The 72,089-nt window shown below is 43.9% G+C and overlaps 2 protein-coding genes across 5 annotated transcripts; one reads left to right on the top strand and one right to left on the bottom strand.

Annotated features, from left to right (window-relative positions):
• The first annotated feature begins 18,426 nt into the window (after positions 1–18,426).
• efemp1 (EGF containing fibulin extracellular matrix protein 1) lies at positions 18,427–47,188 on the top strand. Of its 4 annotated transcripts, none has more exons than XM_083775616.1 (11): positions 18,427–18,443; positions 19,875–19,978; positions 20,345–20,390; positions 20,598–20,882; positions 38,829–38,951; positions 40,626–40,745; positions 42,965–43,087; positions 43,423–43,548; positions 44,774–44,900; positions 45,685–45,877; positions 46,535–47,188. In XM_083775616.1, the coding sequence occupies exons 2-11, from the start codon at positions 19,898–19,900 to the stop codon at positions 46,694–46,696; spliced, it is 1,386 nt and encodes a 461-aa protein (XP_083631742.1). In that variant the 5' UTR covers positions 18,427–18,443; positions 19,875–19,897; the 3' UTR covers positions 46,697–47,188. The 4 variants fall into 4 exon arrangements, with proteins under 4 accessions (XP_083631742.1, XP_083631741.1, XP_083631744.1 ...); XM_083775615.1 differs by lacking the exon at positions 18,427–18,443 and adding an exon at positions 18,669–18,788; XM_083775618.1 differs by lacking the exon at positions 18,427–18,443 and adding an exon at positions 19,318–19,359.
• Positions 47,189–67,053: 19,865 nt separating this feature from the next.
• LOC310866171 (putative ATP-dependent RNA helicase DDX41) lies at positions 67,054–69,192 on the bottom strand. The gene has a single exon (XM_083775613.1). The coding sequence runs from the start codon at positions 69,180–69,182 to the stop codon at positions 67,344–67,346; it is 1,839 nt and encodes a 612-aa protein (XP_083631739.1). The 5' UTR covers positions 69,183–69,192; the 3' UTR covers positions 67,054–67,343.
• Positions 69,193–72,089: the final 2,897 nt, after the last annotated feature.

The raw sequence follows: 72,089 nt of genomic DNA, 5'->3' as shown, positions 1-72,089 counted from the left end.
ACATCTCCCGGTTTTTACTATAACCACCAGATCTTCTAGATCTGCTATTTTTCAATAGCTAAAGCATGACATAATGCTTAAAAAGTACAGAGCTATATATACACTATAAGTATAGGCTCTTCCAGTGTATAAACCAGAAGGACAACTAGTCCATATTTGGTCTCATATCCAGAAAGGATGTGATGTGTGTGATAATTCATTCATGTGCACCAACTGTAGGCATGGCTAGATGCCTCTTATCCAGAGCGACAGCACAATGTTTATTGAAGTCTAGTCAATAAACAATATCAAATTAATCACATACTGTATAGGTCTACTATATAAATTGAGTTTAGAGAGAACAGCTTATCTTAGAGACTAGGATACGTGCAGCTAAACCTACCAGGCCTACCAGGTAAACAATTAATTTAGAGAGAACAGCTTATTTTAGGGACTAGGATACGTGCAGCTAAACCTACCAGGCCTATAGGTAAACAATGAGTTTAGAGAGAACAGCTTATCTTAGAGACTAGGATACGTGCAGCTAAACCTACCAGGCCTACCAGGTAAACAATGAACCTAGCATCCATCTGTCTAAACAACATGCTGTACATTTTGTGGTCAAGAAACAGAAATCTAAGAATCATGCCCCATCTTCCCTCTCTCTCTCTCTCTCTCTCTCTCTCTCTCTCCCCCATCTGACAATTTGTTTCAGGGTCTGCGGTGGGTCAGAGGCTGAAGACTGATGAGTCATGACCCCAGCAGAGAGAGGCCAGCGGTGACCCTTGACCCCTGGGCTTGGCGCGTGTGGCTGACCCTGGAGGATAGTGACCCAACAATGGGAGGCACGTGCCCTGGCCTTGTTGTCGCCATGGTTACCCTCAACCTTTAGGAAGATGGGGGGTAGGGTCATGTTGTGCCGCGGCTATTTATCCAAATCCATGTTAACCATCTGCTGCCAATTGACTCCCTTTGATTTGACACCCGTATGCATGCACGCATGCGTGCGCGCACGTGCGACACACACACACACACACACGCTGCAGGCACACACACGTGCACACACACAGTGGTGGAAAAATAACTCACATATTTTACTTAAGTAAAAGTATCAATACTGCCATATAGAAATACTGTTACAAGTTAAGAGCCAGGAATTCAAAAAAACTCAAAAAGTACTTAATGCACCAAAAGTAGAAAGTGCTCATTATGCAGAATGTCCCATTTCAAGTTTTCAAATGTATAAATCTTTCGAAAATAGCCGATCTACAAGCTCACTGTGTGTGTGTGTGTGTGTGTGTGTGTGTGTGTGTGTGTGTGTGTGTGTGTGTGTGTGTGTGTGTGTGTGTGTGTGTGTGTGTGCGTGCGTGCGTGTGTGCGTGCGTGCGTGCGTGCGTGCAACTAATTCAGGGGCAGGCTGGGTAATCTCTGCAGGCAACTGTGATGGTGCTTTAAATTCTCACATTCACCTGGAGAGATTCTGCAGTGTGTTCAACGGGCATCCAACACACACACACACACACACACACACACACACACACAGGCCTCGCCATCTTCAGTCAGTCAGTGTATCACTCAAAATCCCCATACATGCAGGGGGAAGCCCCATATATGGTGCCCAGGTCTCGTGACATCATCAGTGATTTAGATCCCTGATGTCATAGTATATGCGACTTGCTGCCGCAATTAAGCCCATATATGGAGATCCTGATGTCATCAATATTGGCTAGCAACTCTACATCTGACCTCAAACCTCAAACCCTTAGATCTCCATATATGGATATATGTCAGAACCTGTTGACATTTCATATGTTGATCTTTCCACATCCATCGATGTCGACCAATCGATGTCTCCCTTTTGACTGATACCTGTCCTTTTAAACTCTAGACGGGCCTGCCCCAAAGTTATTAGTGCAGCCACGCCCGGCAGTTGGTGAAAACTAGAGTTATCAACAGGCCCGAAAATTAAGGCCTGGCCCTACCTGGGCCCTCATCAAACCCTGTACACTCAAGATACTGCCCCCGCTGCCACCCTTAGATCTCCATATATGGAGCTGACCTGTTCTGACATTCCATGTTGATCTGACCTCATCAAACCCTGTACACTCAAGACACGCTCCATATATGACCAGTACAGAATTCATTCCATATGTTGATCTGAGTCCCCCATGCAAAAGCGCCAGCGCTCACCCAGCAGTCCGCCGTCACCCAGGCTGATATGTTGAACTGATCCCCCATTCCAAAGCGCCAGCGCTCGCCCATAGTCTGCTGTCGCCCATGGCGGATGTATGCACACGACCTGGCTGGCCCCTAGGCATCTTAGTGATTATTATTATTATTATTATAATTATTATTATTGGGAAGATTTTCCTTAATTAGCAGGCGAGCTTGCAGACGGGTTGTTTTAGAATTGCCAAAGTATTACTGTAGTACAAGATTAAGAAGTGCTTAAAATTATTTTCATGTTTTCTATATTTAACTAATTTTGCTGAGGACCCCACTGGAACCCCTAGGCGGGTCCACGAGGGAAGAAGACTCTAGTCTCCTCATGTTCATAAAGAAGTTAGGATTTTTACCTTAACCACTTGAACCCCAGTGTCCATATTCTGGGAAGATTAGTCAAGATCTACACACTCACAATGCGTCACATTGCGACGCATTGTAAGCTTGCAGATTCTGGTGTGTAGACGGAAAAAGATGTCAAAGTAACAGTTCTAACTCAAGTCCAGCTTCCTAAGACAATGGGGGTTTTCAAACCTCATATCAAGGCACATTATTTATTCAGAATTTGAGCCACCATTTAATGAGATTTAGCCTCACAGACCCAAAACCTAGAATATTTTGTTGTTGTTGGCTCTACGATTGTGTCCACAATGAGAGACAACAAGCAAACATTGATCAAAAAAACAATTCTTCTACATTCTCTAATTATGTATTGTAGACTTCTTGTAAATTAAGTAATGCAGATGTTTAGCAATAATTTAACTCTCAAGAGTTAAAGATCTATGATCGAGTGTCCATTTGGTTACCAGCTCTCCATTTATTTGGGGACCACCTGGAATCCTTTTGAGGACTACTGGTTGAGGACCACCGGTTTAAAGTGGTTGAACTGGAGAGGATAATAACCTGCACCGTCAAGAGACCAGCTTATATGAATAGAAGGTCGCCACCTGGTGGGCGAGCTGAGCGTTGATCCTCTTATCCGTTTCAGGTCAAAAGAGGAATCCTTTCTTTCAAAGGAATGGAAAGACAGAGGTCATTGATTGACAGCCCTGAGGTGACTGGGCAATGTGCAGTACACTTGAAAGTACACACATGTTGTCGTACTACTTTTACCTCCTTGATGCATTTAATCAGTGGTAGAAGAAATACTGTGGAATGTTTAACTTAAGTACTGGCATGAATACCTTTATTGCAATTAATTCACATTACATGTCATGTTGGAGTACACATATTACTTTATTTATATTTATATTTATTGGGTTTTTTCTTCAACATAACATAACATGACATACATGTCCTTTTTTTCCTTTTTTTGTAATCTATATCCATTATCAATATTTGTCATTTGACTTTCACAAAATAAAATAATAAAATGTAAAAAAATAAAATAATAAAATAGGGTTCTCTAAAATACTGCCCTCTGTGTTGCGAACAGTTGGTTGTCTCTAGTTTGATGTCAGTTCCAAAGGTCAGACTACCTTTTTAGGACAACTACCTAAATTGTTTTATTGGAATGGTTTGAGAGTAAGTAGACCATCACAGCCCGAGCTCCCGGTATGGAATCGAGGCTGGGTCTCATCAGTCATTCCCCAAATGAGTCATTGGTCCATTAATTTGTCCCTTTGACTCCATCTTCTGTTGAACTCAGGCTCATCATTTCTAATTCCGAAAGTTACTCTCTACATTTCCAATATGTCTTGCATTCATTGCATTGTTTCTTAGTGGTGCCCACGTAGGCCTATACCTCCCACATCCACGTGCAGGACTCAACCTCTCAAACCCTGTATACGGTTGATGAATGGAGTACCTCAGGGCTCTATGCAAAGCTTTGGCTGGAAATAGTTGTGAGCTTTGTCGATCTGCTATTTTCTGCGAAGGCTTTCCCCACTAACCTCGCGTCACCAGGCTTTCCACCTCGGAGGAAAGCCTGGTCTCTGTTACAAAAAATGCTGTGTGAACTGGTCTGGAGTGGATGATATAACTACGTCATGTATTGTTTTGTAGTCAGGCAGGAACAAGTCAGGCAGGCAGGAACAATTAATCGGAACTTCCTTTTCCCTCAATCCGGAAGAATAACAATAAAAGCTCTCGTAGTCTGTGGCTTTTATTGAGAAGAATCGGTTTGAGGGAAAAGGAAGTTCCGGAAGATTGATGACTACAAAACAATACTAGAACATGACGTAACGATATCATCCGCTCCCGACCGGATCATAAACCCGAAAAGGAATGCTGTCCAGGCTATTTCCCCACAATAACAGACGCTGGTAGAAGAGTAGGCTATTGCCATCAAAATGTAGGCCTACTTAAAGTCCTACAAGTACTCATTGGACGGAATGTCACATTTCACAAGTAAAAATAAATGATATATGTATTTATTTATAAAGTTCTAGGCTCGTTTAGCCTATAGGTCTAGAACTTGGGGTCATGTGATCAATCCGTTTAATTTCAAGGACCCCCAGTAAGTTTGACATGCATATTAATCTACAGACCCCCATTTAATGGCATTTATATTTCTGCGACCCCAATTTATATTGTAGAATCAATGTTAATTTAACTCAGAGTTACAAACCCACAAGGGTCCATTTGGTTCCAAACTATCATTTAGCTGGGGACCGCCTGGAACTCCTTCAAGGACCCCTGGGGGTCCCTGGACCACACTTTAAGAACCACTGCTTTACACCACTTGGGGCACCACTGTGGTTAAGTGGTTAACCCCCCCCCTACCCCTCCACCTGTCCTGTCTCATCCCGCTGTACCGCGTACCACTCTGCTGCGTTTTGGTCAAATCTCAGCTGGCAACTGTGAGTCGTTGACGAGCTCCTCTCACAATGGCCTCTGGGATTATGCTAAACCCAGCGCCTCTGCCTCTCTCTGTACCTAAAACCCCCGGGCCCAGCCGGCATGGCCCGGCCCGGCGTGGGCCAGCCAGCCCTGAGGAGCCCCGCACAGGAAAGAAAGTAGAACGGAGGGTGAAGCTCGTTCTTCAATGAAGATGTCACTGTGATTTCACACGCAACCCCCCCACCCCCCCCTATCTGTGTGCTCTTCCTTCCTTCCTCCGTCCACCTTGTCACTGCCTCGTCCCCTTGTGTGTGTGTGTGTGTGTGTGTGTGTGTGTGTGTGTGTGTGTGTGTGTGTGTGTGTGTGTGTCTACCCCCCCCTCCTATTGGACATTCTTTTGAAGTTTGCTCCCATCCCATGCTAACCCGCTCATAATGCAGCGCGTCCGTTTTTTGTGAATTTGCATGAATTCACTTTGCAGATGCCTCTGCTGCTGCCAAGCTGGCTTACACACTGATGCGTTACTGTTACAGTATGCGGCATTGTGTTCCTGTCGCTTCAAAAGAAAGCATTTTTTTTTATGTTTTTTGCATCACTCCTCGTAATGTTATCCCTGATGGACGAGACTACCCACCCCACCCCCCACCCGAAAGTGAAGGGTGGTTGCCCCCCCTGTGGTTGGGCAAGAAGAGTGGTTGCCCTCTACATTTGACGGGTGAAGGGTGGTTGCCCTTCACCCCGTTGGGAAGGGGGGGGGGGGGGGGGTGAAGACGGAGCTTTCAGATGTGGGTGATACTGCATCAGGAACTGATTGGCTGGTTCTGAAGTGTCAACAGTGCCTGATGCACTGCCTTCAACATCGAAAGAAACATCGCAAACCTGAACGACCAATCAAACGAAAGCGTGCAAAGACATTTAGAGGGGCAGGTGCTCAAGTGAAAAAAGGGCACCTTGTGCAGCGCGTGGAAACCGGCCAGTTGCCTTAATAGTGTGAAATCTATAGATTTTGAGCCATAAATAATATATTAGAAGCTTTTCTTTTGTCAAGAATTGATCAATGTCACCATGGTCCACATAGTGTACAGTGTACACCTTTTTCAAAAGGACACATTACTCTTCAGAGGGCAAAAGGGCAGGTGTCCACCTAGTGTCTATCTGTGCACGCCACTGCCAATCAAATGAAACATCACAGTCTGAACGACCAATCAAAACAAACATCACAGACTGAACGGCCAATCAAAAGAAACAAACCCATACTGCAGTGGTGGAAAAGGTGCTCGCATGTTTTCCTCTGTAGTTCTCAGTTCAATGAGAACTACTCCGGGATTAAGAATTTAAGCAAACGTGCAAAAGTATTGGTACCTGACGAAGGCCCCTGAGGCCGAAACGTTGTATTGTTTTCCGCTCTGTTGTCAATCAATTGTTTTTGGAGCTTTTAAACCGGTGTGCGGGATCTCCTCTTTCCTTTCTTAGTTTCTCTTTTGGATCCTGCACCCGTTGAAATTTGTGGATGTGCGTGCACCTCTTGACCATTGCAGTCGTGTGTGTGTGTGTGTGTGTGTGTGTGTGTGTGTGTGTGTGTGTGTGTGTGTGTGTGTGTGTGTGTGTGTGTGTGTGTGTGTGTGTGTGTGTGTGTGTGTGTGTGTGAGGGTGTGTGTGTGTGTGTGTGTGCGCGCGCAAATACCTGCTTTGTCTTTCTCCACTTGTTCAACCTTGTTCTCACTCCTTCAGCCTGGCCTCCATGTACCTCAGCTCCACCTTCTGCTCCACCACGGTGCTCCCTAAGACGTGGAACATATATGTCCCTGAGGTCTTTCAACTCTGTCCAAAATCCAGATGTCTTTGGGGCAGACAGCTGGTCAGTCTGTCTGTCTGTTGGCCGCTTGTCTCGTCTCTCTCTCCCTGAGCCCATGCCCCAGGCAGATCAGCGCAATGTGAACGGCAACGCATTTCATGATGAGAGGAACACAACAGATAACCTGTTCTTTATACTACTTGGTGAGAAGCGGTGTGAAAATGGAGCACATGATGTAGTTTGGGCAACGTGCGGTAAATAAACATCCAAGGACTCTTGATAAACAGACTTGTCAGGTGTGTTGACAAGTCTGATAAGGTCATACACATACAGTATTGTGTATTCACAGTGTACAGCGACCATCCTTGAGCTTTTGAAAACAGTCACAGTATCACAATTTAGCTGCAGGCATTATATTATTAGCGGCGTGCACAGATATAGACACCCTTTTGGCAATGTGCCCTTTCGAAAAAGAAAACACTTGACATTGAGGAATTCTTGATAAAAAAGCTTCTAATATATTATTTATGCCCCAAAATCTATAAATCTCACACTATTAAGGCAACCGGCCGGTTCCACGCGCTTTTTTTCACTTGAGCACCTGCCCCTCTAAATGTCTGTGCACGCCACTGATTATTAGTAAGCATAGGTAATAGAACTAGATGTTTCAATCCCTATATGGTAAGTTAGCGCTCTTGAAGGTCAGAGTGGAGTGGTGAACAAGGAGAGTAGGACTTTCATTGAGGTCATCAGGTGGACACCCTGCTTCATCGACGTTTCATTGATGTTAGCCCACTACGTCTCCAGAGGACTCAACAGTGTGTCCCAGGTACCACTGGACTCTGCATGGCAGGGGCGTCCTCCCTGAGTCAGGCCTAAGCCTGACCACATACCAACGGTCTGGCTGCCCAGGGGCGTCCTCCCTGAGTCAGGCCTAAGCCTGACCACATACCAACGGTCTGGCTGCCCAGGGGCGTCCTCCCTGAGTCAGGCCTAAGCCTGACCACATACCAACGGTCTGGGCGTCCTCCCTGAGTCAGGCCTAAGCCTGACCACATACCAACGGTCTGTCCTCCCTGAGTCAGGCCTAAGCCTGACCACATACCAACGGTCTGTCCTCCCTGAGTCAGGCCTAAGCCTGACCACATACCAACGGTCTGGGCGTCCTCCCTGAGTCAGGCCTAAGCCTGACCACATACCAACGGTCTGTCCTCCCTGAGTCAGGCCTAAGCCTGACCACATACCAACGGTCTGGCTGCCCAGTTGTCGTCCTACCTTTTGATCCACAGCCAGTTGTTGCTTTTTTCTGCAGCATTTGACACAGACTAGGTTTGCCTGTTGGAGGGAGCGACCCCTCGCTCCCATTTTCTTCAACAAACCTGTCGTGGATGTTGCCACATAGCCTCTACTTCCCACGTCTACTGGAACTGGCATACATTATAACTGTACGATTGTGATAGAAAATATACCTATTGGTGATAAATGAGTCACACTTAAAATTTAATTTCGACGTCGCCAGTGGTGACAAAAGCCAGAAATGGTGTCTTCTTAATGCAGGAGTGCAGCTCTGCTCTGCATTTGCGAGGCCAGAGTTAGACTACATATAGGTCAGCCTTCCTCACCCCCAGTATATTTCGATGCCAATACTTAAGTATTCTTACTCAAGGTACATTTTCCTGTGTCCTGTAAGCAAATAAATATGTCACCTCCTTCATTCTGTTTGTTGTTTTCTATTGGCTCTAATAGTGGTTCTTTTACATTTACAACAATTTTTTTACAGTTCTAGAGTTATAAAGCAAAATGTAAAATGGGCTGTTATTGCGCCACCATGAGGCCAACTGATGTAATTATTTATTACATACATTTTAATTATTATTATGACCCTCCAAGTGTTGGAACTGTAGCCCTTGCGGTTTCTAAGAGAAAAATACTTGAATGTGAGTCTTCGACCTTCCCCATTATAGGTGAATGGGGAAATTTAATAACCAATACATTTACTAAACAACGTTTAAATTGTTAAATTGAAAAAAGGGCCTTTGAGATGCCCTGCATAATGGAATGGTCAGTGTGTGTGAAATTTCAGATCACCTGGGCAAGCCAGTGAGGAGCAGCTAAGACATATATATACTGTCGTCTGTCGGGTGGATACCAATAAGTAAAAATGTGTCGCTTCGCACTGCGTTTGAAGCTTGTAGATCTGCTACTTTGTTATACTTCTGTGTGACACTAGTTAGTACGACAAAGTAGTGCGTGAAAACGTGTGTACATCTTTGAATATATATTCTTTCACAGTGAACGATTTTAACTTGTATATCTTTGCTTCTGGGAGGTCTCTGGAACAACATATTTTCACATGGGCGTCCGCGCCCAAATACAGATCATTCTGGAGAGGTCCTTATTGACTCCTTGACATGAAAAAGGTTGAGAACCACTGATATAGAAACATAGGTTTTTCAGAAGAATTTTTTGAAGAATTATTTTTAGAATCGGCCTCGGGTCTAAATTGTTTTACTCCTCCAACACCAGGCAATATAATTTTCAAAATATCTCAAATACTTTTACACAGGAGAACAAATAGCTCTCCTCTGTGTGGACGGTGAGATAGTTTTTCCCGATAAACGGCTTTTGATTGGTTGTCAGTGGGGTATGGGGCGCTCTGCTGTGTTCATTTTGACAGCACGCAACTAAATCTAACCCTAACCTCAGTCTTTACCAGCCACTTAATTATCCTAACCTCATATAAAAAAAATTAACCAGCAAACACGTTGAAAGGTCAAATGAGTAGAGTGTGAGAAAGCCCGCACGGGCACCCATTACTAGCTACTACTAGCCGACCCTACTAGTAGTAGCCGACGGTGTAAAAACAAGCGCTCCCTCCCTAGTTCGGGCGTGGTTATCCCAGCACCATCCTAGGAAAAATAATCTCTCATCCGGTCAGTGGCCGGCTCTCTCCTGAGGTGACTGGCCACTTTCCCTACACACTTCCATTCGGTTTGAGCATAGATATAATAGTTAATCTTAGAGACGGCACCGGGATACGGCATTCCCCTCCCATCCGGTGCCGTCTCTATTATTTATATATCTATGCTCAAACCGAGTGGAAGTGTAGAGCGAGTGGCGAGGAGAAGCCATGGTTTCAAAAAGGGGGACTGATGTCATCCTGTTGTGCCTCGATTAACTCCATGCACAACAGGTGCGCAGCCACACCCACCTCTGAGTCCAGCTATAGTTTGACTCTGCCAGCAGGTGTGTGTGACTGATCCAATCAATCATCCGCCATCTCACAACAACCTTAGCAAGTCAAGTTTTTGCTGAAAAGGTGTTATTTTGGGGGGGCGAGCAGCACAGCCACACACTGACGTGTTACAGTATGACTTTAAGACAATCATTAGTCATTCCCTACACAGTGCTGCTGTCATGATGACAGCTAGAATATGACGATCCCTTTTACAAGAGCCACTTTGTTCTCAGCTGTTTTCTCCTTAAGGCAGATTGTGGGCAATGCACTCAGAGTCACACACTGCCACGTAGGCAACACACTCACTCAGCCCAGGGAGAGAGGATGAACTTCTCTAATTTCCTTCCCTTTGACTTAAAAAGGTAATTAATGTAAAATAAGTGTTAAGTAGCTCTATATTATGATAAGTACTCATTGCTATAGATTGTTTGTTCGGTAACAAGAGTTCATGTCTCTCCAGCTATTTGTTAAACATATTTTTATTTATTTATTTGTATGCATGTATACCAATTTCTATCCAATCCGGATACAGAACTCAGCATACAGGGTTGAAGTAGCCTACAGTACTTGAGTAAATGTACTTACGGTTGTTATGATGAATTGAACATGGTGGACCCTATTGTACACAAGTGTAATGCTTCTTGGGGCCTATTTCACGAAACTTGGATTAGAGATTAAGCCGGGCTTTAACACATATCCTGGCTTAATATATCCTGGATCAGTGCTTAACCGGTTTCATGAAAGCTGGTTGATCTTGCCAGATTAACTTAACCAGTTAACCTGGATATGTTGAGGCTTGATTCGGTTTCATGAAAGTGATGCTACATAAGTTACCATGGAAACTAATGCTTTGGACTTAGCCTGCTCCGGACCAGGCTAACAGCCAGGTTTAACCTAATCCTGATGTCTTTACTGTTCATTAAGCAGTCAAACTGATCACAAACCAATGATGTTTTCCAGATTTATTCAATTATTATGGTTTTATGTTGCCTTATTTGTATCGGTCTGCATTAAAGGACTAATTTAAGCACTATATAAAATCAAATAACCAAAATATACAGGCTGCACAACATCATGACAGCTTGTGAGCTTGTAGATCAGCTGCTTTTGGTGAATGTTCCCCATGAATAGGTTTGCTGTCGTGCAAGTGCACGGTTAAGAGAATTATTATATTATATTATTTTATTTTTTTTGTAAAAGTGAAAACCACTAAATATTACCATTACTCATTGTTTTACAACATATTACCATTGTAACGTTTCACCCACTACTAGTCCTACATACTTACACCTAGAAACCCCATTCAAACCTATTTAGGTTCATCCTACGGTGGACATGTGTGCCTGAAAAGGAATCTTTGAAATGTTTCATAGTTTTAGAAATATAGTGCTTTCAAATTTGAGACATTTATAGGCAGATAGTGGCACTTAAAAAAATCACTTTCACCTAGAAACTCCATTCACACTTTGTAAAATTCAGCTTACTGTGGAGACACATGCTGGAACTTTTTACTTTGAAATGTTTTGTAGTTTCTGAGTTATTTAACTTAAACGCCCAATGCATTCTCAATGGCAATAGCACAAACTTTGGCATGCTACATGAACCATGACCCGGCCCTGTCTGGACCACAACCCCCTTCTCCAAAGGTAGCTCCCTCAGAGGAGGGAGTTATGGCCAAATATCACAATGCGACAATATCATTATGCTTACAATATTAAGAATTCTGTTTTAAGTTAATAGTAGTGGTAAAATGTAAACTATGTTTTTGGGGTAGTTAATCATTCAGTCTATCCACTATTGAGAGTATGTTCTCTCTTTAATTACAGCAGCAGTATTTATTTTAGAAGCTTAAGTCCTTGTATCAGTAAGTCTTGAATAGATTAGTAAAGATAATGAGATATACAGAAGGGGGCTGTAATGCAACTATTAAGGATGCAAACTGCCTTAATACCCCATGAAGAAGAAGGATCAGTAAATCTGTGATCCACATAAGGGGTCTAGAGACAAAAAGCCAGACTGTCTATTAAGCCTGGCTTGCTGATCCCGGCTCGCCAAATCCACCAATTCTGAGCCTCGCTTGGCTTTAGTGGAACGGAATAAACCAGGCTGTAAAGATCAGGATTTAAAAAGCCTGGCTTTGGCCTAAATCCTGGATTAGTTAATCCAAGTTTCGTGAAACAGGCCCTTGGTGTCGTCCACGGTCAACAGTTTTGTATTGATCGAGGTGTGTGTGTGTGTGTGTGTGTGTGTGTGTGTGTGTGTGTGTGTGTGTGTGTGTGTGTGTGTGTGTGTGTGTGTGTGTGTGTGTGTGTGTGTGTGTGTGTGTGTGTGTGTGTGTGTGTGTGTGTGTGTGTGTGTGTGTGTGTGTGTGTAAGTGTGGAAGAGGCATTCCTTACCAAGGTGCTTAAGTACCAGCGTCTTAAGGATGCTATTATACAGCTTGGCTACAGATGATGTAAACTACTTGTGTTCATATTTGGAAGCCTCTGTAATGTCCACAAATCAGTCGTGAGGGGCCTGCAGATTGCAGGCATGCCCAAGCCGAGAGCTAAGGCATCGGCAAAATTCTGTTCAGTGTCTGCAATAATTGGCAGTCGCCATATATGGAGAAGGCGATGCTTTCTGTACCCGTGATCTGTATCTGAAGCACTTGTTGTAGAGTTTTCTCAAGTTTGCGCATCCTCTATTGTTTGTGTTCAAGAAATTTCTTGTGAAATGTGAATACAAATAAAGATGTTAAATGTGTGTGTGTGTGTGTGTGTGTGTGTGTGTGTGTGTGTGTGTGTTGTGGTGTGGTGTGGTGTGGTGTGGTGTGGTGTGGTGTGGTGTGGTGTGGTGTGGTGTGGTGTGTGTGTGTGTTGTGAAACTTCAGTGTGCTTTGCTTATGTTAAGGAGTAGTTCACCCAAAACACGACTCAATAATTACTACAAGCTCAGAACACGTGGCGGTGCGAAGCAATCTGAGCTTGTAGATCGGGACACCTTCTTCGTGTGACTAAGCATGAATCATGTAAAGGGTTCCCCGCCCATGTGAGCCTTGGCTCTGAGGTTTGTAAACACTACTAAAGCTGTGTGTCACAGTTCCAGTGAGTTATAGGAGGGGAGAGAATAGGGCCTATATTACTTTACAGGATTAAAATGTAAAAAGCGACATCTCAAAACGAGCTTGTCTATCTGCTACTTTTGTGTGAATGGTGTATTATGATCAAGTAGTAAGGGCATTCATTTACACAAAAACAAAATGGAGATAAGAGGTTTCTCTGCCCGACAGCAACAACATAAGTGTGTCAAACTGCCTTTGATTAATCAAGAGCTTTATCTCTCCATGCCTCTGGCCTGTTATTTGTGCATCTGTTGAATATAGCTTGCCAAGTAAAACAGACTAGGCCAGCGGGAGTGGATCAAAGCTAACCTATTGCTCGGGGGAAATCTGTTTCACCACTTTTCAACCTATCTTCATATCATTGGTCCTCAATAGTCCGGCAGTCAACAGGCTTCTTTTGTTTAAAGTGGATTTTTTTTGTATTGGCCTAACGTATATATACATACAGCTGACCGGCTGTCGATAGCCTATTGAGCAATTATTTTATAGGGGTTTATAAATTATGTGAACATACCATTAACATAAGGCAAAAATGTCAAAGTTTCATTTGGCTTTAAGTAGCACTTGACATGTCAAACTCAAACTATAGGGTTTTTCATGATTCTGAATCCATTCCAAGCATTAGTTTTGCACAAAAAACACTCCTTGGGCTAAAAACGGCCATAGCCGTCATGACAAATGTGTCAGAACATTTTGGGCACATTTTGGCAAGTGGCTATGGCCGATTTTAGCCCAAGGAGTGTTTTTGTGCAAAACTAATGCTTGGAATGGATTCAGAATCATGAAAAACCCCTAGTTTGACATGTCACATACTACTTAAAGCATAATGGAAAAAGATTATTGCCTTATATAGGATGTTAATGGTAGGGTCACATATAAACCCCTATAAAAGGATTTGCTCAATACCGACAGCCGGTCAGCAAGTGGATTCATGAATCTATGTATATAGACAATGACATGATAAAATACCAAACAGTTGAGAATTAAACAGCAGTCACCCTTCCCTTTTCAAATGTTTTATATCATCCACAGCACTTGAATGAACAGTATCCATGGCATGTTCCTTATAAAAAATTAAAGTTTGACACATATACTACAATCAAAGCGAGCATCAAAAGAACATGGAAAATCTACAAAAGAAAAAAAACAAAAACTTGTCCTTTATCTTCCGTTATACGCAACATTTTGTCCCCAGAGAGGACGTTTAGGGCCTTAGTTCTACTCCTCCGCCCAGCCCAAATCACACCTTGGAAAGCATGAGTGTCTATTTCAAACAAAGTGTTTTTTGACACTCACTGAACGCCCCTATACTGAACAAACACTACCAGCCACCATCCACTGAACGCCCCTATACTGAACAAACACTACCAGCCACCACCCACTGAACGCCCCTATACTGAACAAACACTACCAGCCACCACCCACTGAACGCCCCTATACTGAACAAACACTACCAGCCACCACCCACTGAACGCCCCTATACTGAACAAACACTACCAGCCACTACCCACTGAACGCCCCTATACTGAACAAACACTACCAACCACCACCCACTGAACGCCCCTATACTGAACAAACACTACCAGCCACTACCCCTGACCCACTGCCGCCCCTATACGAACAAACACTCAGCCACCACCAAGTGTGAAGTGAGGGGTGCTCTTATCATCATACATCTTCATACGTCACATTCCGTGCTCAGCCAATCAAATCATCACAAATGTCACTTTTCTGCCCTCACTTTTATCTTCAATATGTACTTTGCTCAGCCAATCAAATCATCGTTGGGTTATCAGCCAATCACAAACCAATGTTTGTGTTTACACAAACCCGGAAAGCTGGGCATAGAATAACAACTTTTAACAAAAACTTGCCCTGTGGTTTTCAGTTCCTCTGCTCATTCTGGCCACTGTGCAAGACCCCCCTCTCCCCCCCACCCAACTGGAGGAACAGGTGCCAAGTCCATCCCCATATCGCTCCTGTCAACAAGCTGCTGACACACACGCATCCACGCACGCACGCATGCACGCGCGCGCACACACACACACACACACACACACACACACACACACACACACACACACACACACACACACACACACACACACACACACACACACACACACACACACACACACACACACACACACACACACACACACACACGCACGCACACGCACACACACACACAGGTTTGTATTACTATACTTGTGGGAACCTCGTGGTTAAGATTACTTTTAATCGTAAGCTAAATGATCTACAACGTGTCGCTAATTCCAACCCCTATATATTTCGAACATTAATTGAAAACAAATACATTAAAACAACAAAAGAAACAACAATGTCTGAAAAGGAATAGGATGAAGTATAAAACGTATTAAACTCCTACCCCTCTTTTACCAATGTAACATTCACTAGTATTATTACTTTTCAACACAATGTATTTACTACTACAACAACGCAAGCATCTATTATTTTGTTACTTAAAGAAAAACATGAAAATAGAACATCTCAGCAATACAACTGGTAAAATCAATACAACTGGTAAAACTACAGTATATACTATATAGTTACATATATTTACATTAACTGGTCCTTGCAAGTATAGTAATAGGAAACACACACTTAAGTTGCCCTGTCTTCACCCCGTGGGGGAAGGAATAACCGGAGCCATGCCAAGCCCAGCAGATGTTCATGAAGCGTTCAGGCATCTTGTAAACACCATGAAGCTCTGGACCCGGAAAGTAACCAAGTACATTTTCTCAAGTACATAAGTAACATTTTGAGGTACTTTCACTTTTTACTGGAGTATACTTTTCCAATACTTTTACTTCTACTCCACCACATCTCGGGTGAGTCGGGTCCAAATAGTGTATAGGCCTACTACATGTATTTGAAAATAGTTACTTTGTAGATTTTGATTATTATTACAAAACCTGCATTTACCACTCCATTTTGGCCATTTGAAAATAGCCGACCTACAAGATCACAATGTCTTGCAATGTGACGCATTGTGAGCTTATGTAGATCTGCTGTTTTCTAAAGATTTGTATACATTTGAATTTTTTAAATGGGACATTCTGCATAATGAGTACTTTTACTTTTGGTGCCTTAATTAGGCCACATTTTTATGCCAATACTGTTGTATTTTTACTCAAGTACATAGAATTTTTTACTTTTACTTGTAAGAGTATTTCTATATTGCAGTATGGTAATACATCAAATGCATAGAAATAGTCATCTATGATCTATATATCTATATAGAATCATAAGTAAACCAAGAACCTATCATCAGTCTGACAGTAGAATAAAGAATATCAAAACAATCAATAATCTGTATAGCTACATTGAGTCTAGTATAAACCTCTTCATAGTTCCATTTTAGCCCGTAGCACTTGCCACTTGCCGTAGCCTCGATGACCTTACAGGCGTATGCAAAGACTCAATTTACGTAACTTAATAGCATTTTATGTAGACATAGCACTCTACAGTGTATACGCATTATAGTTTCATTATATAGATATTCATTCCGCTGTTAGGTTCTTAGCTTATACAGTACTGTACGTATGATTCTTGATGACTATTCTTTATGTAGGCCTATATTTGATGAACATGTTTTGTTCTTGCTTACTGTAAATCACTCTGGATTAAGAGCATTTACCCTTCCCCTGAATAAATTTAAATTAAAGAAGTTAATAAAGGAAACAAAATAAATAAAAATCAAGAAGGTTTATTACTTTAGACTGATGCTATAGGTTCTTGGTTCCTATCTGTGATCGTCCAATAGTTTATGGCAGTGGTTCCCAAAGTGGGGTCTGGGGACCTCCAGGGGTCCTTGAGGTAGTTCCAGGGGGTCCCCAGCTAAATGATGTTTGGAACCAAATGGACCCTTATGGGTCTGTAACTCTGAGAGTGTGCAAATGGAACTAAATGGACTCAGAGTTAAATTACCATTGATTTTACAATATAAATTGGGGTCCCAGAGATAGAAATGCCATTAAATGGGGGTCGGTAGACTATTATGCATGTCAAATGGGGGTCCTTGAAATTCAACGGGTAAAGAATCACTGCTAGAGCCATAAAACATATTCTCTTATTATGGGGTCCCTGTAGGCATATCCTTTCATATGGGAGTCCGCAGGGCTAATTAGTGTCAATTTGGGGGTCCTTGACATGAAAAGGTTAATTTGGGAACTACTGTTTTCTGGGGCATTTGATCAGTGGTGGAAAAAGTACTCAAATGTTACTCGAACGTATCAATACTGCAGTGTCTGTTATAGGCTAGAATTCCTAAAATGTACAAAAGCATCGGCGTACTTTATAAAGTACTGCAAGTAAAAGTATTCATATTGCAGAATGTACCATTTCACAAGTTCAAAATATGTAAAAAAAATAAAAATAAAAATACTTTTGAAAATAGCCGATCTACAAGCTCACGACGCATTGTTAGCTTGTAAATATGCTATTTTCAAATGGCCGAAGTGTATATATTATATATATCTATAGGGCTGACATGGTTATGATTTCCAATCTAAATCTACAAAGTAACTATAGTAGCCTAATGTAGTGGAGTAAAAGTACAATATTAGGATTTGAGATGAGGTGTGGAGTTGAAGTAAAAGTTTTGGAAATGATCAAGTAAAGTGCAGATGCCTCAACATTTGACAGTATACTTAGTTACTGATCATTTCCTGTTTTTGGCTATAGTGTAGCCTATATTTGGTCTCTAAATGTTATGATGAATTGAACACGGTGGACGGTGGACCCTATTGTAAACAAGTGTAAAGCCTTTATGGTCTCGTCCACATGCAGTTAAAAAAAGTTGAGTTGAAATGTACTGTAATTCTCCAATCTGTTAATCAATCAATCAATCAATCAATCAATCAATCAATCAATCAATCAATCAATCAATCAATCAATCAATCAATCACTTAATCTACACCACTGTATTTGATGTTTGTATTTAACTTGCTTATTGTAAAATAATGCACTCTGGAGTCTGGATAAGAATAGCTGTTATTAACAGCTATATTTGTACACATAATACATAAATGCATTATTAGCCTAAATGGTAATTACATGACGGTGAGTAGCCCCAGTACGCTCGGAGCGTAGGGAGAGGAGAGGGCACATATGGGGCTAGACGGTGAGCAGTCTATAGAGGGAGCCACTTCTGTGGGTTACTGATGGGACGCACTTGCACAGTGTGCATCCATGGACACGCACGCAAACACACACGCAGCATGCGAGAAAGAATCCTCCCGTCCTGAATCCTGATTATTCCTCCTCCGTGCCCGCGCAACAAGTTAACAACCTGTGCTACGGTACGTGCGCGCGCCACACACACACACACACACACACACACACACACACACACACACACACACACACACACACACACACACGCCGCCCCCAACATTCCGACCGCATGTTCAGCAGAAGAGCTGCGCAGCGAGCAGGCTCTCTCTCTCTCTTTCTCTCTCTCGTCGAACACACACACACACACACACACACACACACACACACACACACACACACACACACACACAACACACCGTTTATAGCGGAGTAAAAGAAGACCACCCAAAACTACCGCATGCTTTTGCAATAAAGACAAGTATAGGTAGGCGACATGTCATCTACAACGACTGGAGAGGCAGATAACGCAGGTATAATACCACCCGTGTTTGTGTGTGTGTGTGTGTGTGTGTGTGTGTGTGTGTGTGTGTGCAGGTATAATACCACCCATGTGTGTGTGTGTGTGTGTGTGTGTTTGTGCATGCTCTTACCCCTATAGCATAGGTGACAACAACCCCCCTAGCATGCATGAGCAACAGCCATGCATAAAAGTCGACAGGGAGGCATTGTGAGCTTGTAGATCTGCTTTTTGGTGAAGCAGAATAGATGGAAAAGAGAGTGCATGGTCCAACTGTAGGTACAGTGCAGAGGCAATTTATTGGTTCAGTTTACTGTTGTTATAAGACTGCATCAAGATTGAGTGGTTGTTGTATGATGCAATGGTCTGGTTTGATTTGAACATTTTATTCACAGTTTGTAGAATTATGTGTGCAGTTCAAACGAAAGCACATGCAGGTCAATACAACAATACATCAATACAGCTACGAGGATAACAAAACAAACAGAAGAAGCACTATGACTTGTTTACATATCAGGGTCCGACGGGAACATAATAAAGACGTACTACAAATATACACAAAAAAGAGGAAAATCATCATTCAGGTAAAGAATGTACTCATATGCAGGATTATCACCTGTTGCATGTTTATTATTTTAATAACCGTTAAACACTATTCTGTTCTTTTGCATGACTGGGCTGGGTGATGATGATGATGACCAACATTCCCCCCCCCCCCTCACTGACTGACACACACACACACACACACACGCGCGCGCACGTGCACGACAGAGTGTGTTTACGCAGTGGGATCTTTACGCGCATTACGCATTAATCCTTTTGGAGAAAAACAGGGCAGAAAAACACTTCACTCACTGAAGTCGCAGATTTACGCTGGAGCGGTGCCAACGTCAACATCAACGCCAGCCACGGGGGGAGACGTTCGGACTCGTTCAGCAATTCCATCAGTGATGTAATAACTGGTATTAAAACGTGTAGGGCTGTCAAGGAAAAATGATCTTGCGTGCTCTCTCTATCCACTCTGGCTTTTAACACTCTCTCTCCTCTCTCTCTCTCTCTCTCTCTCTCTCTCTGTGTGTCTGCCTCTCTCTCTGCACAGTTCAGCTCCGAAGTTTTAGCGAAATGCTGGGGATCTGCGTGTGTCTGTGTGCTGTCTTCACCCATGTCCTATCCCAGGAGGCTGAGGAACCCATCTCATATACAGTAAGATCATTCATTGCATCTCCTATACAGCAAAGATAACCATGTTTCTCCTATACAGTAGTAAGGGAATCGTTTCATCTCTAAGTGAACTCATTTCATCTACTATACAGTTAAGAAATCATTTCATCTTCATGTTATCTCCTTTACAGTAAGCCCCTTACTGTATGTGAGATAAAAAATAATCTTCCTTACTGTAAGGTACTATAATTTAAAGAGACTTTTGACACAAAACACAATACTTGAGATAACACTAGAAGTGTCTATATTCTTGTGTAAGTTCTCAATTGGAGGAATTATTCCGGATCTCTAATGTTATTATTTCACAGGCGGTTTGGTAGTTTCATTATTTCAACGTTTGTTTTTCAGTGTACTGATGGATACGAGTATGACCCAGTACGACAGCAGTGTAGAGGTAAGAACAATGGGACAACTGTGTTGTCCTTAATGCATAATAATGATATTAGATATCTAGGATACTTATTTTGTCCGTGTTTTTTGAGTCACAAGATCCGCCTCTTTTCTTTCTTTCTTTCTTTCTTTCTTTCTTTCTTTCTTTCTTTCTTTCGTCCCTTCCCTTTCTCCTTGTCTCCTGATGACGGGCGTTCTCTTGTCATGCCAGACATTGACGAGTGTGCCATAGTGGACGATGCGTGTAAAGGGGGCATGAAGTGCATCAACCACTTCGGCGGCTACCTGTGCCTCCCCCAGAACGCCCAGATCTTCGTGGACCAGCAGGTGTCGGCGCCAGACCCCATGCCACCCATCGCCCCCATGCCACCCATCGTTCCCATGCCACCCATCGCCCCCGCCCAGCCCAGCCGCACACCGCGGCCTGGACCTGGCGTCCCCAGGCCCGTACGCTGCACCCCAGGATTCACAGCAGACGAGCAAAACTTCTGCAGAGGTAGGAACAACATCCGCTTTGGCCATAATATGCACACAGAATAACTCTTCCTATACTTCCACAGGTGTACAATGGTTCTCAAACTTTTTAATTTCTAACTCATAAGAGTGTGCAATTGGAACTGTAAGGAACACGGTCCAATTGTGCTCGTGTAGAAGATGTCCGACAAGGTGAGGTGATGGCTTTGTAGTGGAAGAGATCCATTTGACTCTACCTTCCCCCTCGCTTCATCCTGGCCTCCACAAAACCTTCAAACACTTCAAGCATTAAAGAGCCTTTTTTCATGATGCGCCAACGCGTGCACTTAATCTCACACCCAAAACTGTGGCATAGCCATGAGCTCTGCCTAAGCAGCCGTCAACACTAGTTAAACCACGCAGAGCTGCCAGGTGTGTTGAACGCCACTCAGCTGCTTTTCTGTCCACATTTTGTACCACGTTGACTCTGGCGTCGCTAGTTTAGTACTGTAGCACTGCCACAGGCAGGTCGCTCTAGCTACAAACAGAAGTCCAACGCCCTACGGCCAGTTGAAGGTACAAGGGCTTGTTGGTGCTCAACAGGGACAACTTAAATCAGAGAGAATAATACCTGGGCACTTCAGGAGAGACTAGACTACCCAAATAAAATATACTGGAGCACTCGACTGGTCTGCACGTGTTAATTGTTTTGCAGAAGTGACTGTCCACTTGCGTCCTCCTCAGAGTCAAACACAAACAGAACAAAGGAGAGAGGGTCGTGTAATATCTTGTGACAATAACCTGAAACTCTCTAGAACCATGTGAAGTTCTATGTTTACGTTCGTATTATAACCAGAACTACAAAGGGGGGAGGTACGACCGTACACCGTGAGAACAAAACTCATGGTGGAAGCGAAAATGATAGAGCTCAGGGTCAGTAGGCTACCAAATTAGGTTCTAAGAACCTTATCTGAAACCGAGCTGTATAGCATAATGGAAAACAAACCCAGAAACCGTTGAAATATGCTTTCATGGCATGGCACAGCACGGCTCACTACGTTCTTGTGGTTTGAAAGAGCCATAACATATAGCCATCTTACTTGCTGTTCCCTGCAGGGCCTGACACTCTCATGTTTGTGGTAGCAGTGAGGCTGTGTGGGTGTGTTCTTGTGGTTGAGAGAGCGCCTTTGATCTTTTCAACAGGGGGAGTGGTTCAAAGATTCTCTCTCTCTCTTGCTATCATACGTGTGCACACACACACACACACACACACACACACACACACACACACACGTGCGCGCACAAATCTTTTGTTGCTTCGTGCCAGATGTGTCTTGGAGAAGCTCTGTGCCTGTATGTATCCCGTGTAGGTTTTTGTTGCGGTTGTACGTCCAAAACAGTTTTTAACAGATTGCGATGCTTTGTGAGCTGCTCTTGTCTGGTGCTCTTTTGTGATGAAGTGAAGGGCATTGATTTGATGATTTACGGGGCGGGGGGGGGGACATAAAAAGATGAAATATGGAGATGTGAGACTTCTGCCCCAACAGCAACAACGTTTTGCACAAGAGTCTGAAGAGGTCGGGAAAAAAAGCATACAGTCTCTGCCGGGTGGAAACCTCACCATTATGTGCAAAACTGTTACTTTTCGGGATTAGAAATTCAAAAGCAATCAAAAGTAGCAGATCTACAAGCTCGAAATGCGCTGCTTCGAGGTTGCGGATCTGCTACTTTTGATTGCTTTTGTGTGACGCTCTAGTTAGTATACAAATAGGGCGTTGATTAACAAAAAAGAACACACACACACACACACACACACCAAAAAAAAACAACACACACACACACCAAAAAAACAACACACACACAGACACACACACTAAAAAAAACCACACACACCAAAAAAACAACACACACACACCAAAAAAACCCACAAAAAGTTACATGGATATGGAGATAGGAGGTTTCTGCCAACGACATCGGTATATTTACAGAGTCGGGTCAATAAATGTACAGCAATGTATGTAATTATGTAATGCAAGACATAATTACCTTTACTCATACGCATACATGCCCGACAGTCATGCCAATTAGCATGGAACTCTGACTGCAGCTAGCGCGGTTTGTTGCACGCTGAGATTTGTCGCCACAGGGCTGCAGTGAAAGTAACAGGTTTGATGGGACGCCCGGGGCTAAACCATGGGTAAGGTGCTTTATGTGTTTGGTTTTGTGTTCTGAATGGAGACCCATGGTGCTTCTCTTTCCTCCAATTAGCTTTTATTAGAGTGTAAAACATGGCAGCGTATCAGCGTAAGCAGTGGTGGAAACTGGAAAGTAACTAATTATGTTTACTCAAGGGCTGTACTTAAGTACAATTTTGAGGTATTTCCAGTTTTCGGTTCTTTTACTTCTACTTCACTGCATCTCAGAGGCAAATATTGTACTTCTACTCGACTACATTTATTTGAAACCTTTAGTTACTAGTTACAGTACTTTGTAGATTTTGGCTATTTTTACAAAGCATGATATATTAACCACATCAGCCCTATGTATATGTTGGGATTGAAAAATATCCAATCTACAAGCTCACAATGTGTCGTAATGCGATGCATTGTAAGCTTGTATAGATCTGCTATTTCCAATAGATCTTTATACATTTGAAAACTTGAAATGGGACATTCTGCATAATGAGTACTTTTAATTTTGGTACTTGAATTCCGGACTTTTACTTCTAACAACTCTGTTATAAGTTTATATCCAATGTGAGCTGGTTTTGAAAAGATTTAGATTATTGTTTTTATAGTGAAATGGACCATTCATAATGAGTATATCTTCTATTTTGTATTAAGTACTTTTACTTTTACTAAAGTAAATTTTGAATACAGGAAGAAATCTGAGTACTTCTTCCATTACTGCATGTGAACAGGCCTAATCCATATTTCTCGGCTGGCATCGTGTGATTTCAAAGTGCAGGTAAAAAACCCAAAACAAAGGTAGACTGTTGTCAGATCTTCTTAGTTTGGAATTAACAGTTGTTTAAGAATGTTTAGGGTGTCTTTGCGTTTGCTATTTAAAAGGTGGGTGGCTATTATAACAGTTAATTGAAACACTTCAGCTCAGAATGACCATTAACCATTTATTGCAAAGCTATTGCATTTAGTATGGCGGTGTGGCTCTGCTCATGTGATATCATATCATATGATATCATATCACATTTGATATCTCAGATTATCTGTGCACCGAGACGCAGCTCTGATATCAACAACAAACCCCAGAGCAGAGCATAACATGAAGACATTACATCATCAACATAACTTTCAATGCATTCCATATACCACAGATACTAAACATATATATCAGATGATCATAATACAATCCATAAAACACATTATAATCACAGAATCACCCATTACAGAACTATTGCCACAGGGAGGAGGCCGGGGAGGTGGAGGAACTTTTAACGCTTTCATCTGAACAACAGAGACACAGAGTGAAGACTGAGGACAGGGTAGTAACTGCTTAAAAGGACACCTGATTGAATGTGGGAGTGAGTGAGTTAGCTGGCAGACAATGAGAGTGAGGGGAGTTGACATGGAGAGAGACAGCTGATTTAAAAGAACAGAATTAATCACCGATAGAGAATGAAGGGGAGATTAGATTATAAACCTTCTGCCTTCCGTGTCTCAATGAACTATCGCTGGATTTGTTTAAAAATGTTTAGTGTGTCTTTGCGTTGGCATTTAAAAGGTGGGTGTCTATTATAACAGTTGTTTAAGAATGTTTAGCGTGTCTTTGCGTTGGCATTTAAAAGGTGGGTGTCTATTTCTGCCGGCACAGTGATATTATCTTTGTTTACAGCACTCCCTACTTTCTCCCTCGTTACCCCTCGCTTGATACAATGAGCCAATTGTTCTAGAAACGAGAATTCTCTCTCTCTCTCTCTCTCTCTCTCTCTCTCTCTCTCTCTTTATCTCTCTCTCTCTCCCTCCTATCTCTCTTTCTTTCTCTGGTCTGTGGCTGGCCTGGCAGTGGTGGAAAAAGTACTCAAATGTTTTACTTCAGTAAAAGTATCAATACGGAATTCAAAATGTACTTTGTAAAATTACAAAAGTATTGGCATCAAAATGTACTTAAAGTACCAAAAGTAAAAGTACTCATTGTGCAGAATGTCCCGTTTCAAGTGTATACAAATGTAAGTTTTGTAATAATAATCAAAATCTACAAAGTAATACTAGTAACTAAACTTTTCAAATAAATGTTGTGGAGAAAGAGTAAAAAGAAATGTAGTGGAGCAGAAGCAAACGTTTGGAAATAGGAAATACTTAAAAGTACAAATACTTCAAAATTGTACAGTACTTAGTATTAAGTGTACATGGTTACTTACCACCACTGGTGGCTGGTTTTGCACAGCGAATCTGGCTCACTCAGAGATCTCCCATTCTGAGGGGGGGAAACCTCAGTGTATCAAATAGTGCTTACCTCAGGTTCACTATAGCTTCTAACTCACCATTCTGAGGGGGGGAAACCTCAGTGTATCAAATAGTGCTTACCTCAGGTTCACTATAGCTTCTAACTCACCACTCTGAGGGGGGGAAACCTCAGTGTATCAAATAGTGCTTACCTCAGGTTCACTATAGCTGCTAACTCACCACTCTGAGGAGGATGTTGGGAAGGGGGGGGGGGGGGGTGCAGAGTCAGGATAGACTAGACTATAGAGAAAGGAGGATGAAAGCACCGATGTGGGATGAATACAACCATAATACGAGCAAGAGGACGTCACGGTTTGTGACTGACCGGTAGCTGGGAGTCAGTCAGTTCCCTCAGCCAAATGAGTGAGATTTGTAGGACCTCTGAGGGTGTACAGTATGAATGGAACCAAATGGTATATTAAAAAACTAAGCAGAAAACAAGGTTTAAAATATAGATTTTGTTGTCTTCTTCAGTTAAAAGAGGGAGCTGAAACATATGCAAGACTTCTCTTTGTTGATTTTAGCTCAGCTTTTAATGCAATCCATCCAGACATTCTTCTTCGTAAATTATCTGAGATTAAGGTGAATCCAGTTTTGATTAGATGGTATATCTCCTTTCTATATAACAGGCCACAACAGGTGAGATTTAATTTGGCGCTCTCTGATAGGGCAGTAAGCAGTACAGGGCCCCTGTACTTGTCCAATGGTGGCCTGCTCAAAGATGACCTGGGAGGTGATCGGAGGTGTTAGTGTAGACATACCTACGCATGATCTTCCCTGCCATTCTGGCCAATCTAAGGATCTCAATCAACGTGTTAACCACTTCAGCACTATATACATTTTGACCATTTGAAAATAAGTGCCCGATCTACAAGCTCACAATGCGTTGCATCACGACACATTGTGAGCTTAAAGATCTGCTATTTTCAAAAGATTTTTTATACATTTGAAAAGTTGAAATTCATACTTTAAGTGTAAGTAAATTTTTATGCCAATACTTTTGTACATTTACTCCTGGACTTTTACTTGACAGGGAGTATTTCTATATTGCAGTATTGATACTTTTACTTAAGTAAAACATTTGAGTACTTCTTTCCACCACTGACACACATACTGTACACACATACACACGCGAGCACACGCACACACACACACGCACGCACGCACGCACGCACGCACGCACGCACGCACGCACGCACGCACGAACGAACACACACACACACACACACACACACACACACACACACACACATACACATATACACGCACGCACGTACGTACGTACGCATATACACTTGGAACGTTTGCAGTGTGTGTGACAGCTTAATGATGATTTGCCTTTCCATGACCTCTTCTACCCTCACAAAACACACACACACACACACACACACACACACACACACACACACACACACACACACACACACACACACACACGCCTGGTTTACTGTATGCTTTCATAAAATGAGGCATGCTTTACTGTACAAGGTGCTTGTTGTACAGTACACGCAGCCCTGCCTGGTCTCTGTGTGTTTTCAGGCTGATGTCATTAGTTTCTCCCACACACACACGCACGCACACACACACACACACACACACACACACACACACACACACACACACACACACACACACACACACACATGAAGTTAATTCGTTCATCAAATAAACTAATCAATCATTTAGAGGCCGATGGGAGAGGGAAAAAATGAAAGCGGATACTTTACGACGCTCGTTTGGAGTAGTACACGCTCACCTTTGTAAAAAATCTCCGTGTGCTGCGCTCATGCTCGGGGACTTAAGGACGTCCGCCGTTGGCCAAGTACAATGAATCATCCCTGTGTTTTATGGGGAGGGGGGGGGGGGGGGGGGGGGTGCATGTTATGGTCATAACATAACAAGAGTTAAGTCCTGGGTTTGACATGCTTTAAAACCCTCATACAGTTGACCCCTTACTATAATTAATAAAAACCAATCGGAGAGTCGGAATCGGCTGCCATTCCCTTTCACCCATTCTGGGTGGGAACCCCTTTTGGTGTTTTAAGCCTGATGTTATACTTTAGCTATTGAAAAATAGCAGATCTACAAGCGCATAGCGAGGCACCGAGTGCCGTGCTACGAGCTTGTAAATCTGCCATTTTTTTTAAACGTGAAAATGTGGCGAAAAGCTTTGAAAATATATCCTTTCGGAGCATTTTTAACTGAAATCTTCGCTTCTGGGGGGGTCACTGGAACTACTACGCTGGATTAAACAATTTAAAGCCCTTAAACTAAAGTGTTAACGTGTCTCCGCCTTCGATCTATCTCAGTGCAACGAGTGGACACACATCGCTACATTTCACAAATTATGCTCAGTCCTGCTACTGCTGCCCAAAAATATGGGAATGTAACGTGTTCCTCACACGTGCTACGTCCTGTACCAGGGGAAACCCTCCTGTCAGGCGGCCTGCTCACTCCTCATGCATTGAAGGAAGCATGAGCTCGGTTCTGAGCTCAGAGGGAGAGTAGAGCCCAGGATTACAGCTTTGGCAACAAAAAAAATAACAAAAAATTGCCACTGTATTGGGAAATTAGTGCACACTATTAGGGAAATTAGTACACACTATTGATATAGTATTAAAATGAATAAAAAAAACAACATAATAATGAAACAAATTTGTATAGTTGCACTGTACATGTTGCAACAACAATAATGTGTGGTCACAAAATCTCTAGGCACACCTGGGCTTGCCTCACCGAGCGGAACAGAGCGCTGCCCTGCCTGTGTGTGTGTGTGTGTGTGTGTGTGTGTGTGTGTGTGTGTGTGTGTGTGTGTGTGTGTGTGTGTGTGCTTGCGTGCGTGCGTGCGTGTGCGGGCGTGCGTGCGTGCCTGTGTGCTTGCGTGTGTCCGTGCGTGTGTGTGTGTGTGTGTGTGACAGAGAGAGCCCGCTGTGTACTTTTCCACGCCGACTCCTTCAGTACAAAGCCATTACATTTTTCCGTGCAGATGCAATGCGCTCGGGAGGCATAACTCTGGAATGCCAGAGTTGGTTGTTTTCTTTCCGTTTAGCTCCCATCTTTTGTGACGGGAGGAATTACTCACCTCCCTGACAGATAGATAGGCGTCGGATCCATGTGCTTTGCAGCAGGAATGTATGTTGGCATACATGGCGAGGACTGGTCCGCCATTGCTTTGTTTTTCTTTACTATAAAGTCACTTGTAAATATTGGTAGTTGCGGGTTGCGTTTTTTTGGGGGGGGGGTGCGGGGGCTTGTTTCTTAAGTGTAGTTGCTTATTTTGGCTTGCTGCCTATAGGCCTAATGTTTAGTTTTTTTTAACAAATGGTTCTCAAACAGTTTCAGGTCAAGGACCCCCAAATTACTATATATTGTATTTGTCAGGGACAATAATCAAAATCTACATTTGCAAATAATTGTAGCTGAGTAAAAGTATAAAGTTTGCCTCTGAGATGTAGTGGAGTAGAGGTAAAATTATTGAAAATTGGAAATAAGAAATCAAATTGTAGTAGTAAAGTAAATGTACTTGCAGTTACTTACGTGGTTAGGAGGACATGTTGCTCTGCTACCAGCATGCTGGCTGTTGTCCACAAATGCAGGGAAGAAACCTCTTATCTCCATAGTCAAACTTTAATTTTATTAAATGTTTTCGTAAATTAACACCCTACTTTCAAGGTCCATAATTTTTTTCATCATTTGAGCCACGGACCACCGTTTGATAAAATTTAGCCTCTCAGACCCAAAACGAAAGAATATTTTGTTGTATAAGATAACATGCTGTGTTGATGTTGGTACCTTTAAAAGAGATAACAGGCAAGATAACAGGCAAACATTGATCAAAATAACAATTATTCTACATTCTCTAATTGTGTAGAATTCTTGTAAATTCAGTAATGCAGATGTTTAACAATAATCTAACTCTAATCTAACCATAGAAAAGATGCGCAATGCTGTTTTTTGGGCATATGAGGTTTCCAGCTGACACAAACACGATTTGTAAAGATGACACGGGGTACACTCAGCAAACGTTTACAGCTTTGCAGGAAATTCCTGCAGATTGCCATCGGTGTTTGCTTCTTCAAAACGTCCATCTGTGTTTGCTTATTCAAAACATCCACAAGATAAGGCGGGATAATTTTTTTTTTTTGTTCAGAGACGGGAACGGTTTCAATGGCAAGAGCCACACGGAGGATGCAAAATACCAAACAATAAGAGACATAAAAAACCAAGAATTGATGACATAGTCATAATTATACCAGCTGCGTTATTAGTTAACTGCGACCTTCGGTCGCAACTAATCATACAAATAAACAACAGCAACAACAACTCTAAGAGGCATTGTGATAAGAGACACTGGACATCACAGGAAACTGGATAAAATGCAGATCTCTAGTTTGATGTTTCCCGGAGGGAACGGAGGAGGGGTCATGATAATTACACACCTGCTGTTCTGCTGGGTCTCACCTTTTAGCCTTGTGAACTTTTAACCTGTCTGCCGGCCGGCCAGTCGGTCGGTCGGTCGGTCGTAATGGGCTCTATGCACACACGCCATTTTGGAAACTTCCCTTCCCTATACTTCCTTCACAGGTGTTCCCGATGATACTAATGGGGTGCTGCTATGGCTCACTGGAAACACTCTGCAGCACCAGTGGGTCTCAAAGTGTCCTTTAGTGGGTTCCAAATGGCCCTCGTACGGCCGTGTAACTCTGAGAGATTACAAATGGAACCAAACTGGACCCGTTAAGGGTCCATTTGGTTGCATTTGTGGACTCTCAGAGGTTTGGGGGTCCTTGAAATTAAATAGTTTGAGTACCATCACCACCTCTTCAGACTCCATCTTAGACGATAGCACTTGCCATAGCACCTGCCCTAGCCTCAACGACCTTACAGGCGTATGCAATAGGCATACTTATTTTTTACTTTTGGTAGATTAAATACAGTTTGATGCCAATACTTTTGTACTTTTTGAATTCCGGACTAGGCCTACTTGTAACAGAGTATTTCTACATTGCAGTACCAGTTGATACTTTTGCTCAAGTATAAAGAATGTGAGTACATTATTTTCCACCAGTCTGTATTTCTTTTGCGGCTGGTGCAGTCCAGCCCGGTCTGACCTCTGACCTCTCGGTGGAGCGGAGTGCAGCGGAGCGGAAGCAGCTTTCTGCCCGTTGTGCCTCCTGCCCTGCCCTGTGCGTAAGCACTTAATGTTGTTGTTACACTCTCTCTCTCTCTCTCTCTCTCTCTCTCTCTCCCTCTCTCTCTCTATCTCTCTCTCTCTCTCTCTCTCTCTCTCTCTCTCTCTCTCTCTCTCTCTCCCTCTCCGTGTTTATAGTGTGCGTCCACGGGCCAGCTGCTTCCTTCCTCCTCTGATGTGCTTACATGTGTTGGAGCCTTTCCTCTTAACCACGGGGTTATCTATGGCCACTGGTTGGGGAGCAGAATGTGAAACATGTCCTACATTGGAACCTAGAAAAAAAACAGCCGATCCACAAGCTCACAACGTGTCGCGTCTGCAACTCGCCGTGAGCTTGCAGCTCAGTCTTTTTTGCCGAAAGTGTAAATGGGAGGCAGCAGCAGTATAAATCACTTAGCTCCGCTCAGCTGTGGCATGTGACGTTTCTACACATGTGTAAACAAACAAACTCTGTGTGCGTGTGCGTGCGTGTGCGCATGTGTGTGCAAATGGTGGAATATTTTGAAAAAGTTAAGTCAAAATTCCTCAAAATCGTACTTAAGTACAGCGCTTGAGAAAATGTACTTGGTTCCTTTCCACCACTGGCGTGTGTGTGTGCAACTGTTTGCGTGAGTAGACTCTGATTTCTGGTTAACGTCAAGACTCTGGTTAACCTTTCTTTGTAAACGTGGCTGGAACAAATGCACAAATCAAACCGTTTAACGTCAGCTTGAACGAAGAATCACTTTCTCTGTGTTTCTGACCAACCAACTCACCAAGAGCGGGTGAGTAATGAGACGAGAATAATTCAAAATGGTCAGGAGAACATCTTAATCATCATCATTTTGTGAATCGCCTCAGATATTCCATCGTTTGTTTTGATGTATGATCATCCGCTCACAGTGGATCGTACAAACCTGCTATTGTTCAGGATTCTAATTCAAAAGTAGAGGATCTGAAAGCTCAAAAAGAAAAAGTACCTCAAAACTGTACTTAGTCGGTATCGCTGTCCCGTCACGGCTAAAGGTCCAGCGTTCGATTCCCGCTGGACATCTCAACATCCCGCTCTCCTCCGTGTCATCAGTGCCCATACCTGAGGCGGGTTTGGCGAAAGGGCCTTTCTGTGTGGAGCTTGCATGTTCTCCCCGTGTCCCCTAGCCTAGGGTAGGTACCCTCACAAAAACATGCAGTATAATCCTGGTCTCTAAACTGCCTCCCCCTGGTCAGCTGGGGCGCTTGATGGAGGGGAATAAAGGAACTGGTTGGAATAACGTGTTCCTTCCACACGCTAATTCCAACCGGGGAAACTACCCCCTTGTCAGGTGAAAAGAAGCAGCTTGGACTCCTCATGCATAGAAGGAAGTATGAGGTCAGTCCGTTGCTCTCCCCGGGTTGGCAGAGGGAGTGTAGAGCCCAGGATTACATTAGATAATTGACACTGGCTGGGGGGGGGTTACAAAATCGTGGGATAACAATTGAAAGATGAAAACTGCATGAAAACTGTACTTAAGTATTTAAGTACGTACTTAGTTACTTTCCACCACTGGGGTTAGCCCAGGAATCACAGCGGGTTGATATCAAAGGTCTTTGAGGTCTAAATAAAGTTAAACCCTCTCATGATGCATGCAGGATCTGGGCCTGGTGGATGACAGGCTGATAAGTTTGATATTGTGAAATATTTTTATGGGTTTATTAACATCAAACATGCTGCACCCCCCTTCTAATAATCAGAGGGGAAACAAGAGATTGTGTCCAAGAACAAGATGACTCCAACTGTTTGTCTGGAACTATTCCTGCTTTCCACTGCGCTGGTTCAGTGAAAACATTACAACAAGCCCTATCATGTATACACACTAGTGGCAAGCTAGGGGAACTAAGTACTTTAAGTATTGTGCTTTAAAAATATATATACTGGAGTATTTTATTTCATTTAGATTATTTGTACTTTTGTACTATTGCTGTATTAATATCTCATAGGCAAATGTTGTACTATTCACTCCACTCCACTTATTCTGAAAACTTTAGTTTAGATTTAGATTATTATTCTCCAAAAAGTACATATAGGCGATCCTCAAGATCACAGCACGTCGCAATGCAATGCATTTGTGGACTTTTTTCTGTATCATTGAGTACGTCTTTTTCTTTTTTTAAATACAGACCTTTTACTTGTAAGAGAGTATTTCTATACTTATACTTTTACTTACAGTAAGTAACAAATGTGAGTAATTCTTCTTCCAACGCTGATGATCACAACAACAAGCCCTGTCATGTCAGTCTAAATCTGGAGCAAATAACGCATTGTTCTAAAATATTTCCAAAGTACTTTTAGGCCCTGATTTGGACAGACATACTGCTCCATCGGCACACGCCAACAACCTGTGAGTGTGTGCACAGCTCTGCCCGCGCATGCGTGTATACATTTAACCCATTTAGACCTGAGATCGGATTCTAAAAATGTCTTCTAAATCATGACAATTTTCAGAAAAATCTCATGATTCTAAATCAGTGGTTCTCAATATGTCATGTCAAGGACCCCAAAAATGATGTGTATTTGGTCGCCGACCCCCATCTGAAAATATGTTGTTCCAGGGACCTCCCCAGAAGCAAAGATTTGAGTTAAAAACGTTTGCTCTGAAATGATATATATTCAAAGATTTACACCACATTTTCACGATTTTTCAAAAATAGCAAACCTACAAGCTCGTAGGTCTGCTTGTAGATCTGCTATTTTTCAACAGCTAAAGTACAACATAATGCTTAAAACACCAAAAGGGGTTCCCGCCCAACCGTGAACACGCTCATGTGCTGAACTCACATATTGAACAAACCTTTTATATATGTATATTTCATCAAAAATGAGAGAAATTTTATTATTGTGAAATCCTTTAAAAGGATTTGATAGCTGATGAATTTGTTTCGTTTTTTCCTTTTTTTCGGTTGTTGTCTGACCCGGAAGCCATAGATTAACGTACTGGCGGACGGACAGTGGCGATTGGATTTGAAATGACGTCTATAGACAAGACATACCATACCATACCATACCATACCATACCATACCATACCATACCATACCATACCATACCATACCATACCATACCATATGCGGAAGTGAACTTAATGCTACCGAGCCGAAAACATAGTGAAACTGACTTATGTGGCCGGTTAAGACTGATATGGGGTTAGAGGACTTACGTGGCCGGTTAAGACTGATATGAGGTTAGGGGACTTATGTGACCGGTTAAGACTGATATGAGGTTAGGGGACTTATGTGGCCGGTTAAGACTGGGATTACGGTTAGGGTAAGGGCTGGTTAGGGTTAGATTTAAGGTTACGGCTAGTAATAGTCGAACAACGCGACCAACGCCGCGTCGGACAATAGCTGACAACAACGTCAGTATGTGGAAATGTCCATTCTGGCTGCATTGCATGCTGTTGATAGAGCAGCTGTTTTTGCTTCTTTTTAATTTGAATCCTTAAAAGTAACAAACCCTCGTAAGGCTTCTGTTTATTTATGTTTGGGGTAATGTAATATTAGCAGTCACACTGTCCAATACACATTCATGTCCTCGCACACACGCACGCACGCACACACGCACACACACACGCACACGCACACGCACACGCACACACACACACACACACACACACACACACACACACACACACACACATGCTTTGAGCTCCCGCCAACCCTATTGCTCCCCTAACTCCCACAAGTCATTTAGAATTAATCTCCCTGAAAAGCCGGGAGTTTAACTCTGACATCACACACACACACACACACACGCACTATGCACACACACACAAACACTAAATCTCGGTTGAAATGATGAAAAGAGCTTTTTGTTTCAAAAAAGCCTCCACCCTTTCTGAACATTCTCTCCTCCCATATCTTCCAGTGAAGCGATGTGTCATTCCCCCAGCCATTCAACATGGACGGGAAAGCTGCTTGCACACTGGGTCCCAACGTCGGGTTTGGGGACCCCTAGGGGGTCCTTGAAGGGGTTCCAGGGGGTCCCCAGCTAAATGTGTTCATATAACATTAATCATCAGTTTAAACAGTATATAAATGTTTGCTACTTGAGAAAAATAACCAATAAGCTCACAACGCAAACAATTTGGAATATCTTTGAAAGACAACATTTTGTTCGGGGGTCATTTTCAGATGGCTGTCCGCGAAATACATATACATTTGGAGGTCCTTGGAGCGAAAAAGATTGAGAACAACTCCAAGGAGTCATGTAAGTGTTATAGTTGTAATTGTTTGTGGAAAAAAACCTAGCGTAACTTCAGAGAGAGCGAGAGAGATTATAATCATAAGCAGTCTCTCATCCCCTCCCTTGACAAATTATCACTCAATCGCCGGTAGTTTACTGTAAATGGATCAGTGGTTCTCAAACCTTTCCATGTCCATGTCCTCCAAATTAATATTACTAGAGTGGTGCCCGTTGGGCACTGGCCTACTTGGAACCATGCAAGTTGGAAATGCATGCCCCACCCAGATATTATGTCTCTTTTATCTCTGACGTCAGAATACATTTATGTATGTGTCTTTCTGTGTCCCTTTATTCCTATATATGGAGTTCTGTGTCAGGCATGACCACATATGGAGTGTTGTGAGGTCAGAACAGGCCAGCTTATGGAGTTCTGTGTCAGCCATGCCCAAATATGGAGTGTTGGGATGTCAGAACAGGCCAGCTTATGGAGTTCTGTGTCAGGCATGCCCAAATATGGAGTGTTGGGATGTCAGAACAGGCCAGCTTATGGAGTTCTGTGTCAGGCATGCCCAAATATGGAGTGTTGGGATGTCAGAACAGGCCAGCTTATGGAGTTCTGTGTCAGGCATGACCACGCCATTGACGTAGCGGCGTAGCCCTATACGACAATTGCGCTTTTATAGTGCATTCGATTGATCAAGTCATAATACTACTTACTAGCATCGGGTTGCTAGCTGTTGTTGTCATAACACTGGGCCGCGCCATCTTAGATCGTCATCACCATAAACACCCCTTCTATCTGTTTCTTTCAATCGCCTGTATCTCTATCTCCTACTCCTTGTCCCAGATGGCATTTTTGGTCAAAACAAGGTTTATTCCACGGCAGGGAGCCGACGATGCGAAGCCCTCCACTGCACCGGCTTAGCTCCGTTTGCTACCGAGGACCTGACCAGGCCACTGTTCAACTTCCTATTTTATGATCAGTACCGGAAGTCTGGAAATGTGGCTTTTCAAAATAAGAGCTAAACTGGGAAAAATGCTGGCGTGAATTATATCATAATTTGTCAATAAATTCTAGCGCTGTAAGTGTTAATATATTTCTCTCTGTAGCTAAAGGATGCTTGGCCTGGAAATCATTGTAAACCCCTAGCCTGGGCACCATTTCATTTCGGGTATATGATCCGGGCGGGAGCAGATGATATCGTTACGTTATGTTGAAGTATTGTTACATTGTTTTGTAGTCGACAGGCAGGAACAATCAAACGGAACTTCCTTTTCCCTCAAACCGATTTTTGTCTCCACCAGGCCGAAGGCATGGGCTAGAGAGTATGTTTTGCACTCCGTCCGTCCGTCCGTCCGTCCGTCCGTCCGTCCGTCCGTCCGTCCGTGTGTGTGTGTGTGTGTCCGTCCGTTACCAGCTAATCTCTGCCACCGTTGGCCCGATCCATGCCAAACTTTGCACACACACTCCCTGGATGCCAACACGAACCTCTGCCCCAAATATTCTTCAACGGCCTGTTATAGCGCCACCATGAGGCCGATTTAGGCAAAACACATTTCTGTAGATTACGTACACATTTTTTCCAAATCAGCCTCATGGTGGCGCTATAACAGGCCAATTCCTGTTTTTAGCTATAACTGCATGATCTGTATACAACTTATGTATGCGCACTCCCTAGAGGCCATGGAAAAACATTGTCCCTGCATCCCTCCACTTCTGCCAGTTATAGCGCCACCATGAGGCCGACTTCTGCAAAACACATTGCTTATGTTAGTCGCTCAGATTTAATCCAAATCTCACGCAAATCGGTACACATGATCTCTGTAGTCATGTGATCAAGACGAGTCTGTTGGATTTCTCAGATTCCACACTGATTGACTAACATTGCCTTCCAGTTTTTCCAAGTTTTCAGGAGTGGCCCGTTTCGTTAAAAATGCTGCACATGTCCTGCTCATCCAGAATTATATCCTCAGAGATGCTATGAGTGATCTGGCTTTGCATTTTCTCAACAAAATGAAGAAAATTGTTGCAAAAAACAAATAAACAAAAAAACATGTTTATATAACTACTAAACATTTTGCCAAACATCTCACACAATCCTATCCTCCTGGTGGAGACCTGTGCCCAGAAGGGCACTTTTTCTAGTTCTCAATAAAATCTGCAGGCTACGAGAGCTTTTACTGTTATTCTTCCGGTTTGAGGGAAAAGGAAGTTCCGATTGATTGTTCCTGCCTGATGACTACAAAACAATACTACAACATGACATAGCGATATCATCCGCTCCCGAGCGGATCATATATCCGAAATGAAACGGACCAGGCTTTCCTCCGAGGTGGAAAGCCTGGTGAGTCGAGGTTAGCCCTGATTTAGGTTGAAGAAGCCCCCCACAACCCCCCAACCCACAACGCCTGCAGTGATGTTTATGCTCAGGCTTTCAGAAGGAGGGTGACTCGGCACCGTGCAGTGCACTCAGTTGCTACCAGATATTCCTGTGAATTAAAATATTGGGTTTCATTTACTGTAGAACATATGCTTTTATTTAGAGAGCTTTAAGGTTTCAGAGAAGGGAGTTACTGTACTGTACTGTGCTCTGACTTTTCCACACACGCATGCACGCACGCACGCGCACCCACACACACACACACAGATTCATAAGAAGCTGAAGGTTATCATGTTGTTGAAAAGGTTTAAAAGTTAGCCGTTCGAGATGTGTTTCGTAATTACTTCAGGTGCCTTAACAAAGTACCTTCACTGTGTGTATGTGTGTGCATTTGTGTGCGAGTGAGTGGGTGTGTGTGTGTGTGTGTGTGTGTGTGTGTGTGGTATTGAGCTGTCTGACACATTGTTATATGGATGCCCACTGGCTGTCTGTATTATGATGGGTTGTCTGAGACCACCCAGGAGAACTGCTGGTGTGCGTGCGCGCGGGTGAGAGAGAGAGAGAGAGAGAGATAGTGGAGATGTTCACAGATGTTCTGTGATTTACAGTGAGTCAATGATGATGTCGTTGCTGTGGAGACCTGTGATTGGTCGGTAGTCCTGTCATTCACAGATCTGTGAGACCAGTGATTGGTCATATATAGTCATTCACAGATTGAACCCCAATATTCTGTCACAATTGGTCTAGGTGTTGTATTTCTGTGTTGTTATGTTCATGTTCTAGTTGTTGCGGTTCTATGTGCATGTCTTCCCCGCAGGTGTTTCTCATGCGTAATCAGCTCTCCTGTGTATATTATTGTTGTTCGACATCAGTCAGTCAGTCAGTCCGTGTCGGTTCATTGTTTGGTGTCACTTCATTAGCTAATGATTTCTTTTCACCTATTGTTTATTGAAACACCAAATCAACCATGGGTTTTACTTTTGATCCCTACGCTTGCTGAAAATAGCCAATCTACAAGCTCTGCGACGCATTGTGAGCTTGTAGATCGGCTATTTTCAGCATGCAACCAAGTGTAAAATGACTTATACTGGATCTCTTGTCCACTAGTCCCTTCCTAACATTTTAGTCTAGTTTTTATTTGTTGACGAAATTGTCAATATATTTAGTCTTAGTTTCAGTCATCATAGCTTATTTTTCATTTAGTTTCCATTTAGTTTTCGTCAGTGAAAAAAGATTTTGCGTCTTAGTTTCAGTCGACGAAAACAACACAGATCTGTAAGGGGGTCCATTTGGAACCCCCTCAAGTGACCCTGAGAGTCCCAGGACTCACCACTTGTGTGGTGGAACATGATGGATGTGATCTGCAGTGACTCAGCTGCAGTTTGCTATTTCTAAGATTTTTCCACAACAACAGCGTGTTTGTGTTTATTTCTTACCAAATGAACACCCTCATTTTACACACACACACACACACACACACACACACACACACACACACACACACACACTTAGAGAGATAATATCTACCAGTTCTTCACCACACCCACTGCTGGAGAACCCCTCGCTTTAATCAGCTGCTCTGTGTGTGTGTGTGTGTGTGTGTGTGTGTGTGTGTGTGTGTGTGTGTGTGTGTGTGTGTGTGTGTGTGTGTGTGTGTGTGTGTGTGTGTGTGTGTGTGTGTGTGTGTGTGTGTGTGTGTGTGTGTGTGTGTGTGTGTGTGTGTGTGCGCGCGTGCATGCGTGCGTGCGTGTGTTGCAGACATAGACGAGTGTGCGACAGGCAGACACACGTGCGGTCCAGAGCAGACGTGCTACAACACCAGAGGGTCGTTCACCTGCCAGTGTCCCAGCGGCTTCCAGAGGAACGGGGAGCAGTGTGTGGGTGAGTCCAGGCTCACACCACACTCTACTAACTGTCTTCACTGAATCATGACAGTTGTCTGAAAAACCTGTTTCTATGTCAGTGGTTCTCAAACGATTTCATGTCAAGGACCCCCAAAACGTATCTGAAATTGGCCGCCGGACCCCCATCTGAAAATATGTTGAAAAAAGTCACACCCGTGTGAAGTGAGGGGCGCTAATATATTAAAGTCTATAAACTCATGTTGATCAGGGTGGTGTAATGGTGATGTAAAACAAACGGTGCCAACACAAACATTAAATTATCTTTATCGTTAATGGTTGTGTTAGGGACAAAATTACGTACATTTTCCCTTCATTGTCAATGGCATTTATAAAACAAACATTGAACTAAAGACAAACATTAAACCTGTATATAGGAGGTGCTGGTGCCCCTCAAAAATATGCTTACAAAATGTGAAGGTGAGTGCTAGGGGGGTGAGGTGGAGACTGAAGAGGTGAGTGCTAAGACGCAAGGTGGAGACTGAAGAGGTGAGTGCTAAGACGCAAGGTGGAGACTGAAGAGGTGAGTGCTAAGACGCAAGGTGGAGACTGAAGAGGTGAGTGCTAGGGGGTGAGGTGGAGACTGAAGAGGCGAGTGCTAGGTGGGTGAGGTGGAGACTGAAGAGGTGAGTGCTAGGTGGGTGAGGTGGAGACTGAAGAGGTGAGTGCTAAGATGCAAGGTGGAGACTGAAGAGGTGAGTGCTAGGGGGTGAGGTGGAGACTGAAGAGGCGAGTGCTAGTGGGTGAGGTGGAGACTGAAGAGGTGAGTGCTAGGGGGTGAGGTGGAGACTGAAGAGGTGAGTGCTAGGGGGTGAGGTGGAGACTGAAGAGGCGAGTGCTAGTGGGTGAGGTGGAGACTGAAGAGGTGAGTGCTAGGGGGTGAGGTGGAGACTGCAGAGGTGAGTGCTAGGGGGTGAGGTGGAGACTGAAGAGGTGAGTGCTAGGTGGGTGAGGTGGAGACTGAAGAGGTGAGTGGTAGGGGGTGAGGTGGAGACTGAATAGGTGAGTGCTAGGTGGGTGAGGTGGAGACTGAAGAAATGAGTGCTAGGGGGTGAGGTGGAGACTGAAGAGGCGAGTGCTAGGTGGGTGAGGTGGAGACTGAAGAGGTGAGTGCTAAGACGCAAGGTGGAGACTGAAGAGGTGAGTGCTAGGGGGTGAGGTGGAGACTGAAGAGGTGAGTGCTAAGACGCAAGGTGGAGACTGAAGAGGTGAGTGCTAGGGGGTGAGGTGGAGACTGAAGAGGTGAGTGCTAAGACGCAAGGTGGAGACTGAAGAGGTGAGTGCTAGGACGCAAGGTGGAGACTGAAGAGGTGAGTGCTAGGGGGTGAGGTGGAGACTGAAGAGGTGAGTCCTAGGTGGGTGAGGTGGAGACTGAAGAGGTGAGTGCTAGGGGGTGAGGTGGAGACTGAAGAGGTGAGTGCTAGGACGCGAGGTTGAGTCAGAAATCAACAAAGTGTATACAGTAGGTTAAACCTAAAACCTTTATCATAAGTGATCAGTCTCTGTGATGCTTGATGGATGCCCATATGTGCGTTTGTGTGTGTGTGTGTGTGTGTGTGTGTGTGTGTGTGTGTGTGTGTGTGCGTGCGTGCGTGCGTGCATGCGTGCGTGCGTGCGTGCGTGCGTGCGTGCGTGTGTGTGTGTTTTCCCACAGACAGAGACGAGTGCAACCTGTCTCACTACTGCATGCATCGCTGTGTGAACACGGTGGGCTCTTACTACTGTGAGTGCAACGCGGGGCACCAGCTGGCCAGCAACAACCACAGCTGTATCGGTGAGTCCGCTGCATGGGTCGGTTTCACAACTTTCACTCAGTGTTGCATTGGTGATTTGATCTCTGGTAGTACGCTATTGTGTTGACGTCACGCGCACGTTCACTTAACACCTGCAGGTCACACCAGAGCCTAGAGGTGTCTGGGTCAGACGATGGACCCATGATGATATGCATACAGGCTCATTCCTATGTTCATTTGCTCTGTGTAAATGGTAAATGGTGCATTTATATAGCGCATTTAGCCAAGGCGCGTTACGTATAGATTGTGCATCAATTCACCCATTCACACACACATTCATCATACACGGATGGCGGTGGAAACCATGCGAGGCACCAAGCAGCACAATTAGGGGTTCAGAGTCTTGCTCAAGGACACTTTGACACTACCTCTGGGGGAGCCCGGGTTTGAACTGGCAACCTTGTGGTTACCATCCGGCAACTCTATGCGTGCGTGCGTAAAATTGAAAAAAGAAAGCGAAAAGAATAATACAATTTTCCTCCCATGCTGTGTAATTTAAACGTAGCCTTTTTTGCTGCTGAGGTGTGCATTTTGTAAAGGACTTCATGTTTGCACGTGGAGTACATCTGCTTCCTTTAGTTCACACACACACACACATACACACACACACACACACACACGCGCGCGCGTGCGTGCGCGCGCGCACACGCATGCACACACACACATTTTGCATGCCTCTGTGCACCTGCACAGAGGCATGAGAAAGGAAGGAAAAGCCATGAATATCCTGGTTACAAAGGTGCGTATCCTGGTTACAAAGATGTGTGTGTGCGTGTAATCACACACACACACACACACCACATATTATTGCTCTACTTATGAGGGGACAAATGTTGCTAATGAAATTTTAACTCGAGACCCAACATCTTTTGTCCGTGACCCACAAATGGATCCCGACCCACTGTTTGGTAAACAGTATGCCTAATCCTAACCCAAACGCCAACCTGAATCTTTTCCTAAATGTAAACCTACAAAACTATAGAACAACAAGTCTCTCTAGTGGAGGATCAACAAAATGAAGACACAGTCTCTTTCTCAAGAACTTCTATACATGTGGGGACATCTGGTCCTCCCAAGTATATTAATACATGCACACACACACGCACGCACACACACACACACACACACACACACACACACACACACACACACACACACACACACACACACACACACACACACACGCACAACATCAAAAGCAAATTGTCTTGCTCTTATCGCCAACATTTTACTCCAGTGCAGATGGAGAGAGAAGCAAAACAAACAAAAGTGTGCGCTGGCTGGCTGCCGCTCGGAACACGCAACCCGAACCTCGGAAACAAATCTCCCACTGACGTCAAACAATGACTCGCTGGAATGTTTCGTTTTTTTGCATTGACAGCAAAATGACAATGAGTTGTGTATTCATGAAACATGTTTAAGCGTATCAAATCTCACGACAGCTCAACCCCCCCCCCCCCCCCCCCCAGCTACTCAGAGGCACTCAAAAATTATAATAGATCTTCAGTGGGATTGTATCCGTGAGTGGTTCTCAGTGTTTTAAAGTAACTAAGTGCATGTACTCAAGTACTGTACTTACTGTAATTAAAGGGGAATTCCACTCATTTTCAACATTTTACTATAATATATACCTTAAGAGTTGTTGTGTGGAAATAATAAAAAGGTCCCCCCTATGCTGTGTTGCCTATACAAGAGGTCTGGGGAAAAATCATTAACATCTTGATGTCACTGAGATGTATTATACTTTATAATGTTTATTATCTCCACACTAAGGTATATTAATGACATAGTAAAATGTCATTACAAAAGTACAATTTTGAGGGTTTTTTTTACTCTATTTCAGCACTTTCTTTTCAAAATCTTTTTATTTTGTTTTTATAACAGAAGCCCAGGGGCAAGTATGAATGTCATCAAGTCACAGGTTCTTAGAAGAAAATAAAACATAAAACAGATTTTACACAATGTTTCCTTCAAGACGGATTCTTCTCCCCTTCAAGTCCCAATTTAGTAAGGCCAATTCCCAATTCCCAGCCTCTCTACAAGTACTCCCTCTCTGCTAACCCCCACAATCAGTCATTGGGAGGGTGAAGAAAGCCTCAGGTCTCCTCAGGGCCGTCAGGCCAACATCTTCTTTCCACAGCTGTACCTATAGCTCATCTTAATGTGAGGTAAATGATCCAGATGTTTGTTGTTGTTGCAGATGTGAATGAGTGTGACGACGGCCAGAGTCCCTGTGAACACCAGTGCTACAACCTGATGGGATCCTTCCTCTGCCAGTGTGACCAGGGCTTTGAACTGGCACCGGACACTACATCATGCCAAGGTGGGCACGCACGCACGCGCACACACACACACACACACACACACACACACACACACACACACACACACACACACACACACAGCACGCACACACACACCCCAGTGTTAATTTCGTCGACTAAAGCTATGCGTGCGTGCGTGTTGTGTACCAGTGTTTTTCTCATGCATTCAGACATTGATGAGTGCGGTTTCTCCAGCTACATGTGTCAGTACCAGTGCATCAACACTGTGTGTGTGTGTGTGTGTGTGTGTGTGTGTGTGTGTGCGTGTGTGTGTGCGTGTGTGTGTGTGTGTGTGTGTGCGTGCGTGGGTGTGTGCGCGTGGGTGTGCTTTCAGACATTGATGAGTGCGGCTTCTCCAGCTACATGTGTCAGTACCAGTGCGTCAACAGTCCAGGCAGTTACTCCTGTGAGTGTCCAGATGGGTACCAGCTGCAAGGAGCCAGGCTGCTGCTGTGTCAAGGTACAGTGGTGGGGAAACAGTACTCACATGTTTTACTTAAGTAAAAGTATCAATACTGCAATGTAGAACTACTCTACTCTAGTATAAAAGTCCCGAAGTCAAAATGCACTTGAAACTACAAACGTATATCAAAATGTCAAAATGTACTTAAATGTACCAAAAGTAGAAAGTATACTAATTCTGTCCCATTTCAAGTTTCCAAATGTAAAAAGGTCATTGTTTTTCGGAAAGAAAGAAAGAAAAAGGTCATGGGGTGGAGGAGGGAGGGGAATTCTCCTCATTTGACTCAATTATAATAACTTGATTATTCCACTGATCTTAGGCGCCCCAAATTATGTGGCTAATAGCCTCTCCAGTAACATCAACTCTCCAGTAATAGTGTCATGTGGAATGAGCGCAAAGGTTAGGGCTAAAACACACACACACACACACATGCACGCACGCGCATACATGCACGTGCACGCACGCACGCACACATACACACACACTGTTGAGCTATAAACGGCCTTCTCTGTGGATTTATGTGCTATACGAGGATGATGTTCTTGAAGTAGGATTCATTTGAAGCTCTGTGCGGTGTTCCTTTTCAAAGGGTGGGCTGTTCCGTGTTCCTGCCCTGTCATTGGTCAGGTGCAGGCTTTCACAAGCCTGTACGGGGCCCATGAATCCAGCACGTTGTGTTGTGTGTTCAGGGGTAGTGGGATGGATGGAGGGAGGGAGGGAGGGGGGATGAATCCGGGTCGCTTGTGCCAGAAATAGCCTCTGTGGTCTGGAGCGCGTTTGATGGGGTTGTTTTCATGGCCTGGGGGTACTGCAGCAGGGCGAGGGGTGCAGTTTAGGTCTCTCTGCCCGTTTGCCGTGGGAGCATCGGACGGGGGGGGGGGGGGGTCTTCCCTGGTGTTGTCGACTCACGGGGCACTTATACGACCCTGGGTGCTTCCCTGGGGGAGTTCCTTAACCTATTTAGACCTGAGGACGATTCTAAAAACGCCTTCTATATATATCCTGACCTAAGTTTTCTGAAAAACTTCAAATATTTATTCAAAAAATTTGATGGTAATGATAATTACGCATAATTACGCACGTGCGTGTGTGCATGTTTGTGCGCATGCATGTGTTTACACTTCACAGTATGTATTTCTATAACTAATTCATACTCTCTCTCTCTTTCTGTCTCTCTCTCCCACTCTCTCTGCCTTGTGATTGGCTGTCTCTCCATCACCAGACATAAACGAGTGTGAATCAGGAAGCCACGAGTGCCGTGAAGACGAGATGTGTTGGAACTACTTTGGAGGGTATCGTTGTTACCCCAAAGACCCCTGCCAGGAGCCCTACATCCGAACCTCCGAGAAGTACGTTCGCTTCCTTTCTATCTTCTTTTCTATTCTCTGTGCGTGACACCTCATCCACACAGGCAAGGGGCGAGCGTTCCGACGGCGATATCGTGCAGAAAAACTGTCCTGATATGGAGCGCCGGGCCATTGCGTTGCAACATAGCCTGAACCAATCAAATAACCAATAAATAGCACTGTGTAGATCTCAACCAATAAAAGTTTGCGTTAAGTCCGGACAGTCTCATTGGAAGAATGTGTATTCTAATGAGATTGCATTGTTCGCTCGCTCGCATCGCTGGCTCTAGACCCAGAATAAAAACACATGATGAATTAACTAGGGCTGTCAGGATTATCAAACTTGACCTGGTTCATTTTCACTCAAATAATAACAGCCGGTCTACAAGCCGGTCTACTAGCTCACAACGCGCCGCAGTTGTGAGCTTGTAGACCTGCTATTTCCAGTGTTTTTTCAAAATGTGTGAAATATTGTCATGATGGAAACGATAGGGGCAGCAGTGGCTCATGGGTGCGACGCATGGTGACCTTGTACATATTCTATTTTCAAATGGCAATTGGGTCGTCCACTCACAGTTAACAGTCTTTGTATTGAGTTTGTGCTTGAAATGTACTGTAATTCTGCAAACTGTTAATAAATAAATAAATAAATAATAAATATTTCAATCAATCAATACAGTACATTTTGACACCAATACTTTTGTACTTTTACTCTTTACTTTTGATTTCCCGAACGTTTACTTGTAACAAGAGTACATATTCCTACATTTGTGATGGCTTTTCACAGTCGCTGCATCTGCCGGTCTCAGACGGAGTGCCAGGGCCTCACGCCGTCCATTGTGTACAAGTACATGAGCATCCAGTCGGAGCGCTCTGTGCCCGCGGACATCTTCCAGATCCAGGCCACCAACATCTACTCCAACACACACAACACCTTCAGGATCAAGGCTGGCAACGAGGCCGGGGAGTTCTTCCTCAGGGTGGGTGCATGTACTACCACTAAAAGTGTTCATCAGTCGGGGTTCATGCATGTGTTTGTTTTTCCGACGTTCTAAGAGCCCGACAGGCATTAGTCCGACACACTAGCCCAAACCCTAACCTCACAGGGAAGCCACGGGTGAGTTTTAACCGGCCACGCATGTGTCGTAAACCAGCATCGCATGCGAGGACTGGTGTCGGACTGTTGCATGTGTCGGACTGTTGCATGTGTCGGACTGTTGCATGTGTCGGACTGCATGTGTCGGACTGTTGCATGTGTCGGACTGTTGCATGTGTCGGCCTGTTGCATGTGTCGGACTGTTGCATGTGTCGGACTGTTGCATGTGTCGGACTGCATGTGTCGGACTGTTGCATGTGTCGGACTGTTGCATGTCGGACTGTTGCATGTGTCGGACTGTTGCATGTCGGACCAACGTCTGCGCCCCCCATCAATCTCCCTCGACTAAAGTTATATGACGAACAACGTTCACTGACTACCTTTTTTCCAACTAAATGAAAACTAAAGGCCTCTCTGATCTTATTTACAATACAAGCGAGTGGTTTCCAGATATTTTCATGCTCGTTTCACAAAACAGCACAACCGTAGGGTCTCTGACTCTTACCTTGTGTTTTGATTCTGTGTCCCATCCATCGTGCAGCGCTCCAGCAACGTGAGCGCCATGCTGGTGATGACCAAGCCCCTGACGGGCCCCCGGGAGCACGTAGTCGACCTGGAGATGGTCACGCACCACATGACCATGAACTACCGCTCCAGCTCTCTGCTGAGGCTCACCATCATAGTGGGACCCTACGGCTTCTGAACAGCACCTAACCCCACCCATCCCTCCAGACCCTACGGCTTCTGAACAGCGCCCACCCCCACCCATCCCTCCAGACTCTAAGGCTTCTGAACAGCGCCACCTATCTACCCCAACCCACCCCTCCAGCTCTCTGCTCAGGCTCACCATCATAGTGGGACCCTACGGCTTCTGAACAGCACCTACCCCCGCCCACCCCTCACCATCATAGTGGGACCCTACGGCTTCTGAACAGCACCTACCCACGCCCACCCCTCACCATCATAGTGGGACCCTACGGCTTTCTGAACAGCACGACCTACCTAAGTACTAGCCTCGGCCCCAGCCTTACTCATCGACGAAGAGAAAAGCCTGGACACAACCTAAGGCAGAGAGAAAAGCCTGGTCACAACCTAAGGCAGAGAGAAAAGCCTGGTCACAACCTAATGCAGAGAGAAACGGACAATAGCCGTGTAATGTGCCTAACGATCTTTAATTCACCCGAAACATAACTTTTTTTTAACCGCGACCATCAACGCTTTGGTTATGGATCTATCGTAAACCACTGAAAAAGACCACATGACGTAGATCTACGCAGTCGGCGCTTAACCATTGGATTAGACTTGACGTAAATCTACGCCAACGGCGGTGAATGCGTTAAAAGCCTGTTAATTTAACGGTTTGGACCTCCCGCTGGTCCCCTGAACCTGACGCTGAGAACCAGGCGTTCCTCGTACAGCAGACATCAGCCCGGCATACATATATAACGCTAAGACCAATGCTCTCTGCATCTGCACCGCATAGCCCCAACACAGCCAGGTCAAAGCTAGACCGCCGCATAGCCTCAACACAGCCTGCAGGTCAAAGCTAGACCACCGCATACCCCCAACACAGCCTGGTCAAAGCTAGTCCACAATCCACAGCCCTTCTAGGCTGTTCTCTCTGGTACGAGAAATATTCAAATGAAGCGTTGTACTGCAGTGAGGAAAAGTCCCTGTGTGCGGGCGGGCGTGCGTGCGTGCGTGTGCGTCCTGTACACCTAACATTATAATAGGGAAAGTTCAGCACTTTGAGGTTGAAAAAGGTGCCTGCTGTGGTGCTGCGTGAAAGAATTAAACAAAAGGGGGAGGTGGAGCGAGGTGGCATTTAGGAGAAGAATCACAGTGCAGTGGTCCTATAATAGTGACGTGCGGGGACCCCCAGGGTCCTTGGCTAAATTATTGGTACCCCCCATATGGCCCTATAAAGCATAGTAAATTGGGAGTCCATGGCCCTATAAAGCATAGTAAATTGGGGTCCTATGAGAACCTCTTTTTAACCTGGTGTCACCATCAACAACACTCTCTGTCACTATTCCATGTTGGACCTGCATTGGAGAAATAATAATAATAATAATTATGTATATGCAAAGCTTTGCAGACATTTGAAAGCATAACTGGTGTCAGTATGGTTTTGCAGGGGTCCTCTCACCCATCCTACAGTATGTATGTTTGCCTGTGTTTACCCTCACGACTAATCATTTCCATCGTGGTCCAGGCAGGTTGAGAACAGTGTTGAGGTGTTACAGTCACAGTCTCTGCCCAGCAGGGAGAAATGCCCTTTGCCTGACCACAGCCTGCACCCGTATAGACTTCAGCTTGAGGAGTCGTACATGTACCGTGTGTGTGTGTGTGTGTGTGTGTGTGCACATCTGAGCAAAATGTCTTGCCTGAATCCAGAGCTAACAAGTGTAGTGTGTGCATGCGTGTGTGCGTGCGGGTGTGCGTGTGGAAGACATGAGAGGGAAGGAAAGAGTGAGAAAGAGTTAGTTCCCAGCTCCAGGTTGTCGTGTGGAAGTGGTTGAGCTGTTTATTGGTTTCTGTGATGCCATCCTGCATGGCAACCCTCACTTATGAAGCTCTACTGTGCTCCACGCTGCCCTCTGGGTACCCCCCCCCGCCCCCCCAACCCCCACCACTGGCACGGAGGGACTCCAGAAACACACTCAGGAAATGATGGCATTTATAACACATTGGCACATTTGGGCATAATCCACTTCTCGCTGTTTGTTTAAGGCCGGTTTTTGCCTGCTACTTGGTTGGTACCACGGTTAAGAGCTCTCTAGTCTAATGTGGGTTCCAGTCGGTATAAATCGCTCTGGCACCAGGCTGGCTTTGCGTGAGAGAGATAATTACAATGTGCGGGCCGTGTAAGGGTGGCTCATAGAGTTAAGACACAGGGGATTATTATAAGTGTTAATACAATGCCACCACACTCCTGGTGGAACAAGAGAGCGTTCAGCGCATTGCTTTACCCTTCACCCCCCGACTGCTTTGGCTGCTTATTGTCGCGGAAAGATTCTTTAGCACTGAATGCCCTGTATTGAAAAGAAAACCCGGTATATTCACCACTCTTCTCGCAGTACAGTTAAGTTGTTATCTTTGGTCAAACCGAATCACTAGCTTGTATATACGTTTGGTTTTCCGTCATTTCAGCACTGAACATGCAATTAGCCCATTATAAGACCTGAGGTCGATTCTACAAATGCCTTCTAAAGCAGTAGTTCTCACACTTTTATATAGAAGATTTATAGATAATGTTCAAAAATAGCAGATGTAGCTTGCTTGTACAGCTGCTATTTTTGAATATGCCAACGCTAAACTCTAAAATGACACCGATGCTTTCCCGGTTTTAATGGGTTTAGGGATTTAGAAGTGCCAATAGAAGTACATTTATACACACCACAGAGCAAATACTACACAAATGTGTTTGTTTTATCATTTTGTTCTGTCCAGACTGTACAACTGCTTACGACTTTATGAAATGTTCATTGAAATGCCTCGATGTTTTTTGTTTTTGTTTTTTTCCCTCCTCTATTTAAAATAGCCGATATATTTTTTCACATGTATCTTTTTGATCGATTTTTTGCACTCTGAAGTGCAAAAGTTATATTGTTAAATAAAATATGATGGATGAAATGAATCTTGTGGGTTTTCATTTGAAAAAGAGAATAAAGGTTATATTATAAAGGTTATATATCGGCTATTTTCAAATGGCCGAAATATATATCAGGCTGAAGTGGTTTATGTTTTGTAATAATAAGCTAAATCTACAAAGCCACTAGTAACTAAAGTGTTCAAATAAAGGTAGTGGAGTAAAAGTACAATATTTAGATCAGGTATGTAGTGTAATAGAAGTAAAGGTACTGGAAATTGGAAATACTCAAGTAAAGTAAACTACAAAGTAAACAAATACCTCAAAATTGTACTTAAGAAAATTTTACTTTCCGCCACTGTTGTTAACCCACCATGAACATTTTGTTCTTGTTCTTACGGCCTCTGCTCCGCCTCAGCTGCAGCATACTGCAGGCCTCTGCTCTGCCTCAGCTGCAGCATACTGCAGGCCTCTGCTCCGCCTCAGCTGCAGCATACTGCAGGCCTCTGCTCTGCCTCAGCTGCAGCATACTGCAGGCCTCTGCTCTGCCTCAGCTGCAGCATACTGCAGGCCTCTGCTCCGCCTCAGCTGCAGCATACTGCAGGCCTCTGCTCCGCCTCAGCTGCAGCATACTGCAGGCCTCTGCTCCGCCTCAGCTGCAGCTGCAGCATACTGCAGGTCTCTGCTCCGCCTCAGCTGCAGCATACTGCAGGCCTCTGCTCCGCCTCAGCTGCAGCATACTGCAGGCCTGTGCTCCGCCTCAGCTGCAGCATACTGCAGGCCTCTGCTCCGCCTCAGCTGCAGCATACTGCAGGCCTCTGCTCCGCCTCAGCTGCAGCATACTGCAGGCCTCTGCTCCGCCTCAGCTGCAGCATACTGCAGGCCTCTGCTCCACCTCAGCTGCAGCATACTGCAGGCCTCTGCTCCGCCTCAGCTGCAGCATACTGCAGGCCTCTGCTCCGCCTCAGCTGCAGCATACTGCAGGCCTGTGCTCCGCCTCAGCTGCAGCATACTGCAGGCCTCTGCTCCGCCTCAGCTGCAGCATACTGCAGGCCTCTGCTCCGCCTCAGCTGCAGCATACTGCAGGCCTCTGCTCCGCCTCAGCTGCAGCTGCAGCATACTGCAGGCCTCTGCTCCGCCTCAGCTGCAGCATACTGCATACGGCCTCTGTTCTGCCTCAGCTGCAGCATACTGCATACGGCCTCTGTTCTGCCTCAGCTGCAGCATACTGCATACGGCCTCTGTTCTGCCTCAGCTGCAGCATACTGCATACGGCCTCTGTTCCGCCTCAGCTGCAGCATACTGCAGGGATCACAAGATCTGTCTTCTTATGTCATGGAAACATATACTGTGTAGTGTAAGCCCTGGTATGAAACGCTTCTGTTGCCTTTTCCATGTGCTCAATCGGGACAAGGTGAGAAGGATTTCAACTTGAATATAATGATGATGAATGCAGTGTACAACAACAGAGTGTCACCGGCAGTTCATTTCTGGGCGGAGTGGGCGCTTGTTTATAGTGCAGCAATCCAAGACCATCCAACGTGTGAGGAAGGATGGATGGGGAAGCAGGGTCAACATAATTATGGAATGTCAGGTTTGAGGTGAAATGTAGAGTTGCTGGCCAATATTGATGACATCAGGGATCTCCACATATGGGCTGGCTTAATATTGATGACATCACATGATGTCATGAGGCATGACCATACAGTATATGGGGCGTGACTGACTGACTGACGGGAAATGCTAGTGCTGTCGCAATAAAGCCGGGTAATTACTGTAGGGCAACTACACGAATAAGGCCTAATTAATTCTAAACCTCGTATAGACCTATAACCACTACATGTCTAATCCTAGCCCTAACCCCCAACCTGAATCTATAAACCTATAACCACTAAATGTCTAATCCTAGCCCTAACCCCCAACCTGAATCTATAAACCTATAACCACTAAATGTCTAATCCTAGCCCTAACCCCCAACCTGAATCTATAAACCTATAACCACTACATGTCTAATCCTAGCCCTAACCCCCAACCTGAATCTATAAACCTATAACCACTACATGTCTAATCCTAGCCCTAACCCCCAAACTGAATCTATAAACCTATAACCACTAAATGTCTAATCCTAGCCCTAACCCCCAACCTGAATCTATAACCTATAACCACTAAATGTTTAATCCTAGCCCTAACCCCCAACTTGAATCTGTACTGTGAGACTATTATTATACCACCACAAACCAACCATTCATTTTGCGAGAAAATTGGGAAAATTGTCCTCACATAATGTCTTATTTCTCAAATTCTACTCTGCTTGTTGTGGGGACATTTAATTGGCACTCACAAGTGAAGTAATACAAGTACACACACACACACACACACACACACACACACACATCAGAAATGGGCTGGGGCTGGGTGTTTACGGTAAGATGTTACTCAATCATTGTGCTGCGCAGGGCTCTTAGTCAGAGCCCTGGCTGTTTGGGATAAGCATGATGTGTCACAGTTCCCCCTGAACCCTGTGCATGCAGCTCTCCCCTGTGCATTCATTGGATTCATTGAACCCTCGCTGGTTCCATCTGCCTGCCGAGAGCGCCCTGCCCCATGCGAGGGTTTTGGATCTGATAAATGCAAGCACGTTTGCTATGTATTATAGCTCTAGAATTACCACAGTTATCTAAGTAACTGAGGAGCGATCAAAGGAATCCTAACGGATATAATGAGCCTTTGTACAAGTTATGGTTATGGTTGCCAATATGGTCTAAAAGACATTGCACTTTTTTGAACGGATAGGGGACACACTTTGTTCAGTGTTGAATCCATGGCACGCATCTTACAGCTCATATAATAGGCCTACATGTTTTAATATAATATACAATGAAAAACTGCAGATATACAGGGAGATTCTTATCTTTTTCTGGGCCTCCCTGGTTGTTCTTAGACATGAGGGACCCTTATGCAGGTAGTTGGCAACACTAGTCTTTCATAAGCACTGCCTGGTGTGTGTATACTATACCACCCTGTCTACGACTATACAGCAGGGCTCTTCAACAGGGGGTCCTGGACCGGGAGGGGTTCTCAGAGTTACTACAGGGAGGCCACCAAAACTTGTGTGATAGGATTAACCACTTGGACCCTAGGCTATAGCGTCCCTATTCCATAAATTAAGACTGCACAATGTAAAGCGCCTTGGATAAAAGCGCTATATAAATGCACCATTTACCATTAAGAAAATAAATTATCTTTTTTTGTGTGTCAATTACGGTATAATGTTTCTATTTGTCACAGTCTGTCTCTCCCTGTGTCTCCACCCTGGCCACTGGAGGGAATTATTAAAATATTTAGAGTATAAAATACACAGACACATCTTTCTCCCAGTATTCCACACGCGTGCACGCTCGTGCATGCACACTCTCTCTCTCTCTCTCTCTCTCTCTCTCTCTCAGGTCCCCCAAAGCAGGTCAACCTGGCCTCTGGACTGTACAAACAATGAGATGGCAGGAAACGTACACACACACATAAGGGGGGTGGTACTCAGGGTACAGGGTTCACACACCACACACACACACACACACACTGGTTGATCTAAGTAAGAGTACATACTGACTGGCTCATTTAATAAAGCATACACACATACTGTATAAAAAAGATGATCTCATAATGATTGGCACATTTAATTGAACACATCGACACATACACCCACACACCCAGGGGGGGCAGAGTCCGGAAGAGAGGGCCAACGCGACACTTCAAAGAGGGAGGAGCATCCCCTGAAGAAATTAACTATTATGATTGGCTATATTCACAAAGTGGAACTATTAAATATTTCTGTCGACACATGGAATCTTCACTCCCTCAGACCGTAGAGAGGGAGTCCAGAGGTCTACTGGTGGTTTAATCGGTAACTTCTGTCGGTAACATTGATTGTATAACCAGATTTGATTCATTATGATTGTAATAGGCTCAATTTATATTGTTGTAGACATAGGGACAAAACATAATTGTTCATTAGTTAATAGGGCTTTGATTATTAAAACTTATAGATAATTATAACTATTTTGTTGTGTATTCATTCCAGAGGTTTGGGTACAAGTTCATGGACATAATCATGCAAAACGAACGCGTATTGGTATTGATATCTGGTTTACTGTCTGTACCTCCTTGGAGGTTAAAGGTGAAAGGCCAGAGGTTAAAATCTTCTCTACCACCACGCTGCAGTCCCATTTACACACCTTTCTCCAACTCCCTCATCAGCCCACCTGTGAACATTTCTACAATCAATCAGCTCCTATAAAACTGGACTCAGCTCAAACACTCATTGTCAGTTCATGTTTGTTGTCATCGATGCGTCGCCTGTTCCTGCTTTCCTGTTGTTCCTGGTTTGACTACTTTGTTATGTTCCTATTATTGCCTGATTCCTGACTACAACTTCAGTGTAAGATCATCTCTACATTAAATACTTTGAAATCTACTCTTGTTTGTTGTGACTTTGCAGATGGGTTCAACTCGCTCCGTCTGCATCCTTGACAATTTTTCTCTGTTTTTATTGAAGTGATTTACTTGCAACCGAAGGTCGCAGTTAACTATGTCATGATACCTAACTAAAATCCATGCCACTCACCCCAGGTCATCGTGACATCACGTGACGTGACATCAGCCCCCTGGTCACCCCAGGTGCCCAGATCACGTGACATCAGAGGCCCATATATGGTGCCCAGGTCATTGTGACATCACGTGACATTCATCAGGGATGGATATATACAGTAGTAAATGCAACCTGCTGTCGCAAGTACGCCCATATATGGAGAACCCTGATGTCATCAATATTGGCCAGCAACTCGTCTGACCTCAAACCCTTAGATCTCCATATATGGATATATGTCAGAACCTGTTCTGACATTCCATATGTTGAATTTGATCCTTCCTCATCCATCATTCCTCTTCCATGTCTCCTTTTGGACTTGTACCTGTACATTCAAACTCTAGACGGGCCTGCCCCAAAGTTATTAGTGCAGCCACGCCCGGCAGCCGGCGAAAACTAGAGTTCTCAACATGCCCGAAAATTAAGGCCCGGCCTTACCTGGGCCCTCATCAAACCCTGTACACAAGAGTGTCTCCGCCACCACCCTTAGATTTCTATATACTGTATGGAGCTGACCTGTTCTGACATTCCATATGTTGATCTGACCTCATCAAACCCTGTACACAAGACATGATCCTTATATGGGAAGTACAGAATTAATTCCATGTTGATCTGACCCCCCATGGCATGCCATAGCGCCAGCGCTCGCCCAGCAGTCTGCCGTCAACGAGGCGGATACAAGGCCTATCCACACCAAAGGGTCAAGATGGTTTTAACGTTGTCTCTGTGGTGTGATAGGCATATATGTCTTGTTGCACGTTGACCCATGTTGACCCTAGTGATTGAACGCATGGAATGCAATGTACCAAACCACACCAAAGGGTCAAGACTGTTTTAGTGTTAACTCCTTGCAACCATTTGGACCCAAGGAGTTGCATGGCGACTCTTTGGTGTGGTTAGGGCTTAAGGTCACACTAACCTTAACAGCTAAAGCTGATCTGTTGATGAGCAAATGTGGTTTAGTAGACCAGTGAGCTGGGGCAGAGGCAGTTCATTCTGAACAGAGCACTTCAGACATGCAACAAGCAGAGTGCATGGCTGCTGTTATACTGTATGTAAGAGTCAACATAGAGTTATTAGAAGATTCCCCCAAGTGGATATGCAGCCAATGAGATATTGTTGAAGTTTGTGTCTGTATTGTAACTTGTGTTCGTTCTTATCATTATTGTTCTCTATGAGAATGCTTGTACTAAACGTTATGTGTATGTTTTTACAGTTCCCACTGCATTTGGCATTTAAGTATGTCTAGGTACAACAAAAAGAACACCTTGTGATAGTATTTATCAGTAAAATAAGTAACTTTTGTTCAACTTTGAACCCTCTTTCACATGGAATTATGGTTTTGTGCTGTGCTTCCAAACTCCAACACTTAGAAAAATAATATGGTGAATGATAATCACCTGCAAGTCATTTCTTGACAGAAAGTAACTCATAACATGCCACGGTGTATTTTGATGAAACAAACACTAACAAACTAACAAAGTGATAATTCAAGGTTTTCGTACAGCTGCAATGTTGTTGAGTTTGGTGTCGTTTAATACAATCCGATGAGATAGGACTTTTCTGTTTTGATGTATGGGCTGTCAATGGCATATTGAAGCTATAGTTGCTGGCAAGATGCATAAATATCTATATGGTAAAAATAGGTCAACAATACAGTACTTGTATTAGAGTACTAAATGTACTTAGTTACTTATCCACCACTGTCTGCAGGCCAGGCTCGCCCTGTTCTCTTGGGTTCAGGAACAGGCACACCTGCAGGGCAGATAGTTACACATGCAGGGCAGATGGACCATCCAAACCCACTTACCTTTTTATCATGATGTGCTGCTCTGGAATGCCTCGTACACCAGATGCCCTGCGCCGCGCCGCGCTGCGCCGCCGCCGCATAACTTCATTCATTAAACACAGCGGTGTGTGTGTGTGTGTGTGTGTGTGTGTGTGTGTGTGTGTGTGTGTGTGTGTGTGTGTGTGTGTGGACAGTACCAAGGGTTTACCCTTTGACTTGAGTAGTGAGTACACTATTTAAAGGGACAGTTCACCCCTGAAAAGACTTGTGTTCTATCGAGTACTCGCCCCATATGGAGACTTGAGTTAATGGATTTTTCTTTTTTTTTGGTCACATTCCTAAAGCCGATAATTTGATGACCAGCCGTGGTTCCCTATGGAGACACAAAGAGACGTCACATATATCAGTATCCATCATGAATTCAAGTCTCCATGGGGTGAGTATCTGTACAGTTGTATGTGTAATTTTGGATACTTCACTTGGTGACTCCACTAATATATTTCAAAGACAAATATGTACTTTTGACATCCACTATATTTCTATAGGAATGGACAAAAGTCCATAATGGATTAACCGCTTGAGCTCTGTTTCAAATGTAGTGAAGATAGCGGATCTGCAAGCCCACAGCAGGGCGATGTGAGCTTGTAGATCTTTTATTTTCACTATTATTTGGAAGTACAATCAAAGGTGGTTATGGTAAAAGGATAACACAAACAAAATGCCCCATGGGGTCTTGTTTTCCCAGTATCTATAGGCTCCTTATTACTTTGACTGGAGTACAGTACATCATGGAGGAGTTGAGTGCTTTTTGTGTCCGCCACTGATTAAACGTTTCACTGGCCTCGGAAGGATCTGAAGTTCAAAACCTTAGTTACATCACAGAGCGTTCCCGAAAACTAGCCTCACGATGAATCACCTCACGCCGAGCAACAGCTCACAAACACTTGCTGGTGTGAGTTCAGTGCACGTGCGTGCGTGAGGCCTTGCAGAGTGGCTGTCAGTGTAAAAAATAGTTGTGTAATGCCCCGATTTGTGTTCGCCACTATGGAATACATTTCTACACTACAACAAGCGATTACACCGTTTTAAAGTGGATTTTCATGACAAGCAACTCACTGGCTGTTCAAAGGTAACTTTAAACATAGGCAGAAAGATGCCCGCAGTGGCGTGCACAGATAGACAATAGGGGGTGCTAGAGCACCCCCTGCCCTTTTGGCAATTTTGCTCTTAAAAAAAGAAAAGAAAAAAAAAGAAATCTTATTTTGTAGTGTGTGGACCATGCGGTGACATTGATCAAATCTTGATAAAAAACATTCTACTATATTATTTAGGCCCCCACAATCTAAAGCTATGTTTCTATGTCAGTGGTTCTTCGATAAGAAAAAATAGCAGACCTACAAGCTCGTAGTGCGCCACTCGGTGGCACGCTATGAGCTTGTATATCTGCTATTTTTCAATAGCACCAAAATGGGTTCCCGCCCCAAAATGCCCTGCACAAGGTGCCCTTTTTTTCACTTGAGCACCTGCCCCTCTAAATGTCTGTGCACGCCACTGGATGCCCGTATATTGTTGGCATTCAACCTGTTTTAACCAGCCATGCACATGTCGGACTGTTAGTACGTCGGACCAACGTGCACTGCTCACAGAGTGTCACTTCAGTGCCACGCTGCACGCTTGAAAATCTGCTATTTTTTAACATTTCTGAAAAGTTCTTTCTGGTTTAGAAGGAAATCGTATAGAGTCGGCCTCAGGTCTTCATGGGTTAAGAGTGCTGCTTCAAGGTGCGTTAATGGCAAGACGAGTGCATGAGGAGGTGAGAAATGACTCGTTTACTGGGCGGCATTTGAAACCGGAAAGATGTCATGGGATGAAGTCACCTGTTACCGTTGGCGAGAGCTATAGTGCCTCACAAGGGTGGCATAACCACACAGTGGCATTTACGGGGAGGGAGATCACACACGCACACACGCACACACACATGCACATGCACACAGTGGTGGAAAAAGTACTCACGATTTTTACGTATGTAAAATTAATATCAATAGGCCTACTGAAATATGGAGAAATATACTCTTACAAGTAAAAGAGTCCAGAATTCAAAATGTACTTTTGGCATCACAATTTACTTTAAAGTACCAAAAGTTAAAAGTACTCGTATATGCAGAATGTCCCATTTCAAGTTTTCCCATGTACTGTATGAAAGATAGCCGAGCTACGTCGCACTGTGAGCTTGTAGATCGGCTATTTTCAAATGGCCGAAATGAAGTGCTTAATTTATGTTTTGTAATAATAATAATCAAAATCTACAAAGTAACTATAGTAACTAAAGCTTTCAAATAACTGTAGTGCAGTAAAAGTACAACATTTGGATCCGAGATGCAGTGGATCTAGTAAAAGTATACTGAAAATTGGAAATACTCCGTTAAAGTACTACCTCAAGATTTTACATACAGTACTTAAGTAAATGTACTTAGTTACTTTCCACCACTCACACACACACACACACACACACACACACACACACACACACACACACACACACACACACACACACACACACACACACACACACACACACACACACGTTGACAATGTGACATCACATTTGTGAGTTTGTGAGGTACCGTTTGTGTCATTGCGGTGATCTACGGCACACTGCCTGCCTGCATGGTCACTGCATGTGGCCGTTGGCCGTGTGCCAGGTCGTAAACACAGCCTTCAGTCGGCCAGAAATATAAATCCTGGAGGTCCACAGCTGTGTGATTACATTCACTAATTACACTCTAGGAGCAGTCACTCCGAGAGGGCCGACCGAGCGAGCGAGACAGGCCCTCGGGGTGCTGTGAACGTAATTATATCTTGACAATTAATGGGCCCCGCCGCCACTCCTCAGGAGAAGAGTTTGTTAGATGGTTGGTGACGCACCTACCGGACTGTTTTTAGCTCAACGGGGGAAGCCTTTGAATTATGACATAATTATAAGGGGGAGGGGGGGGGGAACGTGATAGAGATGATGATTATCCCCAGGTACTGTAAACGCACTTTGCCTTTGATGCATGTGCGTTTCACTGGCAGGAAAAAAAGCAGAGCTCTTTTCTAACGGGAGGTCTCCTACAGTGCCGATATACAGCACACACAGGAGGTGATGTTTCAGGAGAACACGGCGTAACTTTTCTGCCTGGTAGTCCATAAACGTAACCTCTATACAGTATATATAAACACATTTTGGCAATTTGAAAATAGATCTGATATTTTCGCATCTTGATGTCAATACTTTTGTACTTTTACTCAATTACTTGTTACCGTGTATTTCTACATTGCAGTACGCCTATTGATACTTAAGTAAAACAGGCAAGTACTTTTTCCCACCAGGCGGTCCATCCATCCATCCATCCTCACAGTACAGTGAGAACCTCAGTGAACTCCATGAAAGTGTTACTTTATTTAGACAAGGTCAGAGAGGAGCTCAGCCATGTTGCCATAGCACCTAGAGTACACACACACACAGTCACATGCACGCACTCACGCACGCACGCACACTGGGAAAGCACATGCGCCGACATTTCCAGCAGTTGTTGAAAACAGTCAACAACTATAGCGTGAAGCCCATTAGGCGATGGCGGTGGCACAAAGTCAAAGCAGAGCACTCAGCTTCGAGAGGAGCTTTCTGACTGCATGGGGCAGATGTTTGGGGTTCTGTCCGAAAGTCTGACATCTCGTTAGTCCGACCTGCGTGGCTGGTTAAGACTGAGGTTAGGGTTAGTGACCTTCATGGCCGGTTAAGACTGAGGTTAGGTTTAGTGACCTTCGTGGCCAGTTAAGACTGAGGTTAGGTTTAGTGACCTACGTGGCCGGTTAAGACTGAGGTTAGGTTTAGTGACCTACTGTACGTGGCCGGTTAAGACTGAGGTTAGGTTTAGTGACCTACGTGACCGGTTAAGACTGAGGTTAGGTTTAGTGACCTACGTGGCCGGTTAAGACTGAGGTTAGGGTTAGTGACCTATACGTGTCCGGTTAAGACCGAGGTTAGGTTTCTGGTTTAAGGAAGGAACGATGACATGTTGACCTAAAGCATGTCGTGTTTTAGCTCAGTGGCAGCAGCGGCGCGCAAAACATCAAAATGAAGAAGAACCCATAAAAATGCCATTAAATGTAGCCTAATGCAAGTCAAACTGGGGGTCTTTGAAAATTGTCAAAAAGTGTAAATTTGGGGGTCCTTGACATGAAAAAGTTTGAGAACCAATGCACTACCAGACAGTCCCTCTGTATCGTCCTGTTAGCCTCAAGGCCGTACGACGTACGTAGTGCAGTGAGATAATCCAAAGTTCCAAACAAACACAGTGAAAAGCCACCATTTTACAACTCTCTAAATCTTTCTCACATACACCCTCTCTCTCTCTCTCTCTCTCTCTCTCTCTCTCTCTCTCGTTCCCATCCCGTCCACCTCTCACATCTGTCCGGGATTTTCAAGCTTGGATGATCCACTTTTCATATTTTCCACTTTCCTCCCATTCCTCCACATGCAACCAGAGAGAGAGAGAGAGAGAGAGAGAGAGAGAGAGAGACAGAGAGAGACAGAGAGAGAGAGACAGAGAGAGACAGAGAGACAGACAGACAGACAGACAGACAGACAGACAGACAGACAGACAGACAGACAGACAGACAGACAGACAGACAGACAGACAGACAGACAGACAGACAGACAGACAGACAGACAGACAGACAGACAGACAGACAGACAGTGTGCACGCTGATGTGCCAGCCACAGTCAGTAATACTTAGGTTGAGGTGTCCTCTCCTCTCCTCCAGGAGCAGGGTGTGTGTATACTGTTGGAAAGGCCTGTAATGAACAGAAGGTTGGCTCCATGCCTGATCAAATTCCTCTGCTGTCTCCTATCTATCTTGCCTTCCAAAAAATGTTCGGCATACCAGCGGGTTTTATTGACTTGTCAGAGCAGACAGGGGCGAGCAAGCTCTACCTTGTAAGGCGTGCGTGCACCTAGCGCATTCCCGTAACACGAGGAACTCAAATGATGGCCTCTTCTTCCTCAGATTCTAATCTTTTAGGCTGATTGTGCACACATTGATTGATAAATACCTGCTATTAATCAAGGGTATTGATATATACGGTGAAAACACTGATGATGCATTCTTTAGTTTTGAGAATATAACCTATACCGTATTATGCAATAATTGACCACCTATATCTTTTTCTGGACTTTGGCTATACAACAGCTTAGATCTTAGAACACATATTTATTACATTGTTTAGAAAAATCTTTCTTATTTTTTCTTATTTTTAAGTGGTGCAACCACTTCTACATCCAGCATGCAATGTCCATGTACCTGTGTACCTGTTTGTGTACCTGTGTGAGCACGAGTGGTGTGCACATGCGTGAAATTGGAACGAGAGAAGTATATGTGACATGGCTGCCACCTGCTGGACGCAAACGATACAGAGAAGAAATTGGAACGATACAGAGAAGAAATTGGAATGATACAAATTGGAACGATACAGAGAACCAATAGACGGGAGTTGCACCACTTGGTTCACACTGGTGTGTTTTTTTTTAACAATTGAAAAGAAAATGTATAGGAAACAAAAAAAATTAAACGATACTATTTGGGAACCCTCTACACCATTGGTTTTCAACCCGTTTCATATCAAGGCCCATTATTCTGCATTTGAGCCACAGACCACCATGAGATTTATCCTTGCAGACCCAAAACTAAAGAACATGTCCACATTTCCATGCTGTATTGATATTGGTATACCATTAGGAGAGATAACAAGGCAAAGGTTGATCAAAATAACAATTGTAGGCTAAATTAACTCAAGTAATGCAGATGTTTAGCAATAAATTTAACTCTTGAGCAGTGTCGTTTTTGGCAGCAAATTTCTATTTTAGTTTAGTCATAGTCTTCGGAATGAAACTCCATTTAGTTTTAGTCATATTTTAGTCACCTGAAATGTTAGTGTTAGTCTAGTTTTAGTCGACTAAATATCATAAGATTTTAGTCGACTAATTCTGCAGTTGTTTTAGTCGACTAAAATGTATTTTGGCGGGCCTTGATGCCGTCAAAATGACTGATTTTAAACTTGCTGAAAATAGCCGATCTACAAGCTCACAACGCGTCGCACTGCGACCTTGTAGATCTGCTATTTTCAGCATGCAACCAAGTGTAAAATGATTTATACTGGATCTCTTGTCCACTAGTCCCTTCCTAACATTTTAGTCTAGTTTTTATTTGTTGACGAAATTGTCTATACATTTATTCTTAGTTTTTGTCACCATAGCTTAGTTTTCATTTAGTTTCCATTTAGTTTTCTGCAGTGAAAAAAGTGGTGGGAAAAGTACTCAATTGTCTTACGTAAGTAGAAGTATCAAATACTTACAAGGAAAAGTCCAGAATTCAAAATATACCAAGTGTACGTATACCAAAAGTAGAAAGTAGGCTATATATACTCACTCTGCAGAATGTCCTATTTCAAGTTCTCAAATATTTTGTAAATCGGCTATTTACAAAATGGCCAAAATGTATAAAGGGCTGAAGTGGTTAATGTATGTTTTGTAATAATAATCAAAGTAACTGTAACTGCCATTTTTCTAGTTTCCATTCTCCTTTGCAGTTACTTCACAGGTATGGGAGTGATCCTACGCAGTACACACACAGAATATTGCAATAGATGGATGTCCAGTCTTTGATCCAGTTTGAGTGTTATTTATTTATCAGAAGTCAGAAAACATGAACATACCAGTGATGTTATTAGTAGATGTTATAAGTTAGTCTCTGTTCTGCTGCTGCTGTGCTGGTGCTACTGGTAAGAACGGTTTGCTCCCTGGTTCCCTGTGTCTAGTGATCTGAATCACTGCACCTGAGTGCCCTCTAAATACACACCCAGTGCTGCCAAATCCAAAGCCCACCACCAAGTGTTCAAAAATAATATGCCAACCCAACCAATAATCTAGCACCATCATAATGGCTCCTATACACCGGCCCCTAATTGTCTTAAGTGTAATGACACAATTACCAATAAAACATAAGGAGCCAATATCAAATTCACATTTCTACTTTTTCTTTTTACAATTTCAAAGATAAATCAAAAGTGTTGGCATTCAATGTTCTTTAAACTTTAAGTCTCTTGGAGCCTTCTGTGGTGCATTCAAAGTTCTTTAGTCTTTCAATCTTTTAGTTTTTCTATGATCAGAGCATAGCCTGTGTTGTGTGTGCATGTTGTAATGTACAGGTATGTGATTAAGTCCAGAGTAATCCCTGCATGGGTCTGTGTTTCCATGGTACCTCTCTGTCCGAGGTGGTTTGCGAGCCTTAGCTGGCATCTTGGGTTCCTTGGATGGAGGTGGTTCAGTGTAGGTCAAGGACCTGTAGTCGTCTCTCCTTGTAACTTTCCTGTGTTTGGTTAGCTGTCTGTGGTCATGTTTCAGTTGTTTGTACTGTAGAGTTGGATGGGTCTGAGAATGACTGTTTTTCAAGATGGAGATTTGATTGACATCAATAGCAGGGCAGCCAGTCTCATCCCTGATCTCATCCCTGCGTCGTCTCCTCTTAAGGGACCATAGATGACCCCAGTAGGGTCCTCACAGCGTACGGTCCTTCCGCCTGGCTGTGGACCACCTCCAAAGGTTCCAGTACCTTTGAGGCATTTGTGCCGATGAGGAGGTCAATGCCAGAGTCTATTTCAGGTATTGTGATATGGTTCAAATAAAGCCATTGTGACAGGTCCTGTTGTCTTGGGATGTTGTGTTGTGAAACTGGCATGTTTTTACAAGTGAACACATCAGGCAAGTGCATGAAGTCATCTGTGCCCATCTTAGCTATTGCCAAACCAGTGGTGATATCGTAGCTGGTTTCAGGCTTCACTTTATTCATTGTACTGAGATGAATATTGGTTCTCTTTCCTGGGATGTTCAGCCTTCTCATTAAGCTTTCAGTGCAAATGTAGATGTGCTTCCATGATCCAAAAATGCATAAGTTTGCAAGACTGTGTTTCCCCTGTGGCTCTTAACTTGAACTGGCACAATGGAGAAGATGGAGGTTTCATCACCGGCCCCAATATGACCACATGTGTGAGGTGAGATGACAGCATTGATTCCAGTTGAGTTCTGTTGCAATTGTTCTGTTGCCATTCGTTGTTCTCTTTGTTTTATGTGGAGTATTTCAGGATGTTTTCCTTTACATGTATCACATGTTAGACGAGATTTGCAGTTTATACTTAGGTGTCCTGCTATTTTCAAACAGCCAAAACAGACTCCTTTTTCCTTTAAGAAGTCTATCTTCTCTCTGTGGCTTTTCTTCATCATCTGTGGACACAGACCCAATGTGTGACCACTTTTTTTGCAGAACAAACAAGAATGAGAACTGATGAATACATTTGTTTTTACTCCATTTGACTCCACTGCCGTTTCTATGGGTGATACTGTTATTGCAAAACTGCTTCTTCTTGGAAGGTCTCCTTTTGGTTTAGTGATGGTTGAAGTTTTGAGATTTAATCCTGGATGTTTCCAAAAAGCGGGTCAGACAGTATTTTCACCTGTCTCTCGATGAAGTTGACAAGGTCTGGGAACATAGCACGATGTCCATGCCTCTCCTGTAACTCACATGCCTTGTCCCATTCATAATAATGGTCCTCATGTTATAGACTTCTGGCTCCAAAACTGTGGAATGCACTTCCCATTGCAGTCAGAACTGCAGCATCACTCCCAATCTTCCGCCGTAGCCTGAAAACCCACCTTTTCAGACTCCATCATGGCCCATAGCACTTACCCTAACCCCTTAGATAGCATTTCTGTTGGCTTAGATAGCATTTGACACAGACTTATAGCATGTTATGTAGACAGCACTATAATTGTATTGTATATAGTCATAGCACGCCATAGTACATATGTATAGCATAGTAGTAAATATGTATAGTTTATATGTATAGTGTATGTATAGTTTCATTATATAGATATTCCACTGTTACTTTCTTAGCTTACGCATGTTTCATGGTATTGATAAATGCTTTTATGTGATGTATTCCCATGCTTTTGTTCTTGCTTAAATGTAAGTCGCTCTGGATTAAGAGCGTCTGCTAAATGCCTAAATTGTAAATTGTAATAGACAACATTCATCTCCTCCATATAGGAAATGTTTTCCATTGCATTGCAACAGCCTCGGAGGAAGAGAGAAAATGCTTGCAATCCTTTCACATCATCCAGTTTGATTTCTGTCCAGCAAAAAGCTTTTTCCATGTATGCCGTGGCAATCTTATGTTCATTTCCAAAATGCTTCTTGAGCAGCTGTTTCGCTCTTGGGTAGCGCTGTGATGGAAGCAGATGTTGGCAACTTTGAACCAGGTCTTTGGATGCCTGGTCTTTGCTCCAAAAAATGTAAACAGTCACCATCATTATCTGTCTTTTTCTCAATTGCACTCTCAAATGCCCTGATAAACACTTCATATTGTAATGGATCCCCATCATAAATTGTTATGTCTCTGGGTGGCAAAGTGGAATAAAGGTTCTGTTTGACCAGTAGAGCTGTTGTGTCATTCTGTTTTTGCAACACATTGTAAATATCACCTTGATTACCAACATTTGTAACAGGGAGTGAAGTATCAGCAGTATGACCTTGAAAACCTTTTTTCATTTGACCCAGTACATTTTCAGTTTGCACATTTTGACTGAGGAGAGGGTATTGCATTGAAGGAGTTTGCCTGGGGAGAGAGTATTGAGTCAGAGAAGTTGTATAATGCGCTTTGGCAGATTTTTCATAAATGGTTTGTTTTGGCCTCACAACCTGTGGCTGGGAGGGAGGCTTTGTTTCCTTTGACACATTTCCTTTGTTTTGAGTTTGACCAGGTAAGTATGCGTTTGTATTTGGGTGTAATGTAGACTTTTCCTTTTGAGCAGCAGCCCCCTTTTGCATATCCGAGTTCGTTCCACTTGACGCTTTTGAACTGCTCCTTGAGCTCATCGTCTCCAGAACCTGGGCTTTTGCATTGGCTGCTGCCAGCTGAGTATTCATTTCCAACTGCTCTTTTTCTCTTCTCAACTTTTCCTGTTGCCTTCTGAGCTGTTCTTCTTGTGCTTCAATTTGATGTTCTGCTGTAAGCCAGCAAACTGCTCCATGAGAGCTGCCTTTTCAGCCTGGGCTATAATGCGAGCAGATGAAGATGTTGATGCTTTTGATGCAGTGGATTTGTGTATGGACTTTGAAACATTTGATACACTGTCATGGGGTCCAATATCATCAGCATCCACAGCACTCAACCTTTCACTTTCAGCAATGACATGCATTTGTGATTCCCTTTCAACAGAGACGTGCATGTGCGGTTCATTTTCAGATAGCCAGCATCGTACACTTTGTATGAAATCATTGAATACACACATTTTTGGGTCAAACCACTGATTTTGTCTTTCAAGTTCATCGTCTGGCATTGGTAAAACCATCAATGATGCATGGCCTCCTTTTGCTTCACCACATACACCAATTAACTCATCCAAATTTTGTTCTACTTCATTGAATTTTTCATTTGATTTCATAAGCTCTTTCAAAGCTTCTCTTAAGCTGGTAGCCTTTCCAATACTCACGCCTCTTATCCTTTCAAATAGCTTAAAGTCTTTAGAGTTGTGTTTATGTTTAACACTCTTTTCCTTTCCGGATCCTGTGTAATGTCGACATCTTGTGGCTGAGCATCTCCATCACCACTAGACATGTTTGCTCATTGATTCAAAGCCAGCTTCCAAACCAACTCACCCAATAGAGCTGCAGGTGTGTCCAATCACCTGTCAATCGGTGTTGGCAGTGAAACAAACAATATGTCTGTCCAGTTGTGGCTCTTTTTATGTCCTTTTCACTCGTAGAGCGTCGTTCTTACGTTCTTATTTTTTTTTCCAGAAGGACACCGTGGGTGTCGTTTTATTTACAATCACATGACGGATGTATTTTACAAAAGCAACAAGTATTCAGAATAAAAGTATGGAGAAAACAACAAAATTCATCAGAGTACAATGATATATGTTAAGCAATCATAAAAAATACACTTCCTTTGTCCGATGATACAGATGGCACTACAATTTCCTCAGAGTTTCTCGAGTATCGGTATAACGTCATTGTAAAGAACCTCAAATGACCTCAAAGTATTAAATCTGAGTTCCACTTTGTTGTAACAACGGTGTACCACCCCAAACCTAGCCTATATATAAACTCACAACACGTCACAATGTGTTGTGACTCTGTGAGCTTGTAGATTACCAGTGAATTATCAGTGCTAATTCTCATCGAGTGTCAGAGTGAATCATCCATGTTAACGAAATCCCTCAAAAGTCTTAGAAGTCCATGGAACTGTGAGCCAGATAGTCCTTGCGTCCAATGTTGGTCACCTGTTTGGTCTGCATGGCTTCCAGCTTGGGACAGTCTGTGATACGATGACCCAGACCACCACAGAATGTACAGCCTCTCTCCCCTCCAATGTCCAGCATCTCCTCGTCTCCCATCTGCAGCACCTGGAGGACAGGGGGAACCTTCTGCTTGGCCTCGATCAGCAGCGCCTTCAGATCCATCAGCACAGACTCGTCGCAGCCTTTATTGATGAAGGTCGTCGCAATACCGGTCTTCCCGGAACGTCCTGTTCTTCCAATTCTATGGACGTAGTTTTCGATCTCCTCAGGCATGTCATAATTCACTACATGCTGTATGGCTGGGAAATCCAGACCCTTGGAGGCCACGTCTGTGGCGACTAGAACATCCTTCAACCCCCCTTTGAACGCTTCTATGGCTTTAGTTCTCTCCTCCTGATCCTTCCCTCCGTGGATGGCCACAGCCTCAATGCCTTTGAGTAGCAGGTACTCATGGATGGCGTCCACATCTGCTTTCTTCTCAGCAAACATCAGCACTGGTGGTGGTGTTTTTTGGAGACACTCGAGCAGGTAGACCATCTTGGCTTCCTCTTTGACGTATTCCACTTCCTGGATGACATCCAAACTGGCAGCACCTGCTCTGCCAACATTGATAGTGATTGGTTTAACCAGGGCACTCTTGGCAAAGTTCTGGATCTTCTTAGGCATGGTAGCACTGAAAAGCAGCGTTTGTCTCTGACCCTTGAAGTAGGAGAAGATGGTCCTGATGTCCTCCTCAAAGCCCATGTCAATCATCCTGTCGGCCTCGTCCAGCACCAGGTAGCGACAGATGTCCAGACTGATCATCTTCTTCTGCAGCAGGTCCATCAGTCTGCCTGGGGTGGCCACCATCATGTGTACGCCACGGTTCACCACCTCCATCTGTTCCTTGACGGACATCCCTCCGATGCAGAGGGCAGTACGGAGTTGTGGAGCTCCCTCCTCCTCCAGGAGTTTACTGTAATACTCGATGATGCCGTGGGTCTGCCTCGCCAACTCTCGTGATGGACAGATGATGAGTCCATAGGGACCTTCTTTCTTGCAGAACGACAGCCTTTTCTCCTGCTCCAGTGAGAACATGATGATGGGCAGAGTGAAGACCAGCGTCTTTCCTGAACCAGTGAAGGCAATGCCGATCATGTCCCGGCCCGACAGAATTGTAGGAATTCCTTGAATTTGTATGGGTGTAGGGTGCACAATTCCCTTCTTTTTGAGCCCTTTCAGGACGGCTGGTGGGAGTTTCATCTCCCTGAAGCTCTTGATGGGTGCAGGGACTCCTTCGCCGTCCACCAGGATGTGGTATTTTTTCCTGACGCGGTCGTGCCTGGCGTCGGGCATGTTCAGGATGTACCGCGGAGCCTTCCAGCTCGTTTGGATGGGGTCATCGTAGATGATGCCCTTGGCCATTTCCTTTACGGACATCAGAGCTCTGCCCTCCGCAACGCTCTCAAGGATCTTTTCTTCTTCCTTCAGCTGCTTCTCCTTGGCCGACTCCTTACGTGCCTCTGCCTTCTCCTTGAGGTGCTGGTGCTGGTCCAGGAGGCTGACGTTGGAACGAGGACCCAGGCCTTCATCCTCGTCCCTCTGTTCTCCTCCACTGTCCTTCTGCTCCTCCTCCACCGCTTTCCCACGCAGACGCAACATTTTCTGATGCTGGACATGTTTTCGGATCTTGACAGGGACGTATGGAACGTAATCGTCATCCTCGGATGCTCCAGACCTCGCCTCATCCCCATGGGACTTCTTTCTGGGTCTGACTTCGTCCTCCATTATAGTTTCCATTCTCCTTTGCAGTTACTTCACAGGTATGGGAGTGATCCTACGCAGTACACACACAGAATATTGCAATAGATGTCCAGTAACTAGTAACTAAAGTTTGCAAAATATAATGTAGTGGAGTAAAAGTAAGTACAAATACTTACTTACTTCAATACTTTCCACGACTGGCTGGGGGATTAAAGGGTGTGTGTGTGTAGGGGGGGGGGGGGGCATGGGTGGGGGGTAGTTGTGTGTGTGTGTGTGTGTGTGTGTGTGTGTGTGTGTGTGTGTGTGTGTGTGTGTGTGTGTGTGTGTGTGTCACCACCAGTGCTGACAGATGCTGCTCCTCTGTGAGAGGCCAAGTCAGCCCTGTTCACTCCCCTCCTCTCCTAATGACTTTACCCCTCGCTGCTCTCCCCTATACACTGTCATTCTGGAAGAAGTAAGTACAATGAAGCAATGTAGAAAGTATATAGGCCTGCTCTGTAAAGTAAAAGTTCGGAATTCAACATTTACTTGTCTATAAATGTACTGATTGTTTTGTAATGATAATCAAAATCTACAAAGTAACTTATAAAATAGCTCAGAGCTCTATTGCTGCGGTTACCCAGGTTAGAAGAACCCGCCACAGTGGTGTTCAACTAGAACATAAACCAGGATGCTTCAACTAACTTGGAGAAAACCCCAGTTATATGATGACATGATGTGATGTGATGTCATGATGACTAAGCCAGTCAGATCTATCCATATATGGGTTCTACCATATCTATCTGATACGGCATATGATATTCAGTCCCCATATATGGGGATATCCGACTAGGATATTCAGTCCCCATATATGGGGATATTCAGTCCCCATATTCAGTCCCCATATATGGGGATATCCGACTAGGATATTCAGTCCCCATATATGGGGATATCCGACTAGGATATCCCCATATATGGGGATATCCGACTAGGATATCCCCATATATGGGGATATCCGACTAGGATATCCCCATATATGGGGACTGAATATCATATGCCGTATAGCCCAGCGTCCTAGTCGGATATATATCACTGAATATCCAACAAACAGTCTCCCAGATCTGCTAATATGAATGGAAGTGAGAGTCTTCGTTACATGATAACTAGTATAACTAAAGTTGTCAAATAATTGTATAGTGGAGTTAAAAGTAGAATTGGATCATCCGTGGAGTAGAAGTATACAGACCCCCCCCCCCCCCCCCCCGCCCCCCCCCCCCCCCCCCCCCCCACACACACACACAGTAGAGTGAACTGCCCCCGACCGTCCTCGTTTGAATGGCCCCTTCGTAATGGCTGCCTGTGTTTGATATTCTTGCCTGTAAGGGCATGTAATTGCATTTATAGCCCACGGTGTACATGCACTCATTAAGCCGGTATATGTGTTCAGGGCCCGTTACATTCCACAGGGAGGTGGGGGGGGGGGGGGGGGGGGTGGTACCTGAGGGCCCGCTCCGCTTTACAATAATTCCATAATTCCCGGGACAGGAAAACATATAATAAAGTGTATTAGAGAGAGGGGAGAGACTTTACTCTCAAACTAAAAAATAAATATGTAGGCCTGTTCATCAGTGTCATTCCATCACGTCACTGGATATTATCAGGCAAACAATCAGGCAATGAACTGTTAATCAAATACAGCCAAATAGCAGTGGTGGGGAAAAGAAAGTACTTGCATTTTGTACTTGTAGTAATAGTATCAATATTGCAATGTAGAAAAACTACAAGTAAATGTCTCAAATTCAATTCAGTAAAAGTACACAAGTATTGGTATATATTTGAGCATATCTACAAGCACACACCACATTGTGACGTGTTGTCTTCTCGTACAGTAGATCTGCTATTTTCAAAAGATTTGTATACAATGTATATACATTTGAAAACTAGTGAAATGGGACATTCTGCATAATGAGTAGCCTACACTTTCTATTTTTGGTATACTTTAAGTACATTCTGATGCCAATACTTTTGTACTTTTACTCAAGTTGAATTCCGGATACTTTTAACTTGTATAACAGAGTATATCTTTAAACTGTACATTGCAGTATTGCTACTTTTTTAGTAAAACATGCGAGTACTTTTTTCCCACCACTGCAGTGTTATAGCTGTGTGTGTGTTGCACCTTGGGGGGAAATGTGAGATCTGTGTTGGGACCTGATCCACACTGGGAACACATGCAGAATTCCACAGATGCCCATCCGTGATGCACACGCCAACATCCAAGTGTTTTTGGGCCACGCTTTGTTGAAATTCTTTTATCAGGTATAAAATAACCCCTTGAGATACAGTATCTCGTTTTCGAGCGGGTCCTATATGTAACGCAGTGGTTCCCAAACGTTTTCATGTCAAGGACCCCCAAGTTGACACTTACCAGCCCACTCTAGCAGTGATCCTCAATCCATTTCATTTCAAGGACCCCCAGTTTGACATGCATTAGTCTACGTAACCCCATCTAACGGCATTTCTATCTCTAGGACCACCAATTTATATTGTAAAATCAATGTTAATTTAACTCTGAGTGTACAAATGGACCCTTACGGGTCCATTTGGTTCCATTTGTACACTCTCCGAGTTACAGACCCATAAGGGTCCATTTGGTTACAAACTATAATTTGGCTGGGGACCCACTGGAACTACCTCAAGGACCCCTGGGGGTCTCCGGACCCCACTTTGGGAACCACTGCTGTAATGTATACACTCTTCTACACACACAATACAAAACAATTAACACAAGAAAAAAGAACGAAAAAAACTAACTGGAAAAACAACACAAAAGCAACACAAAATCAGGGTATTAAACTCCATAACCAAGTGCAACATAGAAACAAGATGGATCAATTGTTCAGTCAAATATCATATCACACTGGACCATTTCATAGGTCCAGTGTTAGAAGA

Source organism: Protomyctophum parallelum (genome assembly GCF_964188405.1).
Source record: "Protomyctophum parallelum genome assembly, chromosome: 10".
In the NCBI taxonomy this organism is placed as follows: domain Eukaryota; kingdom Metazoa; phylum Chordata; class Actinopteri; order Myctophiformes; family Myctophidae; genus Protomyctophum; species Protomyctophum parallelum.
The sequence above is the reverse complement of the archived record's forward strand: the minus strand, read 5'-3'. Positions and strand labels throughout refer to the sequence as shown.

Bases quoted from the DNA above. Each gene is read 5' to 3' on its own strand.
- efemp1 (XM_083775615.1), top strand. From the start codon at position 18,752: ATGTCATCTACAACGACTGGAGAGGCAGATAACGCAG. The intron at 19,979-20,344 runs GTAAGATCATTC...TTTGTTTTTCAG, and splicing joins AGGAACCCATCTCATATACA to TGTACTGATGGATACGAGTA. The intron at 43,549-44,773 runs GTACAGTGGTGG...CTCCATCACCAG, and splicing joins CAGGCTGCTGCTGTGTCAAG to ACATAAACGAGTGTGAATCA.
- LOC310866171 (XM_083775613.1), bottom strand. From the start codon at position 69,182: ATGGAGGACGAAGTCAGACCCAGAAAGAAGTCCCATGGGGATGAGGCG.